The sequence below is a fragment of the Phyllobates terribilis genome, unplaced genomic scaffold (assembly GCF_046119375.1).
Source record: "Phyllobates terribilis strain yellow unplaced genomic scaffold, ASM4611937v1 Scaffold_1__5_contigs__length_1240528914, whole genome shotgun sequence".
In the NCBI taxonomy this organism is placed as follows: Eukaryota; Metazoa; Chordata; class Amphibia; order Anura; family Dendrobatidae; genus Phyllobates; species Phyllobates terribilis.
The window spans coordinates 477,717,907-477,789,995 of record NW_027362761.1 but is presented as its reverse complement, the minus strand read 5'-3'; positions in this window follow the sequence as shown (position 1 = coordinate 477,789,995).

Below are 72,089 nucleotides of genomic sequence, written 5' to 3'. Positions count from 1 at the left end.
GTTACACTAAATCTACTCCACACAGTAAATCTCCACCAGCACCGTTACCCTAAATTTCCCCAGCCCCGTTACCCTAAATCTCCCTCAGCACTGTTACACTAAATCTTCCCCAACCCCGTTACCCTAAATCTCCCCCAGCACCATTACCCTAAATCTCCCCCAGCACAGTTACAATAAATCTTCCCCACACAGAAAATCGCCCCCCAGCCCCATCACCCTAAATCTCCCCCAGCACCGTTACCCTAAATCTCCCCCAGCACCGTTACAGTAAATCTCCCCCAGCCCAATTACCCCAAAACTCCCCCATCCCCGTTACCCTAAATCTCCCCCAGCACTGTTACACTAAATCTACCCCACACAGTAAATCTCCACCAGCACCGTTACCCTAAATTTCCCCCAGCCCCGTTAACCTAAAACTCCCTCAGCACTGTTACACTAAATCTTCCCCAACCCCGTTACCCTAAATCTCCCCCAGCACCATTACCCTAAATCTCCCCCAGCACAGTTACAATAAATCTTCCCCACACAGAAAATCGCCCCCCAGCCCCATCACCCTAAATCTCCCCCAGCACCGTTACCCTAAATCTCCCCCAGCCCCGTTACCCTAAATCTCCCTCAGCACTGTTACACTAAATCTTCCCCAACCCCGTTACCCTAAACCTCCCCCAGCACCATTACCCTAAATCTCCCCCAGCACTGTTACCCTAAATGCCCCCTAGCACCATTACCCTAAATGCCGCCCAGCACCGTTACACTAAATGTCCCCCACACAGTAAATCTCCACAAGCACCGTTACCCTAAATGCCTCCCAGCCCCGTTACCCTAAATGCCCCCCAGCACCGTTACCCTAAATGGCCCCCAGCACCGTTACCCTAAATTCCCCCCAGCACGTTACCCTAAATGCCCCCAGCATGTTACCCTAAATGCCCCCCAGCATGTTACCCTAAATCTCCCACAGCAAAGTTACCCTAAATCTCCCCCAGCACAGTTACCCTAAATCTCCCTCAGCACTGTTACACTAAATCTTCCCCAACCCCGTTACCCTAAACCTCCCCCAGCCCCATTACCCTAAAACTCCCCCAGCCCCGTTACCCTAAATCTCCCCCAGCACTGTTACACTAAATCTACCCCACACAGTAAATCTCCACCAGCACCGTTACCCTAAATTTCCCCCATCCCCGTTACCCTAAATCTCCCTCAGCACTGTTACACTAAATCTTCCCCAACCCCGTTACCCTAAATCTCCCCCAGCACCATTACCCTAAATCTCCCCCAGCACAGTTACCCTAAATCTCCCCCAGCACCGTTACACTAAATCTCCCCCAGCCCCATTACCCTAAAACTCCCCTAGCCCCGTTACCCTAAATCTCCCCCAGCACTCTTACACTAAATCTACCCCACACAGTAAATCTCCACCAGCACCGTTACCCTAAATTTCCCCCAAGCCCCGTTACCCTAAATCTCCCTCAGCACTGTTACACTAAATCTTCCCCAACCCCGTTACCCTAAATCTCCCCCAGCACCATTACCCTAAATCTCCCCCAGCACCGTTACAATAAATCTTCCCCACACAGAAAATCGCCCCCCAGCCCCATCAACCTAAATCTCCCCCAGCACCGTTACCTTAAATCTCCCCCAGCACCGTTACAGTAAATCTCCCCCAACCCAATTACCCTAAAACTCCCCTATCCCCTTTACCCTAAATCTCCCCCAGCACTGTTACACTAAATCTACCCCACACAGTAAATCTCCACCAGCACCGTTACCCTAAATCTCCCTCAGCACTGTTACAATAAATCTTCCCCAACCCCGTTACCCTAAATTTCCCCCAGCACCGTTACAATAAATCTTCCCCACCCAGAAAATCGCCCCCAGCCCCATCACCCTAATTCTCCCCCAGCACCGTTACCCTAAATCTCCCCCAGCACCGTTACAGTAAATCTCCCCCAGCCCAATTACCCTAAAACTCCCCCATCCCCGTTACCCTAAATCTCCCCCAGCACTGTTACACTAAATCTACCCCACACAGTAAATCTCCACCAGCACCGTTACCCTAAATTTCCCCCAGCCCCGTTACCCTAAATCTCCCTTAGCACTGTTACACTAAATCTTCCCCAACCCCGTTACCCTAAATCTCCCCCAGCACCAATACAATAAATCTCCCCCAGCACTGTTACCCTAAATGCCCCCTAGAACCATTACCCTAAATGCCCCCCAGCACCGTTACACTAAATGTCCCCCACACAGTAAATCTCCACAAGCACCGTTACCCTAAATGCCTCCCAGCCCCGTTACCCTAAATTCCCCCCCAGCACCGTTACCCTAAATGCACCCCAGCACCGTTACCCTAAATTCCCCCCAGCACGTTACCCTAAATGCCCCCAGCATGTTACCCTAAATGCCCCCCAGCATGTTACCCTAAATATCCTCCAGCACCGTTACCCTAAATCTCCCCCAGAACAGTTACCCTAAATCTCCCCCAGCACAGTTACCCTAAATCTCCCCCAGCACCGTTACACTAAATCTCCCCCAGCCCCATTACCCTAAAACTCCCTCAGCCCCGTTACCCTAAATCTCCCCCAGCACTGTTACACTGAATCTACCCCACATAGTACATCTCCACCAGCACCGTTACCCTAAATTTCCCCCAGCCCCGTTACCCTAAATCTCCCTCAGCACTGTTGCACTAAATCTTCCCAACCCCGTTACCCTAAATCTCCCCCAGCACCATTACCCTAAATCTCCCCCAGCACCGTTACTATAAATCTTCCTCACACAGAAAATCGCCCCCCAGCCCCATCACCCTAAATCTCCCCCAGCACCGTTACCCTAAATCTCCCCCAGCACCGTTACAGTAAATCTCCCCCAGCCCAATTACCCTAAAACTCCCCCATCCCCGTTACCCTAAATTTCCCCCAGCACTGTTACACTAAATCTACCCCACACAGTAAATCTCCACCAGCACCGTTACCCTAAATCTCCCCCAGCACCATTACAATAAATCTTATCCACACAGTAAATCGCCCCCAGCCCCATTACCCTAAATCTCCCCCAGCACCGTTACCCTAAATCTCCCCCAGCACCGTTACAGTAAATCTCCCCCAGCTCAATTACCCTAAAACTCCGCCATTTCCGTTACCCTAAATCTCCACCAGCACTGTTACACTAAATCTACCCCACACAGTAAATCTCCACCAGCACCGTTACCCTAAATTTCCCCCAGCCCCGTTACCCTAAATCTCCCTCAGCACTGTTACACTAAATCTTCCCCAACCCCGTTACCGTAAATCTCCCCCAGCACCATTACCCTAAATCTCCCCCAGCACTGTTACCCTAAATGCCCCCTAGCACCATTACCCTAAATGCCCCCCAGCACCGTTACACTAAATGTCCCCCACACAGTAAATCTCCACAAGCACCGTTACCCTAAATGCCTCCCAGCCCCGTTACCCTAAATTCCCCCCCAGCACTGTTACCTTAAATGCCCCCCAGCACCGTTACCCTAAATTCCCTCCAGCACGTTACCCTAAATGCCCCCAGCATGTTACCCTAAATGCCCCCCAGCATGTTACCCTAAATCTCCCCCAGCACCGTTACCCTAAATCTCCCCCAGCACAGTTACCCTAAATCTCCCCCAGCACAGTTACCCTAATTCTCCCCCAGCACCGTTACACTAAATGTCCCCCAGCCCCATTACCCTAAAACTCCCCCAGCCCCGTTACCCTAAATCTCCCCCAGCACTGTTACACTAAATCTACCCCACACAGTAAATCTCCACCAGCACCGTTACCCTAAATTTCCCCAGCCCCGTTACCCTAAATCTCCCTCAGCACTGTTACACTAAATCTTCCCCAACCCCGTTACCCTAAATCTCCCCCAGCACCATTACCCTAAATCTCCCCCAGCACAGTTACAATAAATCTTCCCCACACAGAAAATCGCCCCCCAGCCCCATCACCCTAAATCTCCCCCAGCACCGTTACCCTAAATCTCCCCCAGCACCGTTACAGTAAATCTCCCCCAGCCCAATTACCCCAAAACTCCCCCATCCCCGTTACCCTAAATCTCCCCCAGCACTGTTACACTAAATCTACCCCACACAGTAAATCTCCACCAGCACCGTTACCCTAAATTTCCCCCAGCCCCGTTAACCTAAAACTCCCTCAGCACTGTTACACTAAATCTTCCCCAACCCCGTTACCCTAAATCTCCCCCAGCACCATTACCCTAAATCTCCCCCAGCACAGTTACAATAAATCTTCCCCACACAGAAAATCGCCCCCCAGCCCCATCACCCTAAATCTCCCCCAGCACCGTTACCCTAAATCTCCCCCAGCACCGTTACAGTAAATCTCCCCCAGCCCAATTACCCCAAAACTCCCCCATCCCCGTTACCCTAAATCTCCCCCAGCACTGTTACACTAAATCTACCCCACACAGTAAATCTCCACCAGCACCGTTACCCTAAATCTCCCCCAGCACCGTTACAATAAATCTTCCCCACACAGTAAATCGCCCCCCAGCCCCATTACCCTAAATCTCCCCCAGCACCGTTACCCTAAATCTCCCCCAGCACCGTTACACGAAATCTCCCCCAGCCCAATTACCCTAAAACTCCCCCATCCCCGTTACCCTAAATCTCCCCCAGCACTGTTACACTAAATCTACCCCACACAGTAAATCTCCACCAGCACCGTTACCCTAAATTTCCCCCAGCCCCGTTACCCTAAAACTCCCTCAGCACTGTTACACTAAATCTTCCCCAACCCCGTTACCCTAAATCTCCCCCAGCAAGATTACAATAAATCTCCCCCAGCACTGTTACCCTAAATGCCCCCTAGCACCATTACCCTAAATGCCCCCCAGCACCGTTACACTAAATGTCCCCCACACAGTAAATCTCCACAAGCACGTTACCCTAAATGCCTCCCAGCCCCGTTACCCTAAATGCCCCTCCAGCACCGTTACCCTAAATGCCCCCCAACACCGTTACCCTAAATGCCCCCCAACACCGTTACCCTAAATGCCCCCCAGCATGTTACCCTAAATCTCCCCCAGCACCGTTACCCTAAATCTCCCCCAGCACCATTACGCTAAATCTCCCCCAGCACAGTTACCCTAAATCTCCCCCAGCACAGTTACGCTAAATCTCCCCCAGCACCGTTACACTAAATCTCCCCCAGCCCCATTACCCTAAAACTCCCCCAGCCCCATTACCCTAAATCTAACCCAGCACTGTTACACTAAATCTACCCCACACAGTAAATCTCCACCAGCACCGTTACCCTAAATTTCCCCCAGCCCCGTTACCCTAAATCTCCACTCAGCACTGTTACACTAAATCTTCCCCAACCCCGTTACCCTAAATCTCCCCCAGCACCATTACCCTAAATCTCCCCCAGAACTGTTACCCTAAATGACCCCTAGCACCATTACCCTAAATGCCCCCCAGCACCCTTACACTAAATGTCCCCCACACAGTAAATCTCCACAAGCATTGTTACCCTAAATGCCTCCCAGCCCCGTTACCCTAAATGCCCCCCCAGCACCGTTACCCTAAATGCCCCCCAGCACCGTTACCCTAAATGCCCCCCAGCACGGTTACCCTAAATTCCCCCCAGCACGTTACCCTAAATGCCCCCAGCATGTTACCCTAAATGCCCCCCAGCATGTTACCCTAAATCTCCCCCAGCACCGTTACCCTAAATCTCCCCCAGCACAGTTACCCTAAATCTCCCCCAGCACCGTTATACTAAATCTCCCCCAGCCCCATTACCCTAAAACTCCCCCATTCCCATTACCCTAAATCTCCCCCAGCACTGTTACACTAAATCTACCCCACACAGTAAATCTCCACCAGCACCGTTACCCTAAATTTCCCCCAGCCCCGTTACCCTAAATCTCCCTCAGCACTGTTACACTAAATCTTCCCCAACCCCGTTACCCTAAATCTCCCCCAGCACCGTTACAATAAATCTTCCCCACACAGAAAATCGCCCCCCAGCCCCATCACCCTAAATCTCCCCCAGCACCATTACCCTAAATCTCCCCCAGCACCGTTACAGTAAATCTCCCCCAGCCCAATTACCCTAAAACTCTCCCATCCCTGTTACCCTAAATCTCCCCCAGCACTGTTACACTAAATCTAACCCACACAGTAAATCTTCACCAGCACCGTTACCCTAAATTTCCCCCAGCCCCGTTACCCTAAATCTCCCTCAGCACTGTTACACTAAATCTTCCCCAACCCCGTTACCCTAAATCTCCCCCAGCACCATTACAATAAATCTCCCCCAGCACTGTTACCCTAAATGCCCCCTAGCACCATTACCCTAAATGCCCCCCAGCACCGTTACACTAAATGTCCCCCACACAGTAAATCTCCACAAGCACGTTACCCTAAATGCCTCCCAGCCCCGTTACCCTAAATGCCCCCCCAGCACCAATACCCTAAATGCCCCCCAGCACCGTTACCCTAAATGCCCCCCAGCACCGTTACCCTAAATTCCCTCAGCACATTACCCTAAATGCCCCCCAGCATGTTACCCTAAATCTCCCCCAACACCGTTACCCTAAATCTCCCCCAGCACAGTTACCCTAAATCTCCCCCAGCACAGTTACCCTAAATCTCCCCCAGCACCGTTACACTAAATCTCCCCCAGCCCCATTACCCTAAAACTCCCTCAGCCCCGTTACCCTAAATCTCCCCCAGCACTGTTACACTGAATCTACCCCACATAGTACATCTCCACCAGCACCGTTACCCTAAATTTCCCCCAGCCCCGTTACCCTAAATCTCCCTCAGCACTGTTGCACTAAATCTTCCCAACCCCGTTACCCTAAATCTCCCCCAGCACCATTACCCTAAATCTCCCCCAGCACCGTTACTATAAATCTTCCTCACACAGAAAATCGCCCCCCAGCCCCATCACCCTAAATCTCCCAGAGCACCGTTACCCTAAATCTCCCCCAGCACCGTTACAGTAAATCTCCCCCAGCCCAATTACCCTAATACTCCCCCATCCCCGTTACCCTAAATTTCCCCCAGCACTGTTACACTAAATCTACCCCACACAGTAAATCTCCACCAGCACCGTTACCCTAAATCTCCCCCAGCACCATTACAATAAATCTTATCCACACAGTAAATCGCCCCCAGCCCCATTACCCTAAATCTCCCCCAGCACCGTTACCCTAAATCTCCCCCAGCACCGTTACAGTAAATCTCCCCCAGCTCAATTACCCTAAAACTCCCCCATCCCCGTTACCCTAAATCTCCACCAGCACTGTTACACTAAATCTACCCCACACAGTAAATCTCCACCAGCACCGTTACCCTAAATTTCCCCCAGCCCCGTTACCCTAAATCTCCCTCAGCACTGTTACACTAAATCTTCCCCAACCCCGTTACCGTAAATCTCCCCCAGCACCATTACCCTAAATCTCCTCCAGCACTGTTACCCTAAATGCCCCCTAGCACCATTACCCTAAATGCCCCCCAGCACCGTTACACTAAATGTCCCCCACACAGTAAATCTCCACAAGCACCGTTACCCTAAATGCCTCCCAGCCCCGTTACCCTAAATTCCCCCCCAGCACTGTTACCTTAAATGCCCCCAGCACCGTTACCCTAAATTCCCTCCAGCACGTTACCCTAAATGCCCCCAGCATGTTACCCTAAATGCCCCCCAGCATGTTACCCTAAATCTCCCCCAGCACCGTTACCCTAAATCTCCCCCAGCACAGTTACCCTAAATCTCCCCCAGCACAGTTACCCTAAATCTCCCCCAGCACCGTTACACTAAATGTCCCCCAGCCCCATTACCCTAAAACTCCCCCAGCCCCGTTACCCTAAATCTCCCCCAGCACTGTTACACTAAATCTACCCCACACAGTAAATCTCCACCAGCACCGTTACCCTAAATTTCCCCCAGCCCCGTTACCCTAAATCTCCCTCAGCACTGTTACACTAAATCTTCCCCAACCCCGTTACCCTAAATCTCCCCCAGCACCATTACCCTAAATCTCCCCCAGCACAGTTACAATAAATCTTCCCCACACAGAAAATCGCCCCCCAGCCCCATCACCCTAAATCTCCCCCAGCACCGTTACCCTAAATCTCCCCCAGCACCGTTACAGTAAATCTCCCCCAGCCCAATTACCCCAAAACTCCCCCATCCCCGTTACCCTAAATCTCCCCCAGCACTGTTACACTAAATCTACCCCACACAGTAAATCTCCACCAGCACCGTTACCCTAAATTTCCCCCAGCCCCGTTACCTTAAAACTCCCTCAGCACTGTTACACTAAATCTTCCCCAACCCCGTTACCCTAAATCTCCCCCAGCACCATTACCCTAAATCTCCCCCAGCACAGTTACAATAAATCTTCCCCACACAGAAAATCGCCCCCCAGCCCCATCACCCTAAATCTCCCCCAGCACCGTTACCCTAAATCTCCCCCAGCACCGTTACAGTAAATCTCCCCCAGCCCAATTACCCCAAAACTCCCCCATCCCCGTTACCCTAAATCTCCCCCAGCACTGTTACACTAAATCTACCCCACACAGTAAATCTCCACCAGCACCATTACCCTAAATCTCCCCCAGCACCGTTACAATAAATCTTCCCCACACAGTAAATCGCCCCCCAGCCCCATTACCCTAAATCTCCCCCAGCACCGTTACCCTAAATCTCCCCCAGCACCGTTACACGAAATCTCCCCCAGCCCAATTACCCTAAAACTCCCCCATCCCCGTTACCCTAAATCTCCCCCAGCACTGTTACACTAAATCTACCCCACACAGTACATCTCCACCAGCACCGTTACCCTAAATTTCCCCAAGCCCCGTTACCCTAAAACTCCCTCAGCACTGTTACACTAAATCTTCCCCAACCCCGTTACCCTAAATCTCCCCCAGCACCATTACAATAAATCTCCCCCAGCACTGTTACCCTAAATGCCCCCTAGCACCATTACCCTAAATGCCCCCCAGCACCGTTACACTAAATGTCCCCCACACAGTAAATCTCCACAAGCACGTTACCCTAAATGCCTCCCAGCCCCGTTACCCTAAATGCCCCTCCAGCACCGTTACCCTAAATGCCCCCCAACACCGTTACCCTAAATGCCCCCCAACACCGTTACCCTAAATGCCCCCCAGCATGTTACCCTAAATCTCCCCCAGCACCGTTACCCTAAATCTCCCCCAGCACCGTTACGCTAAATCTCCCCCAGCACAGTTACCCTAAATCTCCCCCAGCACAGTTACGCTAAATCTCCCCCAGCACCGTTACACTAAATCTCCCCCAGCCCCATTACCCTAAAACTCCCCCAGCCCCATTACCCTAAATCTAACCCAGCACTGTTACACTAAATCTACCCCACACAGTAAATCTCCACCAGCACCGTTACCCTAAATTTCCCCCAGCCCCGTTACCCTAAATCTCCACTCAGCACTGTTACACTAAATCTTCCCCAACCCCGTTACCCTAAATCTCCCCCAGCACCATTACCCTAAATCTCCCCCAGAACTGTTACCCTAAATGACCCCTAGCACCATTACCCTAAATGCCCCCCAGCACCCTTACACTAAATGTCCCCCACACAGTAAATCTCCACAAGCATTGTTACCCTAAATGCCTCCCAGCCCCGTTACCCTAAATGCCCCCCCAGCACCGTTACCCTAAATGCCCCCCAGCACCGTTACCCTAAATGCCCCCCAGCACGGTTACCCTAAATTCCCCCCAGCACGTTACCCTAAATGCCCCCAGCATGTTACCCTAAATGCCCCCAGCATGTTACCCTAAATCTCCCCCAGCACCGTTACCCTAAATCTCCCCCAGCACAGTTACCCTAAATCTCCCCCAGCACCGTTATACTAAATCTCCCCCAGCCCCATTACCCTAAAACTCCCCCATTCCCATTACCCTAAATCTCCCCCAGCACTGTTACACTAAATCTACCCTACACAGTAAATCTCCACCAGCACCGTTACCCTAAATTTCCCCCAGCCCCGTTACCCTAAATCTCCCTCAGCACTGTTACACTAAATCTTCCCCAACCCCGTTGCCCTAAATCTCCCCCAGCACCGTTACAATAAATCTTCCCCACACAGAAAATCGCCCCCCAGCCCCATCACCCTAAATCTCCCCCAGCACCGTTACCCTAAATCTCCCCCAGCACCGTTACAGTAAATCTCCCCCAGCCCAATTACCCTAAAACTCCCCCATCCCTGTTACCCTAAATCTCCCCCAGCACTGTTACACTAAATCTAACCCACACAGTAAATCTTCACCAGCACCGTTACCCTAAATTTCCCCCAGCCCCGTTACCCTAAATCTCCCTCAGCACTGTTACACTAAATCTTCCCCAACCCCGTTACCCTAAATCTCCCCCAGCACCATTACAATAAATCTCCCCCAGCACTGTTACCCTAAATGCCCCCTAGCACCATTACCCTAAATGCCCCCCAGCACCGTTACACTAAATGTCCCCCACACAGTAAATCTCCACAAGCACGTTACCCTAAATGCCTCCCAGCCCCGTTACCCTAAATGCCCCCCCAGCACCAATACCCTAAATGCCCCCCAGCACCGTTACCCTAAATGCCCCCCAGCACCGTTACCCTAAATTCCCCCCAGCACATTACCCTAAATGCCCCCCAGCATGTTACCCTAAATCTCCCCCAGCACCGTTACCCTAAATCTCCCCCAGCACAGTTACCCTAAATCTCCCCCAGCACAGTTACCCTAAATCTCCCCCAGCACCGTTACACTAAATCTCCCCAGCCCCATTACCCTAAAACTCCCCCAGCCCCTTTACCCTAAATCTCCCCCAGCACTGTTACACTAAATCTACCCCACACAGTAAATCTCCACCAGCACCGTTACCCTAATTTTCCCCCAGCCCCGTTACCCTAAATCTCCCTCAGCACTGTTACACTAAATCTTCCCCAACCCCGTTACCCTAAATCTCCCCCAGCACCATTACCCTAAATCTCCCCAGCACTGTTACCCTAAATGCCCCCCAGCACCGTTACACTAAATGTCCCCCACAGAGTAAATCTCCACCAGCACCGTTAACCTAAATGCCCCCCAGCCACGTTACCCTAAATGCTCCCACCAGCACCGTTACCCTAAGTGCCCCCCACACCGTTACTCTAAATGCCCCCCAGCACCGTTACCTTAAATTCCCCCAGCACGTTACCCTAAATAGCCCCCAGCACGTTAACCTAAATGCCCCCCAGCATGTTACCCTAAATATCCCCCAGCACCGTTACCCTAAATCTCCCCCAGCACAGTTACCCTAAATCTCCCCCAGCACAGTTACCCTAAATCTCCCCCAGCTCAGTTACCCTAAATCTCCCCCAGCACCGTTACACTAAATCTCCCACAGCATCTTTACAATAAATCTCCCCCAGCCCCGTTACACTAAATCTCCCCCAGCACCATTACACTAAATCTACCCCACACAGTAAATCTCCACCAGCCCCGTTACCCTAAATGCCCCCCAGCCCCGTTACCCTAAATGCCCCCCAGCGCCGTTACCCTAAATCTCCCCAGCCCCGTTACACTAAGTCTCCCCCAGCCCCGTTACACTAAATCTCCCCCAGCACCATTACACTAAATCTCACCCACACTGTAAATCCCCACCAGCACCGTTACCCTAAATGCCCCCCAGCCCCATTAACCTAAATCTCCCCAGCCCCGTTACCCTAAATCTCCCCCAGCCCCATTACCCTAAATCTCCCCCAGCCCTGTTACACTAAATCTCCTCCAGCCCCATTACCCTAAATCTCCCCTACCACCGTTACAATAAATCTTCCCCACACAGTAAATCTCCCCCAGCCCCGTTACCCTAAATCTCCCCAGCACGGTTACACTAAATCTACCCCACACAGTAAATCTCCCCCAGCTCCTTTACCCTAAATCTCCCCCAGCCCCGTTACCCTAAATCTCCCCCAGCCCCATTACACTAAATCTCCCCCAGCACCGTTACACTAAATCTCCCCCAGCACCGTTACACTAAATCTCCCACAAGCAGTAAATCCCCCCACAAACACAGTAAATCCCCCCATCCCCATTACACTAAATCTCCCCCAGCCTCCCACAGTCATTACCCACCACACAGTATATACAGTACAGACCAAAAGTTTGGACACACCTACTCATTTAAAGATTTTTCTGTATTTTCCTGACTATGAAAATTGTACATTCACACTGAAGGCATTAAAACTATGTATTAACACATGTGGAATTATATACTTAACAAAAAAGTGTGAAACAACTGAAAATATGTCTTATATTCTAGGTTCTTCAAAGTAGCCACCTTTTGCTTTGATGAATGATTTGCACACTCTTGGCATTCTCTTGATGAGCTTCAAGAGGTAGTCACCGGAAATGGTTTTCACTTCACAGGTGTGCCCTGTCAGGTTTAATAAGTGGGATTTCTTGCCTTATAAATGGGGTTGGGACCATCAGTTGTGTTGTGCAGAAGTCTGGTGGATACACAGCTGATAGTCCTATTGAATAAACTGTTAAAATTTGTATTATGGCAAGAAAAAAGCAGCTAAGTAAAGAAAAACGAGTGGCCATCATTACTTTAAGAAATGAAGGTCAGTCAGTCCGAAAAATTGGGCAAACTTTGAAAGTGTCCCCAAGTGCAGTTGCAAAAACCATCAAGCCCTACAAAGAAACTGGCTCACATGAGGACTGCCCCAGGAAAGGAAGACCAAGAGTCACCTCTGCTTCTGAGGATAAGTTTATCCGAGTCACCAGCCTCAGAAATCGCAAGTTAACAGTAGCTCAGATTAGAGACCAGGTCAATGCCACACAGAGTTCTAGCAGCAGAAGCATCTCTTCAACAACTGTTAAGAGGAGACTTTGTGCAGCAGGCCTTCATGGTAAAATAGCTGCTAGGAAACCACTGCTAAGGCCAGGCAACAAGGAGAAGAGACTTGTTTGGGCTAAAGAACACAAGGAATGGACAGTAGACCAGTGGGAATCTGTGCTTTGGTCTGATGAGTCCAAATTTGAAATCTTTGGTTCCAACCACCGTGTCTTTGTGCGACGCAGAAAAGGTGAACGGATGGACTCTACATGCCTGGTTCCCACCGTGAAGCATGGAGGAGGAGGTGTGATGGTGTGGGGGTGCTTTGCTGGTGACACTGATGAGGATTTATTCAAAATTGAAGGCATACTGAACCAGCATGGCTACCACAGCATCTTGCAGCTGCATGCTATTCCATCCGGTTTGCGTTTAGTTGGACCATCATTTATTTTTCAACAGGACAATGACCCCAAACACACCTCCAGGCTGTGTAAGGGCTATTTGACCAAGAAGGAGAGTGAATGGGTGCTACGCCAGATGACCTGGCCTCCACAGTCACCAGACCTGAACCCAATCGAGATGGTTTGGGGTGAGCTGGACCGCAGAGTGAAGGTAAAAGGGACAACAAGTGCTAAGCATCTCTGGGAACGCCTTCAAGATTGTTGGAAGACCATTTCTGGTGACTACCTCTTGAAGCTCATCAAGAGAATGCCAAGAGTTTGCAAAGCAGTCATCAAAGCAAAGGGTAGCTACTATGAAGAACCTAGAATATAAGACATATTTTCAGTTGTTTCACACTTTTTTGTTAAGTATATTATTCCACATGTGTTAATTCATAGTTTTGATGCCTTCAGTGTGAATGTACAGTATTCATAGTCATGAAAATACAGAAAAATCTCTAAATGAGAAGGTGTGTTGAAACTTTTGGTCTGTACTGTACCCCCCACAGTCATTACCCCCCACACACAGTATATACACTCATAGTATATACCCCCACAGTCATTACCTCCACACACAGTATATACCCCCACAGTCATTAACTCCCCCACAGTCATTAACATCCCCAAAATCATCAACTCCCCCACAGTCATTACTCCCCCACACACAGTATATACCCCGACAGTGATTACCCCCCACACAGTATATACCCCCCTTCCATGTAATCTTTGGCGTCTTCAGCTCCAGTGTGGAGCACTTAACACCATGGATGCTCTGCTCTCTGGATGTCGGTGAGTGTTGTCAACAGCGTGATCACATGACCTGATAACCCGGAGTGTCAGAGCTGGGAGCCTGCACGCTGCAGCTTCTGTGAGCAGGGTGTCAGCTTGGACGATGTAGTCACTGAGCCAACTTGGCAAGGTGACATGCATAGTGAGGACAGCAGCACAAAGGGCGAGGGAGGCATAGCACCATAACAGGTAGGAACAAGCAGTGGGGTGGTCACAGACACAAGGCGGTCAACTGCTCCCCGGAACACCAACACAAGGGAAGCTACAAGTCCAAATGTTAGGTCTTCCAGAGTCTGGCTCTTTTTTTAAAGACTGTCCAGATAACCCTAAAAAGGCCATTACCATGCACTCAGGCACATGACTGCAAAGCACCCGACTAGTTGGGCTGAACGTCAGGGTCCAGAAACAGTGTTTGCGGGTGACACTACTGCCTGTTCCACTGTTGTGAGCGCACGCTAATCCCCTGTCCATCGCGCAGGCAAAGATGCCTCCCGCCCTGCTCCTGTCGTTGCACACTTGCAACCACCGCCATCAGCAACCTACCCCAGTCCTTTGAACGCAAGCACAAATATGCAGCCAGCGCGCCACAGGCCACAGCACTAAACTGTCCCATTTCTCGACTGCTTGCACTTGAAATGTTGCCTCTTAGACTCGTGGAGACTGAATCTTTCCGCAACCTCATGGCGGCGGCCGTCCCTTGGTACTCAGTCCCCAGCCGCCACTGTTTCTCCCAGTGTGCTGTCCCCGCCTTACACAAGCATGTGTCCCAGAACATTACCCATGCCCTCAACAACGCAGTTACTGAGAAGGTCCACCTAACCACGGACACATGGACATGTGATTGTGGCCAGGGATGGTACATCTCGCTGACGGCACACTGGGTTAATATAGTGGAAGCCGGGACCCAGTCGGACCCTGGGATGGAACACGTCCTCCCGAAACAGAGGATTGCGGGCCCTGGGTCAATCAGGGTTGCCCCCTCATTCTACAGCTTCTGCACCTCTTTCTCTTCAGCCCCCAGCTCCAAAATGACCACATCAGTCGGAAGATGGAAACACTGCAGCACTGCATCGGCCAAGCGGCAACAGGCTTTGCTGAAGCTAATATGCTTAGGGGACAAACCGCGCACAGCTGCAGAGTTGTTGACAGCTGTAACAGAGCAGGCAGATCTGTGGCTGTCACCGCTGAACCTACAGTCAGGCATGGTCGTGTGTGACAATAGCCGGAACCTGGTGGTGACTCTGAAACTAGGCAACCTCACACACGTACCATGCCTGGCCCATGTGGTCAACCTAGTGGTTCAGTGGTTTCTCAAAACCTACCCGGATCTGCCTTACCTGCTTGTGAAAGTACGTTGCATGTGTGTCCATTTTAGAAAGTCACCTACAGCTTCCGCCACCCTCGTCGTGTTTCAGTGGCGTTTGCAGCTTCCAGCTCACCGAATGGTGTGCGAATGTCACCACGCATTGGAACTCAACGAGGCATATGTTGGGTAGGATTTTTAAGCAGCAGAGGGCAATGTTGAGTACCAGCTTCAATACGCCCGTCGGTATTCAGGTCAGCCTCCACACATAAGAGCTGATGAGTGGGCATGGATGTCAGACATCTGTGCTGTCCTACAAAACTTTGAGGACTCCACCAAGATGGTGAGCAGCGATGATGTTGATTAGTGATTAGTTGATGGTGATGTTGATGTTGATGGTGATTAGTGTCACCATCCCGCTTCACTGTCTACTGAAAAGCTTGCTGCTCACAATTAAAGAGGAGGCATTGCAGGCGGAGTACAATGAGATGGAGCAAGGAACCATACAGGGTGATGCCACACAGCCCAGCCTTATCTCATCTCAACGCAGATTGGGTAATATTGAGGATGAGGAGGAAAAGGAGGAGAAACAGCTATTTTTATGCGCTACAGATGGTACTACTCACACAACAGTCTGTTCAGCGTGGATGGCCTGAGGAGAGGGTGAACGAGGAGGAGGACCAGGAGGAGAATGAGGAGAGAATGGATAATTGTCCTCTTGGTCAGGACAGGGAAGTCTTGGCTGTTTGCAGTCTGGCACACATGGCTGACTTTGTTCCGCTGCCTTTCCTGTGAGTCTTGTGTTGTACACATTTTGGTCGACAGTAATTATTGGTTGGTCACACTTCTAGACCCACGCTACAAGGACAACTTTCTATCTCTCCTTCCCGTAGCAGACAGGTCTAATAAAATGTTCCAGTACCAGAAGGCCCTTGTTGAGGAATTATTAAAAAAATTCCCATCTGAAAACGCTGGTGGCAGAGGTCACAGTTCATTTGGACAACCAAGGAGTACAGACGTGGGAGACACAAATACGATGCAGAGGCAGGGGAACACTGTCAAAGGTGTAGGTCAGTTTTCTCAGACCCTCCCATCGCACAGGCCCTGATGCGCAGGGCACTCTGACAAGGAGGGAAAAGTTTTGGAAGATGCTGAAGGACTACCTTGACAACTGTACCAACTTCCTCCATGATTCCCCTGTGCCTTATAACTATTAGGTATCCAAGCTGGAAACGTGGCATTAACTGGCTCCCTATGCCTTGGAGGTCCTGGCCTGCCCTGCCACTAGCGTTTTGTTAGAGCTGTTATTTAGTGCCGCCAGGGGTATTATAACGGATAGGAGCATCTGCCTGTCAACTGAAAATGCTGACAGGCTGACTCTTATCAAAATGAACAAGGGCTGGATTGGGCCAGATTTCTCAATAGCACCGGATAATAGCAGCGGAACATAAAGTCAAATCTAGTGTTTTTTTTGGTATGTCTATTCCCATGCACCTCTTCAAACCCAGATATGGGTATACGCTTCCTGATTTTGTCTATTTTCTGTTGTCCTCCTCCTTCTCCTTCTCCACATCCTTCACCACCATATCACCAGGGTGACAGTGATGTAACACCCACATAATTTTTTTTAAGAGTGTATACGATGCCCGTAGGAAATTTTTTTAGAGGCCTTCCTCTAACATTCTGTATGTTGTAAGGTATGTTAATGTATACCCCCCAGGGGTAAATGTCTTTTAGCCTATTATCAGTATATGAGACCCATTCCTTAACAATGTTAATAATTTTTTTAATGAGGACCTCCTCTACATCTCTTCAAAGGGGTATTGGAGTACGTTCAAATTTTTGACAGCTCTTGCAGTCGCTGCATATGCAATAACAGTATAGGAGACCCACTCTTTCATAATGGGAACAACAAAACATAGCCGGCTGATAGTCCTCTAACAAGGAAGACTGCTGGCCCTCTAACAATAGTAAGGGCCGCCTGATGGCTTTGTAAAAATAGGCTTTGTAACCTTCACAGTCCCTCCTTCATAAATGGAAAAGGATGTGTCTGATCATGTCTCACACACCACATAGCAAGATCAGGTAGTAAAATGTTAAAATTATATTTACTGGTGAACATAGCTCAAGGTGTGGAGGAGCATTTTTGTTTTTTGTTTATTTATTTTGCCTTATACTGTATATAAGTCATTACCCTGGAAAGAAAGTTTCTTAAGATTTTTTTCCAGGAAATTTAATTTTGGCTTAGTTTTTGTATGTTTTATTGTCAGTCCGTAAAAGTGGCATAACACTCTGACAACATTGTTCACACCAGTGAGCTGGGAGTCACAGATGCTTCCAGGGGTCTTCCCCATGCAGTTCCCGTATCATTTGAGCATTGTTTCCATCGATTTGGCCAATTTATAGGCCCCCTGCAGAACTCTGGGTGAACCGCCAGAAAAATGCTTGAGTTTCCCATTGACTTACATTGGGCTCGTTGCTCGGGTCAAGCACCCAAGCATTACGATTTGCTCGACCTGAGAAACGAGCACCTGAGCATTTTAGCGCTCGCTCATCACTACCTATGATCAATTGTTGTACGTAAGGAAAGTATTTAGACCCCTTTAAATTTTTCACTCTTTGTTTCCTTGCAGCCATTGGGTAAATTATTATTTTTTTCTCATTAAAGTACACTCTGCACCCCATCTTGACTGAAAAAAAACAGAACTGCAGAAATTTTTGCTAATTTATTAAAAAAGAAAAACTTAAATTGAGAAGAAAACAGGAGAAATTGATTCACAATCAGTGTTGCTTCATAACTGGACAGGTAGATTTCACAGAAGTAATATTGACTTGATGTTACATTGTGTTGTTTAAGTGTTCCCTTTATTTTTTTGAGCAGTGTATATTATACATGGGGTAAATAAGTATTTGATACTCAGCTGATTTTGCACGTTTTCCCACCTACAAAGAAAGGCGAGATCTGTAATTTTTATCATAGGTACCCTTCAACTGTGAGAGACAGAATCTAAAAAAAAAAAAACATAAAATCACATTGTATGATTTTTACATGTTACAGCATCTCTATGCAATGTAATCAATCAGTAAAAGTGAAAAAAAAATATTTTATTCCAAATATTTAAAAAAATATACTGTACCCATAAATAAATATTGTTATGAAAAAAAACAATAAAAGTACACATATTTGATATCGCCGTGTCCGGAACGACCTGGCCTCTAAAACTCTCCCACTTGTTAACCCCTTTAGTGAACACGATAAAAAAAATAAATAAAAAACTAAGCAAAAAATGATGCTTTATCATCTTATCACCAAACAAAAAATGGAATAAAATGCGATAAAAAATGTAAAGAATGTAAATAAAAATGGTACCGCTGAAAACGTTATCTTGTCCTGCAAAAAAACAAGCCACCATATAGCTCCATCAGCCGAATAATAAAAAAGTTATAGTTCTCAGGATAAAGCGATGCAAAAAAAAATTTTTTTTTCTATAAAATAGTTTTTATTGTGTACAAGCACCAAAACATAAAAAAACGATATAAATGTAGTATCGCTGTAAATGTACTGACCCGAAGAATAACGCTGCCTTAACAATTTCACTACACGCGGAACGGCATAAAAAAAAATAAGTTTCTGAATTGTTGATTTTTGTTTATTCTACCTCCCAAAAATCGTAATAGAGCGTGATCAAAATATTAAATTTGCTTGAGAATGGTACCAATAAAAACGTCAACTTGTCCTGCAAAAAACAAGCCTTTACATGACCCTGTCAGCTGAAATATGGAAAAATTATTGCAAGAACTAGTCTTTGCAAAAAAGTGTCTTTTAGTGTGTGACAGCTGGCAAACATAAAAACCCGATATGGATCAACTATAGCTGTAATCGCACCGACCCGAAGAATAAAGTCGTCTAATCACTTATACCTCACGAGGAACGGTGTAAAAAATAAACTCTAGGGTTAGGGTTGTGTTAGGGTTAGGGTTGTATTAGAGTTGTGTTAGGGTTGGGATTTTTTCAAAAGTAAAGAAAAAAAAATAATGACGATATGGCGACTAGTGTTGAGCACAAGTGCTCGCTACTTGAGTTTGCATCGGGTGCTCGGGTATTCACCGAGTATCGCAGGTGCTCATGTGACATGCTCGAGTCTCCGCCCCATATGTTTTGCGACTCTTATACAGCCAAAAAAAAGAAGCGGGAATTGCCTGCCATGCACGGTCAATCCCCACATGTTTTTTTTTGGGTGTCTAACAATAGTGAAACATGCGGGGCGGGTATTCGAGCATGGTGCATACCCGAGTACCCGATGCAAACTCAAGTAGTGAGCACTTGCACTCAAGACTAATGACAACTTATTCAATATGATGACCTAATATTATCAAATTCTGTGTTGTACCTCTGGGTTCAAAATGTTCACTATACCCCTTGATAAAATCATTGAAGGGTCTAGTTTCCAAAATGGGGTCACTTGTAGGGGGGCGTTTCCACTATTTAGGAGCATCAGGGGCTCTCCCAATGCGACATGGCGTCCCCTCTAGATTCCAGCCAATTTTGCGTTCAAAAAGTCACACAGTGCTAATTCCCTTCTGAACCCTGCCGTGCACCCAAACAGTGTTTTTTCCCCACATATGGGGTATTTGCGTACTCCGGAGAAATTGCACAACAAATTTTGGGGTACATTTTTTCCTGTTACCGTTGAGAAAATAAAATTGCGTCTAAAGTAACATTTTTGTGAAAAAAGTTAAATATTCATTGTTTTCTTCCACATTCCAAAAATTCCTGTGAAGCACCTGATGAGTAGTGTTGAGCGATACCTTCCGATATCAGGAAATATCGGATCGGATTGGATCGGGCCGATACCCAAAAAGTATCGGATATCGCTGATTCCGATACCGGAAACCAATGCAAGTCAATGGGACACAAATATCGGAATGAAAATAAACCCTTTCTTTCCTTGTAGGTTAATTCTACATGAAGGAAAACAACTAACAATAATGTAGAATGTATTGGGGGAGGTGGTTGCCCAAATCGATGGGAACAGTGCTCACAGTGAAACATGAAAAGCAGGCAATTCAGCAGCGGCATACACCGGTACCCGACAATTTATAACAGAAAGAATAGAGCTTCACACATAGATTAGATAGACAGAAACATGTCAGTCACATATATATGAAGTACAGTGACAGTGTTGCTTACTGTACTTGTCATTTAGTGTAAAGGATTTATTAAAAAAAATATTAGTGTTTTCATGCACAGTCTCTTTAAAAAAGCCGGCCGGCAATTCAGCTTCTGTACCCGACAATTTAGAATAGAAAGAATAGAGAATCACACATAGATTAGATAGATAGAAACATGTCAGTCACATATATAATAAGTACAGTGAAAGTGTTGCTTACTGTACTTGTCATTTAGGGTAAAGGATTTATTTAAAAAAACATTAGTGTTTTCATGCACTGTCTCTTTAAAAAAGCCGCCGGCAATTCTGCATCTGTACCCGACAATTTAGAATAGAAAGAATAGAGAATCACACATAGATTAGATAGATAGAAACATGTCAGTCACATATATATGAAGTACAGTGACAGTGTTGATTACTGTACTTGTCATTTAGTGTTAAAATAAAGGATTTATTAAAAAAAAAATTGGCGTGGGGATCCCCGTAATTTTAGTCTCTAGCGAAGGTTAAGCAGACAGCTGGGGCAGATGTTTGAAGCCTGGGAAGGGGGTAATACCCACGGAGCTCCCCAGGCTACTAATATCAGCCCCCAGCTGAATACCTAGCCTTTACTAGCTATTAAAATGGGGGACCCCCCCAAAAAAATGACGTGGGGTCCCCCCTATTTTAATAGTTAGCAAAGGCTAGGCAGACAGCTGGGGGCTGATATTAATAGCCCAGGAAGGGTGCCATGAATATTGGCCCCCTCCCAGGCTAGAAACACCAGCCGTCAGCCGCCCCAGAAATGGCGCATCCATAGGATGCGCCAATTCTGGCACTTAGCCTCGCACTTCCCACTGCCCTGTAGCGGTGGCAGTGGGGTAATAGGGCTTGGCTTGATGTCAGCTTATAATGCCATCTGACATCAAGCCCAGGTTAGTAATGGAGAGGCGTCTATAAGACACCCCCATTACTAACCCCATAGTCAAAGTTAAAAAAAAACACAAACACCCAGAATAAAGTCCTTTAATTGAAATAAAGACACAATTCTTTAATGTTCTAAATTAAACCATACTTACCATCACGCCCATTCCAGCTGAAGCCAACGATCTCCTGCAATAAAAGAAAAATAATAAAGCAACATCATCCTTACCTTCCCATGGTTCCCAGGACAGCTTCAGCTCTGCTACATCGAGATGACAGGCTGGACCGCAGCAGAACGCTGCCATCCAGCCTATCATCCCGCGGACACTGAGAAGCGCAGGCATGCTTGCTCTCCTCAGTGTCTGGCTGTGACGGCATCCAGATGAGCCGACAATGAACTCAGCTCACCTCATGCACGTCACTGACAGCGTGGGAGAATTCTCCTGCGCATGCGGTGAGCGTGAGAGACTCCGCTCATCTGGATGCTGTCACAGCCTGACACTGAGGAGCGCAAGCATGCCTGCGCTTCTCAGTGTTCGCGGGATGACAGGCTGGATGGCAGCTTTCCGCAGCGGTCCAGCCTGTCATCTCGATGTAGCAGAGCTGAAACTGTCCTGGGAACCATGGAAAGGTAAGGATGAGGTTGGTTTATTATTTTTCTTTTATTGCAGGAGATCGTTGGCTTCAGCTGGAATGGGCGTGATGGTAAGTATGGTTTAATTTAGAACAATAAAGAATTGTGTGTTTATTTCCATTAAAGGACTTTATTCTGGGTGTTGTGTTTTTTTTAAATACTTTACTAGAAATTCATGGCGGTCATGTCTAATATTGGCGTGACCCCATGAATTTCGGGCTTAGGGCCAGCTGATAATGCCAAGCTGGCCCTTCCCCTTTATTACCCAGTGAGCCACCGCACCAGGGCCCTGGATGAGTTGGGTACAGCACCAGAAGATGGCGCTTCTATGAACGCGCCATTTTCCGGGGTGGCTGCGGACTGCAATTTGCAGCGGATGGGGCCCAGAAAGCTTGGGCCTCCCTGCGCTGCGGATTCCAGCCCCCAGCTGCCTAGTTGTACCTGGCTGGACACAAAAATAGGGCGAAGCTCCACGTATTTTGAAATTCATGAAATAATTAAGAAAAAAAGGGCTTCCCTATATTGTTGTGTCCAACCAGGTACAAATAGGCAGCTGGTGGTTGGGGGCAGCCCGTTCCTGCCTGCTGTACCTGGCTGGACACAAATATAGTGCGAAGCCCCACGTCAATTTTTTTTTAATTATTTCATTAAACCCTTTAATACCCAGTGAGCCACCGCACCAGGGCCCTGGATGAGTTGGATACAGCGCCAGAAGATGGGGTGGCTACGGGGTGGCTACAGACTGCAGTTCGCAGCAGGGGGGGCCCATAAAGCTTGGGCCTCCCTGCGCTGTGGATTCCAGCCCCCAGCTGCTTAGTTGTACCTGACTGGACACAAAAATAGGGCGAAGCCCCACGTAATTTTTTTTTTTTACTTATTTCATGAAATTCATGAAATAATAATAAAAAAGGGCTTCCCTATATTGTTGTGTCCGGCCAGGTACAATTAGGCAGCTGGGGGTTGGGGGCAGACCATTCCTGGATGCTTACCTGGCTGGCATACAAAAATATGGCAAAGCCGACGTCAAAATTTTTGGGAAAAATTAATTAAAAGATAAATAATAATTTAGGGACTGCATCTTTATTAACTCCTCAAGTGTCATTTAGTGTTAAAATAAAGGATTTATTAAAAAAAAATTGGCGTGGGATCCCCCATAATTTGTCTCTAGCGGAGGTTAGGCAGACGGCTGGGGCAGATGTTTGAAGCCTGGGAAGGGGGTAATATCCACGGAGCTTCCCATGCTACTAATATCATCCCCCAGTTGAATACCTAGCCTTTACCAGCTATTAAAATGGGGGACCCCCCTAAAGAAATGATGTGGGGTCCCCCCTATTTTAATAGCTAGCAAAGGCTAGGCAGACAGCTGGGGGCTGATATTAATAGCCCAGGAAGGGTGCCATGAATATTGGCCCCCTCCCAGGCTAGAAACACCAGCCGTCAGCTGCCCCAGAAATGGCGCATCCATAGGATGCGCCAATTCTGGCGCTTAGCCTCGCTCTTCCACGCTGCCCTGGTGCGGTCGCAGTGGGGTAATAGTGGTGGGGTTCATGTCAGCGCCAGCTGCCATGAAGCCCAGGTTAGTAATTATGGACATCTATAAGACACCCCCATTACTAACCTACAAAGTGTTAAAAAGAAAACACACACTACACCCAGAAAAAAATCATTTATTTGAAATAAAACACACCATTTTATTTAATTCTTAGTTTATTAAAAAAAAAATATTTACCTGTCCACGTTCCTGCGCTGATCTCCCATGCACAGCTGTCACATCTGGAGATGGTGACAGCTGTGCATGGCTACTGTAAGCTCACGCTGCCGGGAACACGTCCGCTCCCGGCAGCGGGAGCCACTGACTGAGGTCACCGGAGTGCATTCAGTCAGCGCAGCTCCGGAGACCTCCTTTACGGCACTGCTGTACCGTGGGAATTTCTCACGGTACAGCAGGGCCGTAAAGGAGCTCACCGGAGCAGCGCTGCCTGAACTCCGGCGAACCCGCTTATGCAATGACGGGGCTGCTTTACGGCCCCATCATTCTAGCGGCGGCAGCGGTTCAGAGTGCTCACATTCTATGTGGCTGCTCTAAACTGGAGATCTTCGTGGGACACTCGTGGACTACTACGGAGGGGTAAGGATAAGGTTGTGGTTTATTATTTTATATTTTATTACAGGAGATCGATGGCTTTGGGGAATTAGGTGTCTAGGTGAGTATAGATGTAGTTTTTTTTTTTTTACTTTATTTTATGTGGCGATCGGCGGGGACAGGTAATGCATAAACTAATTTATTGTAGGTAACCACTGGCCACCAATGACATGTATTTAAAATTTATTGGGGACCAAAAAAAAAGTGTAGGGGCAAAAATAGCACATGGGGCAGTTTAAATAGCAGGATCAGGCTGATGGGAACTACTGCTCCCATCGAGCTGATCCTGCTAGCACGAGTGGATGGGGGACAGACATAGGCCGATGGGAGTAGCAGTGTCACATCGGCCTATGTCTGCCTGCACGCACACACCCGCAGACATCGCACAGACACCGCGCACACCCGCACACACTCGCAGACATCGTACAGACACCCCGCACACACCCGCAGACATCGCACAGACACCCAGCACACACCCGCAGACATCGCACAGACACCGTGCACACACCAATCATGACGGGCTGATGGTCTGCGAGGTGTGGCTGACCTGTGTGGCCGTGGGAAAGTTCATGTGAGTTCATGCAGTGCAGTCAAGCATGAACTCACATGAACCCTCTGAGGGCACCGCGGCTACTTCAAATGAACAGCTGATCGGCATCACCTGATACCTCAGCATTTGAAATAACCGGCGGGAAAGCGCAGCACAGAACGGGAAAGCCGGCGGTGAAGTGTTTTCACTGCCGGCTTCCCCGCCCGGTTCCTTCGCTCCCCGCTCCTTGGTGCTGTGCTCCCCGCCCGGTCCTAACTTACGATCGGGATGGGAGGTGGCGTTGGGAGCGGAGGATCGGGATGGGAGGCTGCGGGGAAGCAGTATGGGGCTGTGTGATTGTTTAAAAGCCGGCGGCTTTTTACCGCCCCTCCGGCTTTTAAACAATCAGGAGAATTCTTTCAAGCTGGGATGGCATTCTGATGACAGGCTGGATCGCAGCTGAGCGCTGCCATCCAGCTTGTCATCCTTCAGAGACACTGCACAGCGCAGGCATTATAGGAACTTCCGATTCCGGTATTCGATATTGTAAAAGTATCGGAATTAAGTATCGGAATTCCGATACCGCGAATATCGGCCAATACCCGATATTTCAGTATCGGAATGCTCAACACTACTGATGAGTTAATAAATTTCTAGAACGTGGTCTTGAGTAGTGTTGAGCCACCCCCGTAGTGTTCGAGTTCGGTTCGGTTCGTCGAACACCCGTATGTTCGCCGAACTGTTCGTCAAACACCTTCGAACACCGTTAAAACCAATGGCAGGCAAACAAAAACACATAGAAACACATAGAAAACACTTCAAAGGTGTCCAAAAGCTGACAAACTGCTCAGAAGACACAACTAACACATGGAAAAGTGACAAGTACATATAGTCATGCAAAAAGAAAAGAGTTGGAGGAGTAGAAGGAGGGGGAGACACAGATATAGGCATGTCATGCCCTTCTAAAACCAAAAAAGTGCGAAGCCGAAACGGCCACACCGTTCCTGGCCGTGCGACCTCTGTGTTGCCGGGTTTGTGCCAGAGCTGCGGTGGACCTTGACGGCCAGCCCCCCTCTCCCAATACTGGTGCCTGTCCGCTGGTGGGTCGAGCGAGTCCCCCTGCAGTGGAGGCAGGTCTAATCTTTTTAATTTAAATTGTCTCTCTAATTTGAATGAGTACACTTTAAATCCTTTTACAAGGATCTATTGGAGGGCAAGTCTCATGCCAGCAGCCGCGGTAATTCCAGCTCCAGTAGCATCCACTAAAGCTGCTGCAGTTAAAAAGCTTTTATAAGGATCGAGCTTGGCGGTCCACTACAAGGCGTCAGACCGCCAGTCCCAGCCCCTGTGCCTTGGGGTGCCTTCCCGATGCTCTTCACTGAGTGTCCTGGGGGCCCGAACCATTTCCTTTGAAAAAATTAAGTTTCCAAACTACAGGTGGTGTAGCTTGCTTAACAGCTGGGTTAATCCACTGACTAGCAGACACTGCTACTAGGCCCAAAGTATTGCTTGGGCTCGATGCAGTTAAAAATTTGTAATTAGATACTCTCGTTGGATGCTGAGAAAGCATTCCATAGAGTCTCCTGGCACGCCATATATTATTCTCTTAAAAAGTTTGGGGTAGGGGACCCGTTTATAGCCAAAATCATGGCCCTGTATCGCAATCCGTCAGCTAGGCTGAAGATAAATGGAACATTATCATCACCTTTCATAATCACCAATGGGACAAGGCAGGGATGTCCTCTGTCCCCTCTCTTATACATCCTAGTGATGGAGCACCAGCTCTTATCAATTCACGATAACCCCAATATTAGGGGGATTGAGGTGGGAGGCACTGAGTACAAGTGCTCTGCATTTGCTGATGATGTCCTACAGATACAATTCATGGAAAAGGTAGTACAATACACCCAAATTGGGTTTATATGTGTATAGCAATTTTTGTTACATTTAGAACTACCAAAATACGGACAATAACGGCTAAATCGCAAGCATAAACAAATTACAAGAAAAAGAGAAAGGAAACGATCATAAAGCCCATAGTTTCATATAAAGTATCAAAATTTATTTAGAAGTCATACAGAAAACAGACACAGGGGGGAGTGTAAAAATAGCTACTGTGAACCAAATAGATCCAGCTACACGCAATACAGCATAATAATCATTTTATATAGAGTAATCACAAATTTGTGCAGGAACATATATTATATTCCAATATTGGGTGCCAGAGTCACAATATCATCAAGTGCCCCTAAGTAGTAAGTCCCACTGCCAGATAGTAGTCTAATAATAATAGTATACATACCGATGAGACCCACAGTATCCGGTAAGGGCAGAAGGACAGGGCAACAAAGAGGAAGGCAACAGGCTATATGCGGGAAGCAGCAGCCCCGACGCGCGTTTCGGTTAACCCTTCGTCATCCTAGTTATACAGGTCGGGGGAAACGACCTAGGTTATCACAAGAGCGCATAACTAATGGCAATAATGAAACTAGACACTGAGCGCTTCAGAGAATTTTTCACAAAAATAGTCAGAGATTGTGCTGAGCGCGGTATGGCAAGGTGCCCGAGACATCACGGCCATCGAAAGGACAAGGCGGCTAATAAATATTTGGATGCCAAAATTTATAAGAGACAGAGGCGGACAACTGGAAGGAGATAAAGCAGGCCTCATACGGCCCGACTGTGTTCACTTAATGGATATTGGACTGGACATATTCCTGTCAGGACTCCAGGACGGAGTGGAACAAGCGTTAAGAGTGATGGATGGGGGTCAGAGTCCTGCATACGAGTACACAAGATCCTCCGTGGCCTGGAAATAGAAAGGACATGTTGGAGAGTTACACTTGTTGGCCAACTTGCCGTTGTGGAGACTGGAGACACAGGGCATGCTGCAACAAGCTGAATTATTTTAGAAATAAAATGCCTTTCTAATGTAATGCGTATAAACAGTTAATAAAGCTGTGACCGATCCTCACCCATCCAGTTATAAGAGTTACATGATTGTACTGTCAATGAAAGGGGGGCGGTAGGGGGCTGAGCGTCTGGGTTTGGTTGGGGGTCACCACAGTCTGCTTAGGCTAGATGCAGTTAAAAATCATTATTAGATACACAGGCGGTGCAGCTTGCTTCGCAGCTGGGTTACTACGCGACTAGCAGACACTGAAGCTTTGGAGCAGACCTCTGAGTAAACAGCTCTTCAGACTCAACCATCTGTGTTACCACAAGCCATAGTGTATGTAGTTTCTTACGGTTAAAAGGGGGGGAAGACCCAACCCACCTGTAATTGACAATGCCAACGTCACGTAAAACACAGCAAGGGGACTCCAAAAAGAGTCTCCATTTTATCAAAAAATTTGGGGCACACACACTACTTAAGCGGCATCAATTGCCCCAGAGTTGCTTAAAACGGTTGGTGAGGTGATTTTAACAAATCCTCAAGCTTTTACTCTCCCCAGGATGACACAGGGGTAGAAAAGTCCTTGCGGATCCATGATTTGTTCATCTTTATGAACGTGAGTCTGTCTACATTGTCAGTGGACAGCCGCGTGCGCTTATCTGCCAGCATACCACCAGCAGCACTGAACACACGTTCAGAGAGAACAAAAATTATTATTAGTTTGAAAGCTGGTGGAGCTTAGTATAGATGGCCTAATAGAATGAGTACCACACACTGCTACTATGCCCAAAATTATTTTCCAGACAAGATGCAGCTAAAAATTATTATTAATTTGAAAGCTGGTGGAGCTTAGTACAGATGGTATCATAGAATGAGTACCACACACTGCTACAGGCCCAAAATTATTTTCCGGGCTAGATGCAGCTAAAAATTATTATTAATTTGAAAGCTTAAAACAGTTGGTGAGGTGATTTTAACAAATCCTCAAGCTTTTACTCTCCCCAGGATGACACAGGGATTTGTTCATCTTTATGAACGTGAGTCTGTCTACATTGTCAGTGGACAGCCGCGTGCGCTTATCTGTCAGCACACCACCAGCAGCGCTGAACACACGTTCAGAGAGAAAGCTGGCTGCGGGGCATGACAAGGTCTCCAAGGCGTGAGTGGCGAGCTCCGGCCATTTAAACAGATTGGAAGCCCAAAAAGAGCAAGGGTCCAGTGACACAGTCATGGCTTCGATGTTCACTTGAAGATACTCCTGTACCAACGTCTCTAGGCGTTGACTATGTGTCTGACTTCTTGTCTCCTGTGGCCTTGCAAAGGATGGGCTAAAAAAGTGGTGAAAGGATTCCGCAAAATTGCTGTTACCAGCAGATACTGTGTTTCTGTTATGGTTTGAGTGCTGAAGACTCAACAGTCCCATGGTTGGCAAGTTAGAACTGTGAGATTCACTATGTGCACCACTGGTGTTTTGTGGAAAAGCACATGTAAGATTCTGCAACAGTCTCTGCTGATACTCCTGCATGCGTGAATCCCTTTCTATGGCAGGAATTATTTCAGCAAATTTACTTTTGTACCGGGATCTAAGAGTGTGGCTACCCAGTAGTCAGGATTATTTCGAATTCTGGCAATTCGAGGGTCATGTTGCAGGTAGTGCAGCAAGAAGGCACTCATGTGTCTTGCGCATCCAGGAGCACCAAGTCCCTGCTGTGTTGGTGGCGAGGTAAGAATCATGCTTCCTTCCTCTGCCCTCTCCCCCCAACCTCGCACAACAGAAATGTGATCAAGGTCTCCCTCATCTGATGAGTCTTCCATGCCCATCGCCAGTTCGTCCTCCACTTCTTCCTGGTCTCCTGCACCTTCCTCACTAGTTTGGCTGCTACTATGCACCCTGGTTAATCCCTCTCCCCCACCCTCCCATGCCTGCCGCCTTGGTGCTGCGGCCGTCTGGACCTTGCAGATGTTAGCCCTTCCGCATACAACTCCTCCTCCTCTACTTCCTCCACCTCCTCTTGTCCCAGCACCTGACTCTTAATTCTGTTTAACATGGGCTCCAGGTTTGCTGCATTGTCGCACACGGCCTTCCCTGGTTGCAGGTCCAGTGGAGACAACCATTCATGAAACTGGTTCTCCAGAGCTGACCACAACTCCTCAGCTGTGTGACTCACATTTCCCAGACATTTCAAAGTAAAAACCGCCTGATGACGTTGAGCCCTGCTGCCAGCATAGTAAGGAGGTGTGCAGGATGCCTTCTGCGCAGTTAGAAAGCGGGTGGCATGACCAGACAGGCTTTGGGTGCAGGTGGAGGACCGAGAGGAGGTTGAGTAGGCAGAAGCAGTGGAGGAACTTCGAGATAAAGAGGATTGACGCACAACTCGTGGGGACGGCAAGACTTGGACAGCAGCCCCTTGTCCTGCTGTCACCATAGTTACCCAGTGCCCAGTCAGCGACATGTAACGCCCCTGTCCATGCCTACTCGCCCAAGTGTCTGTGGTGAAATGCACCCTGTCACACACAGAGTTTCTCAAAGAAGCGGTGATGTTGTGTGCGACATGCTGTTGAAGCGCAGGCACACCTTTCTTTGAGAAGTAGTGCCGACTGGGCTTCTGGTACTTGGGCACTGCGACGAACATAAGGTCTCGAAAATCCTCTGTGTCCACCAGGAGGAAAGGCAGCATTTCTGTAGCCAAGAGCTTGCAGATGGTGAAATTCAACCTCTTAGCTTTCTCATGGCTAGGAGGAAATGGTCTTTTACTTGTCCACATCTGAGGGACCGAGGGCTGGCTCTTGTGCTTAGACGGGGTTGAGTAGGGTGTACCCAGCAAACTGACGGTCTGTGAGGAAGATGCAGGCGGAAAAGTTAGGTTGCCTTGATCCAAAGGTGGTGCTCTCGATGTCGGAGAGCGCTCAACACCAGCTGGTGTTTCCACTTCCAAATGAAATGATGACCTGCCAATCACACTGGCTGTTGCGGGTAAAGAGGTGGCAGGTCTGCGTCTCAAAACAGGTGTGACTGCTGTCCCCCCAGTCACAGAGGATGAAGAGGCCATGGATGCACAAGATGGGGCAGACGGTGGTTGGCCCGACCCGCTAGGCCGCATTGTAGCACAGTGAGCTTCCCACTGCAACTTATGCTTCATATCCATGTGACGGTTCATGTATGAAGTACTCAAACTATGGATTTTTTGGCCTCTACTTAGCTTTTGGTGACAAATTTTACAGATAACATGAGTTTGGTCATCCTTATCGATCTGAAAAAATGCCCAGGCTATGCAAGGCTTAGAACCCATGCGACCTGAAGAGCCACCACGACTTGTGGTCAGAGGCAGAGTTGTGTTTGAGGATGCAGTTGTTGACGTGCTTCCAGTACTACGTCTCTGTCCAGGAAGGCGCAACCTGACCTCGTCGTCACTAGCATCCTCCTCCACCTCCTTTGCTGACCTCATCGACTGGCTGACTGTGGGTTGACAGTAAGGGGGATCTGCAACCTCGTCATCATCACCCTGTGTGTTCTCACACCCGTTGTCCTCATAGCCAACCTCTTCCTGCCCTGACAAAAAACTCAAGTTGTCGCTCCAATCAGGTATTTGAGTCTCATCATCGTCTTCCTCATTGTCTCCACCAACAGGAGTTACAGTTTGGGAACGAGGGTCTACATTATGCTCAGAACCTTCTTCATCTGGTCCTGGATCCGACTCATAAAGATTCTCGGCATCAGTGCAGATCATTTCCTCGTCTGGATTTACAGAAGCTCGGGAGCCGACCTCTGATTCCCAGGCTATAGTATGAGAAAACAGCTCTGCAGACTCAACCATCTGTTCTACCCCATACTCAGATGGGCAGCTGGAGACTTGGGAGCTGTGAGGAAGCAAGTGCGATTGGGGTGACACCTCTGAGGACTGGAGTATTTGTGACGTTGAAGTTGAGGTGGAGGAGAGCCCACTTAAAGGAGCACTTGATATCCGTTGAAGCACCTGCTGTTTTTGTGCCTCATCTGGAATTTGTAGCGATAGGCGTGGCCGTAAGAAAGGGATCGTATCACATTGTCCACTAAAAGAAGTAGACATCTTAGTTTGGCTGGAAGATGGTCTTTCTTCTGCAGATGTTACTGTTGCCTTAACACCTACCCCACGGACACAACCTTTTTTTCCCTTCCCAACACGCCTATTCTCCTTTCCACCAGTAGCATGCCTTTTGCCACTCATTTTGATGGTTAACTAATTGACAACTATGGAGTTACTTGCACAAAAAACGATGGATGGAAACTGAGCAGAGCTGAGTGGCCAAATTGTGGTACTAGCCCGAAAGGATTGGCTGGGTTAGAAGCAGTAAAACAATTTTATTAGCTACACTGCTACAGGCCCATAATTATTTTCCAGGCAAGATGCAGCTAAAAATTATTAGTAATTTAAATGCTGGTGGATCTTAGAATAGATGGCCTAAAAGAATGAGTACCACACACTGCTACAGGCCCAAAATTATTTTACAGGCAAGATGCAGCTAAAAATTATTAGGAATTTGAAAGCTGGTGGAGCTTAGTATAGATGGCCTAATAGAATGAGTACCACACACTGCTAATATGCCCAAAATTATTTTACAGGCAAGATGCAGCTAAAATTATTAGTAATTTGAAAGCTGGTGGATCTCAGTATAGATGGCCTAATAGAATGAGTACCACACACTGCTAATATGTCCAAAATTATTTTACAGGCAAGATTCAGCTAAAAATTATTAGTAATTTGAAAGCTGGTGGAGCTTAGTATAGATGGCCTAATAGAATGAGTACCACACACTGCTAATATGCCCAAAATTATTTTACAGGCAAGATGCAGCTTAAAATTATTATTAATTTCAAAGCTGATGGAGCTTGGTATAGATGGCCTAATACAATGAGTACCACACACTGCTACTATGCCCAAAATTATTTTCCGGGCTAGATGCAGTTAAAAATTATTATTAATTTCAAAGCTGGTGGAGCTTGGTATAGATGGCCTAATACAATGCGTACCACACACTGCTACTAAGCCCAAAATTATTTTCCGGGCTAGATGCAGCTAAAAATTATTATTAATTTCAAAGCTGGTGGAGCTTGGCATAGATGGCCTAATACAATGAGTACCACACACTGCTACTAAGCCCAAAATTATTTTCCGGGCTAGATGCAGCTAAAAATTATTATTAATTTCAAAGCTGGTGGAGCTTGGTATACATGGCCTAATACAATGAGTACCACACACTGCTACTAAGCCCAAAATTATTTTCCGGGCTAGATGCAGCTAAAAATTATTATTAAATTCAAAGCTGGTGGAGCTTGGTATAGATGGCCCAATACAATGAGTACCACACACTGCTACTAAGCCCAAAATTATTTTCCGGGCTAGATGCAGCTAAAAATTATTATTAATTTCAAAGCTGGTGGAGCTTGGTATAGATGGCCTAATACAATGAGTACCACACACTGCTTATATGCCCAAAATTATTTTACAGGCAAGATGCAGCTAAAAATTATTATTCATTTCAAAGCTGGTGGAGCTTGGTATAGATGGCCTAATACAATGAGTACCACACACTGCTACTATGCCCAAAATTATTTTCCAGGTAAGATGCAGCTAAAAATTATTAGTAATTTGAAAGATGGTGGAGCTTAGTATAGATGGCCTAATAGAATGAGTACCACACACTGCTAATATGCCCAAAATTATTTTCCCGGCAAGATGCAGCTAAAAATTATTATTAATTTCAAAGCTGGTGGAGCTTGGTATAGATGGCCTAATACAATGAGTACCACACACTGCTACTATGCCCAAAAGGATTTACTTGTCTAGGTGCAGTAAAAATTTTGTATTACATACACAGGTGATGTAGCTTGCAACACAGATACGCTACTCCACTGACTAACACACACTGCAAGAGGCCCAAAAGGATTTGCTTAGCTAGATTTAGCCAAATGCTGTGAAAAACACTTGCACAGCACAAAAACAGACCTGACTGGCAAAATGTCATAGGAACTGATGCAACCTAGCCCTCAAAAGGGCTGGAATTACAACTAGTCACTAGTGTTGAGCCACCCCCATAGTGTTCGAGTTCGGTTCGGTTCGTCGAACACCCGTGTGTTCGCCGAACTGTTCGTCGAACTGTTCGTCGAACACCTTCGAACACCGTTAAAACCAATGGCAGGCAAACAAAAACACATAGAAACACATAGAAAACACCTTCAAAGGTGTCCAAAAGCTGACAAACTGCTCAGAAGACACAACTAACACATGGAAAAGTGACAAGTACATATAGTCATGCGAAAAGAAAAGAGGTGGAGGAGTAAAAGGAGGGGGAGACATAAATATAGGCATGTCATGCCCTTCTAAAATCCAAAAAGTGAGAAGCCGACACGTTCAGTCCGCTCCTGCCCGTGCCACCTCCGTGTCGCCGGGTTTGTGCCAGAGCCGTGGTGAACCCTGACGGCCAGCCCCCCTCTCCCAATACTGGTGCGTGTCCGCTGGTGGGTCGAGCGAGCCCCCCTGTGGTGGAGGCAGCTCTAAGATTTTTAATTTAAATTGTCTCTCTAATTTGAATGAATACACTTTAAATCCATTTACAAGGATCTATTGGAGGGCAAGTCTCATGCCAGCAGCCGCGTAATTCCAGCTCCAGTAGCGTCCACTAAAGCTGCTGCAGTTAAAAAGCTTTTATAAGGATCGAGCTCGGCTGTCCACCGCAAGGCATCCTACTGCCAGTCCCAGCCCCTATGCCTTGGGGTGCCTCCTGATGCTCTTCACTGAGTATCCCGTGGTCCCGAAGCATTTCCTTTGAAAAAATTAAGTGTCCAAACTACAGGTGGTGTAGCTTGCTTAACAGCCGGGATAATCCGCTGACTAGCAGACACTGCTACTAGGCACAAAGTATTTCCTGGGCTAGATGCAGTTAAAAATTTGTAATTAGATACTCTCGTTGGATGCTGAGAAAGCATTCCATAGAGTCTCTTGGCACGCCATATATGATTCTCTTAAAAAGCTTGGGGTAGGGGTCTAGGGGACCCTTTTATAGCCAAAATCACGGCCCTGTATAACAATACGTCACCTAGGCTGAAGATAAATGGAACTGTAGCACCCTGAGGGCTCGGTTGCTACAGAGGTATTGCACCTCACCCAGAGGTGTGATATCTCACTCTCAGGTAAGGATGGAGTGTGGATCAGGACCCGACACCTGCATGCATTACACCACATTGCCGTGGGGCAGGACGACCAATATGCCTCTGAGATGGGCACGACAGTCCCTGTCCCTGGCTGGAGTGGGGGGAGGGAACACCGAGGAAGGGGAACCCTGTAGTGCAGGAGCAGGGAGGAAGCAGTTCCTGGGTGCATTGAGAAGGGAGTATAAAAGGTGGGCACCATCTTAGTTCAGTGCAGAGAAGTCTGAGCAGAAGTGGCAGGGAGCAGGGGCTCTGCATGAGCTCTGCTCCGGAGGCGGGCCTAGTAACAGAGGCCCAGGCATGGAAGAGGGAGAAGGAAGGAAGAGGAGCGGAGAAGGCTCCAGGAACGAGGAATGAAGGGATCCCAGGGGTGCGGACGGGCGAGTCGCCACCGCACGCCCGAACCCACCTGCGTGGAGGGGTCAGGCCAAAGGGGGAGACCGGTCCCCGAAACTAGTGGAGGCAGGAAACGACCCTCAGCTAGAAACCGGAGGCTCTGACATTTTATGTGGCGCAGCCCCTCGCTACACCCGCTAGGAAGGCACCACATAGGGTCAGGGAAACTGGCGCCAAGTTTACCAAGAGGAGGCCCGAGGCAGCCGGACCGAAGGGTTGGTAAGAAAGGCCAGACAAAGGACACACAAAGGGCGTCCTGTGAAGCGCTCCAAAGTTATCTGGGAGTTGTCTGAGCCCCTCACCTGGTGAGCACAGTACGACGTGCGCAGCCGTTACCTGCAGACGTGGTCTGGATAATAAGAACTGTGAGTAAAGGCCCTGGACTGCATCACTGACTCCGTGTCGTTACTGCTGCTGCCCTGCACCATCACCCCCATCCTCCGCATACACTGCCCTGAGGCTATACTCCTCCCGTGGGGAGTTATGCTACGCTCTGCTGCACCCACAACACCAGCCTCAGCGGTCTGCCCTGCAGCGGCGGTTCACTCTGACCGCAATCCACGGGTGGCGTAGTCGGACATTTAAACATCAAAACCACATAAATAGTTCCGCCACTGGTTTGACCACCCTGAGCCACGGAACCGGGTCGCCGCCACGAAGACTACAACCACCAGCATCCACCAAAAAGGGTCCGGCTCCGGGTGTCCCAAGGCCCAGGGTGTGCATCAGAACATTTTCATCACCTTTCACAATCACCAATGGGACAAGGCAGGGATGTCCTCTGTCCCCTCTCTTATACATCCTAGTGACGGAGCACCTGCTCTCATCAATTCGCCATAACCCCAATATTAGGTGGATTGAGGTGGGAGGCACCGAGTACAAGTGCTCTCTATTTGCTGATGATGTCCTAGTATATATCACTCAATCACATATATCCATCCATGCTGTTATGGCTGAAATAGATCACTTTGTTACATGGTCAAATTTTAAAATCAATGCAGCGAAGTCTGAGGCCCTCGATGTCTCCCTCCCCAAATCCATATAGGATTCCATCCAGTCCAACTTTCCCTTTGCCTGGCCCTCACAGGGTATCAAATACTTAGGAATTCCTATTCATAGAGACCTCTCCCATCTATGTTATCTTAATTTTGGGCCCTTTATTGAACAACTCCATACAGACCACGGTTGGCAAGTTAGAACTGTAAGATTCACTACGTGAACCACTGGTGTTTTGTGGAAAAGCACATGTACACTGTGTTCCAAATTATTATGCAAAAAGTGTTTAGGAGTGATAAGGGAAGAATTTGTTTGTTTGTCAGTTAAACTCATTGATGGTGATGTGTGTCAGGGCTCTTTATATCACTGTAAGCAATTGCAGACACCTGTGCTAATTAGTTTGGCAGGTGTGTCCAATGAAAGGCAAGACTACTTAAGAAGGCTGTCTCACATTATTAAGCAGCCTACATTTTCTGCCAAAATGGGAAAGAAAAAGGATGTGTCGGCTGCTGAGAAGCAACAAATTGTTGAGTGTTTAGGTCAAGGCATGACTACAATCAACATTGTGCGATGATCAGGATGAAGTGTCTTGGCAATCAAGAAGTATGTAGCTGATTCACAGTACACACGTGTGCGTGCTGATAAGGGCAAATTGAGGACTCTTTCCTACAGGCAATTACGTCAGGTTAAAAGAGCAGCGGCAAAAAAGCCTTGTCATAGCAGCAGACAAGTTTTTGAAGCTGCTGGTGCCTCCAACGTCCCCCGAACAACAAGATGCAGGGTCCTTCAGAGGTTTGCAGCTGTGCATACGCCATCCTGTCGACCTCCTCTATCCACTTCACACAAGCAGAAACGGCTCCAGTGGGCTAAACATTACATGAAGACTGATTTCAAAACTGTTTTGTTCACGGATGAGTGCCGTGCAGCGCTCGATGGTCCAGATGGATGGAGTGGAGGATGGCTGGTTGATGGACACCCCACGCAAACACGGCTACAGCGCCAACAAGGAGGAGGTGGAGTAATGTTTTGGGCTGGAATCATGGGGAGAGAGATTGTCGGCCCCTTTAGGATCCCTGAAGGCGCTAAAGATGAACTCCATAATGTATGTGGATTTTCTCAAACAGCACTTCCTGCCATGGTTCAAGAAGAAGAACCGTGTATTTCACAGCAAGATCATTTTTTGCATGATAATGCACCATCTCATGCTGCACATAAAACATCTGCATCTCTGGCTGATATGGGCATAAAAGGGGACAAACTTATGGTGTGACCCCCATGCTCCCCTGACCTCTACCCCATTCAGAACCTCTGGAGCATCATCAAAAGGAGTGTCTATAATGGCGGGAGGCAGTTCACATCTAAGCAACACCTCTGGGAGGGTATTCTGTCCTCATGCAAAACAATTGAAGCAGAAACCATCCAAAACCTGACAAATTCAATGGACGAGAGAGTTCAGAAGCTCCTTTCGAACAAGGGGTCCTATGTGAAAATGTAACATCACCTAGAATAAAGTTTTGAGTTGAAAACTGTTTGATTTCAGTTTCTAATAACCTGCTAATGCTTATAATTTCAAAAATGACCATTTTTTGGTCTTTATTAAAATGAAAAGGTTGATCGAAAAGTTTGGGGGATCTAAGAGTGTGGCAACCCAGTAGTCATGATTACTTCGAATTCTGACAATATGAGGGTCATGTTGCAGGTAGTGCAGCAAGAAGGCACTTATGTGTCTTGCGCATCTCGGAGCCCCAAAATTATTTTCCGGGCTAGATGCAGCTAAAAATTATTATTAATTTTAAATCTGGTGGAGCTTATTATAGATGGCCTAATAGAATCAGTGCTGCACACTGCTACAAAGCCCAAATTATTTTCCAGCCAAGATACAGATAAACATGATTAGTAATTTGAAAGCTTAAAACGGTTGGTAGGGTGATTTTAACCAATCATCAAGCTTTTACTCTCCCCAGGATGACACAGGGGTAGAAAAGTCGTTTCGGATCCATGATTTGTTCATCTTTATGAACGTGAGTCTGTCTACATTATCAGTGGAGAGCCGTGTGCGCTTATCTGTCAGCACACTACCAGCAGCGCTGAACACACGTTCAGACAGAACGCTGGCTGCGGGGCATGACAAGATCTCCAAGGCGTAAGTGGCTAGCTCCGGCCATTTATGCAGATTGGAAGCCCAAAAAGAGCAAGGGTCCAGTGACACAGTCATGGCTTCAATGTTTACTTGGAGATACTCCTGTACCATCGTCTCTAGGCGTTGACTATGTGTCAGACTTCTTGTCTCCTGTGGCCTTGCAAAGGATGGGCTAAAAAAGTGGTGAAATGATTCCGAAAAATTGATGTTACCAGCAGATACTGTGGTTCTGTTACGGTTTGAGTGCTGAACACTTGACGGTCCCACGGTTGGCAAGTTGGAACTGTGAGATTCACTACGTGCACCACTGGTGTTTTGTGGAAAAGCACATGTAAGATTCTGCAACAGTCTCTGCTTATACTCCTGCATGCGTGCATCCCTTTCTATGGCAGGAATAATTTCGGCAAATTTACTTTTGTACCGGGGATCTAACAGTGTGGCAACCCAGTAGTCAGGATTATTTCTAATTCTCACAATTCGAGGGTCATGTTGCAGGTAGTGCAGCAAGAAGGCACTCATGTGTGTTGCGCATCCAGGAGCACCAAGTCCCTGTTGTGTTGGTGGCGAGGTAACAATCATGCTTCCTTCCTCTGTCCTCTCCCCCCAACCTCGCACAACAGAAATGTGATCAAGGTCTCCCTCATCTGATGAGTCTTCCATCAGTTTGTCCTCCACTTCTTCCTGGGCTCCTGCACCTTCCTCACTAGTTTGGCTGCTACCATGCGCCCTGGTAAAACCATCTCCCCCACCCTCACATGCCTGCCGCCTTGGTGCTGCCGACCGTCTGGACCTTGCAGATGTTAGCCCTTCCGCATACAACTCCTCCTCGTCTACTTCCTCCACCTCCTCTTGTGCCACCACCTGACTCCGAATTCTGTTTAACATGTGCTCCAGCATGTAAATCACCGGAATAGTCATGCTGATAATGGCATCGTCAGCACTAAACATCTTCGTCGCCATTTCAAAACTGTGCAGAAGGGTGCAAAGGTCCCTGATCTGAGACCACTCCTCCAGCGTGATTTGCCCCACCTCTGGATCTCGTTGGCCCAGGCTATACGTCAGAACGTATTGCACCAGGGCTTGTCGGTGCTGCCACAGTCGCTGTAACGTGCAGAGTTGAATTCCACCGAGTAGGCACATCGCATTTTAGCCGGTGAAGTGGCAAGCCCAACGACTTCTGTAGAGATGTAAGTCGCTGAGCTGCGGGATGCGAACGGCGGAAGTGAGCACACAGCGACCGTGCCCTCTGCAGAAGGCCATCTAGTCTGGGATAGTGGGCTAAAAATTGCTGGACAACCAGGTTCAACACGTGAGCCATACAAGGCACGTGTGTGACATTGCCCCGGCGAAGGGCCGCACCCACGTTTGCAGCATTGTCGCACACGGCCTTCCCTGGTTTCAGGTCCAGTGGAGACAACCATTCATGAAATTGGTTCTCCAGAGCTGACCACAACTCCTCAGCTGTGTGACTCACATTTCCCAGACATTTCAAAGTAAAAACCGTCTGATGACGTTGAGCCCTACTGACAGCATAGTAAGGAGGTGTGCAGGATCCCTTCTGCGCAGTTAGAAAGCTTGTGGCATGACCAGACAGGCTTTGGGTGCAGGTGGAAGACCGAGAGGAGGTTGAGGAGGCAGAGGCAGTGGAGGAACTTTGACATAAAGAGGATTGACGCACAAATCGTGGGGACGGCAAGACTTGGACAGCAGCCCCTTGTCCTGCTGTCACCATAGTTACCCAGTGCCCAGTCAGCGACATGTAACGCCCCTGTTCATGCCTACTCGTCCAAGTGTCTGTGGTGAAATGCACCCTGTCACACACAGAGTTTCTCAAAGAAGCGGTGATGTTGTGTGCGACATGCTGGTGGAGCGCAGGCACACCTTTCTTTGAGAAGTAGTGCCGACTGGGCATCTGGTACTGGGGCACTGCGACGGACATAAGGTCTCGAAAATCCTCTGTGTCCACCAGGCGGAAAGGCAGCATTTCTGTAGCCAAGAGCTTGCAGATGGTGAAATTCAACCTCTTAGCTTTCTCATGGCTAGGAGGAAATGGTGTTTTACTTGTCCACATCTGAGGGACCGAGGGCTGGCTATTGTGATTAGACGGGGTTGATAAGGGTGTCCCCGGCAAACTGCCGGTCTGTGAGTAAGATGCAGGCGGACATGTTAGGTTGCCTTGATCCAAAGGTGGTGCTATCGATGTTGGACAGCGCTCAACACCAGCTGGTGTTACTGTTATGTTCTGCTACCAAAGCTAAGGAAAGAGAGGAGATCTGTCCCTACTATAAGACTCAGCTGAATCCCTACGATGTAACAGGGAACCTGATCCTGCGATCAGACCTGCTAAAGTCCTAATCTAGTCTGTACGAAGACCTATAGATGTGGGGAGGAAATCCCTACAGGTACTAAGGACTGGGAGGAATATGGGACACCTCCTAACAGAAATAGTAGCAGACAGACGAACAAACAAAATAGATAGAACATAGAGGTCCGTAGACCAAGCAAACTAACAGAGTTAGATACAGAGCACAGGCTAGCCAGAAAGTAGATATACAATAAAGTCCAGCAAAGCCAGAAGGGCGGAGCAGGATTAAATAGGCCAACAAGGTCATGTGACCAGCAAAGGAAAAAAAACCTAACAGCAAGGTTCTAACAGTACCCCCCCTTCTAAGAGGATCCTCCAGATCCCCTAGGACCAGGCTTATCAGGAAATCTCCTGTGAAACGCTCTGATAAGTCTGGACGCGGAAACATCATCTGACCTCACCCAAGAGTTATCCTCGGGTCCGAAACCTTTCCAGGCCACAAGATACTGCAAACTACCTCTATACCGTCTAGAGTCAAGGATGCGAGAAATTTCATATTCCCCGTCCTCCACCACCGGAGGAACAGAGGCAGAGGCGTCACCATCCGACACGACAGCTTTTTTTAACAGAGAGACATGAAAGACCGGATTAATTCTCCAGGAGGTAGGAACCTCCAACCTAACAGCAGATTGGTTGACAACCTGAAGCACCTTAAAGGGCCCTACAAACTTGGGACCCAATTTCTTAGAAGGAATCCTCAACCGCAGATTCCTAGAGGACAACCAAACCATGTCACCAACAGCGAACAAAACCTCCTGTCGTTTCCTATCAAAGTAGTCTTTAGATTTTCTGTTGGCCTCCTGAAGATTACCACGCACATCCGTCCAAACTCTTTCCAAATCACCGGAAAAATTCTCCTCCTCAGGCACGGCAGATCCCAACTTGGAGAACGACCCAAACGACGGATGTCTCCCAGAACAACAAAAAAAAGGCGAACAACCAGCAGAAGAAGATGTATGATTGTTCAGAGCAAATTCGGCAAGTGGCAGAAACTCAGACCACCCCTCTTGATTGTCTGCCACAAAACAACGCAAGAACTGCTCAACATCCTGGTTTTTCCTTTCTGTTTGGCCATTAGATTCAGGATGGTATCCGGACGAAAACGACAAATGAATTCCCAACCTGTCACAAAAGGCACGCCAAAAACGAGCCACGAACTGAGGACCCCTATCAGAAACAATGTCAGTAGGAACGCCATGAAGTCTGACAATTTCCTTGACAAAGGCCTTAGCGAGAGTTTTAGCGCAGGGCAGTTTGACGAAGGGAACCAAGTGACACATCTTGCTAAAACGGTCCACGACCACCCAGATGACAGTAAAACCCTCAGAGGGGGGAAGGTCAGTTATAAAGTCCATAGCCAAATGTGTCCAAGGAGCACTGGGGACCTCCAAAGGACAAAGCAACCCCGCAGCAGGAGTATGTGAGGACTTGGATCTAGCACATATAGTACATTGGCGCACCCACTTAATGACTTCCTTCTGCCATCCAGGCCACCAAAAACTGCGACCCACCAGTCTCTTGGTCTCAGAGATTCCGGGATGACCTGCCAACCGAGATTCGTGACACTCAACAAACAAATCTCTCCTAAAGGTCCCAGGCACAAACAATCTCCCATGAGGAGTGTTAGATGGGGCATTCTCCTGTGCTTTAAGAATCTCATCTTCCAAAACGGAGTCTAAAGCAGCTATCACAACACCTTCTTGTAAAATGTTTTCCTCTTTCTCAGCACCGACTATGGGAGAAAAACTGCGAGACAAGGCATCCGCCTTAACATTCTTAGTACCAGGGATGTAAGTAACGGAGAAATTAAACCGCGAGAAAAACAGTGCCCACCTAGCCTGACGGGCATTCAGGCGCTTGGCAGCATCAAGATATATCAGATTTTTATGATCCGTAAGAACCTGAACGGGAAATTCCGCACCTTCCAAGAAGTGGCGCCAGTGTTCAAATGCGAGTTTAATAGCCAATAATTCCCGATTACCAATATCGTAATTCAATTCAGTCTCCGAAAATTTTTTGGAAAAAAAGGCACAAGGATGTAATCCATCCCCGTTATCCTGAGACAATACTGCGCCAACCCCCACAGAGGAAGCATCAACCTCAACCAAAAACGGCCTAGTAACATCAGGCTGCATAAGGATGGGAGCAGAGGTGAACCTCTCCTTGAGATACACAAAAGCTTCAATGGCCTCAGAAGACCACTGAACAGCATCAGCACCTTTCCTGGTGAGATCAGTCAGAGGTTTGACAATACTAGAAAAATTTTTTATGAATTTTCTATAGTAATTGGCGAAACCCAAAAACCTCTGTATCGATTTCAAACCAATAGGCCTAGGCCATTCCTGCACAGCCTGAACCTTAACCGGATCCATCTCAAAACCTTTGCTGGAGATAATGTAGCCCAAAAAACTAATTCTCTGTACAGCGAACTCACATTTCTCCAGCTTAGCAAAAAGCGAATTGTCCATTAATAACTGTAATACCTCACGCACGCTCCGCCAATGAGACTCCAGATCTGGCGAATAAATCAAAATGTCATCCAAATACACAACCACATTTTTACCAATCAAAGGTCTAAGGATGTCATTAATCAGATTCTGAAAAAATGCAGGAGCATTAGTAAGACCAAAAGGCATAACCAGATTCTCAAAATGACCCACAGGAGTGTTAAAAGCAGTCTTCCATTCATCACCCTCCTTCATGCGCAACAGATTGTATGCCCCCTTAAGGTCAATTTTAGAGAACCACTTGGCCCCCAATAACTGGTTAAACAGATCAGGAATCAATGGCAGTGGGTAAGGATTGCGTACCGTAATTTTGTTAATCTCACGGAAATCCAGACAAGGACGTAAACCACCGTCCTTTTTTTTTACAAAAAAAAATCCAACCGCCACAGGAGACTTAGAGGGCCTAATGTGACCGGCGGCCAAACTTGTCTGTATGTATTCCTCCAAAGCCTTCCTCTCAGGAATAGTAAGGTTAAATAAACGACTTTTAGGAAGAGTCGCTCCAGGGACAAATTCAATAGAACAATCATAGTCTCTATGGGGAGGCAAAACCTGCGATTCCTTCTCAGAAAAAACTCTCCAAAAATCCTGAATAGGAACAGGCAATTCTCCCCTATCCAAAGCTGCAATACGCCCGTTACAACACTTGTCATAACATTTATGGCTCCAGGATTTAATTTCACTGGTAGACCAATCCAGTACAGGATTGTGAAATTTTAACCAGGGCAAACCCAATATTACTGGAGAAGGCAAGTTATTCAACACTACCAAATCCAATTTCTCATGGTGAACACCATTAATAGTGAGAGGAAATTCACTGACCTTGAGAGTAATATTCTTCAAAGGGGAGCCATCCACAGAAACCACAGCAATGGGGGATGATAAAGGTTCAGGTTTTAAATTGAGTTTTTCCACGAATCCCCCATCAATTACATTCAATGTAGACCCGCAATCAACAAACACCCGAAATTCCATTAATTTTTCCTGAGCAATCGTGGAAGCAGCTAAAAATATACCCTTGGAATTTAAACAGGCAATACGGGCGTGACTGACCATTTTTTTTTCTTTCTTCATACGAAGCTCACAGCCTTTAATCAAATGACCAGATTTTCCGCAATAGTAACACAAGCCTTCTGAAAAACGACGATCTTTTTCTTGAGAGCGAGGTGCCACCGATCCAATCTCCATCGGTTCACCACTGTTAGTACACACATTATCATAACCAGAAACTGACATAGCAGAGGATTTGCTCTCATTAACCCTAGCACGCAGTCTCCTATCCACCCGTATAGCTAATTGCATAGCCTGTTGTAAATCCTCAGGTGTAGGATAAGCAATTAGCAGGTCTTTAACCCTTTCACTGAGCCCAGCAAGAAATAGACTTTTCAGAGCAGAATCGTTCCACCCTGTTTGAGTAGACCAACGACGAAAATGTGTACAATATTTTTCTACAGTACCAGATCCTTGTTTTAGACGTCTCAACTCAGTCTCAGCTGATGCGACACGGTCAGGATCATCATATAATAGTCCTAAAGCAGAAAAAAAACTATCCACTGATCTGAAGCATGTATCACTAGGTTGCAAAGAAAAGGCCCACTCCTGAGGCTCTTTGCGCAAAAGTGACATTATGAACCCTACGCGCTGGGATTCATCCCCAGAGGACTTGGGTCTCAAACGAAAATACAATAAGCAAGCATTTTTAAATGAAAAAAATTCTCGATGTTCACCAAAAAATAAATCCGGCAAACATACCTTAGGCTCCAAGAAATATGCTCCAGGACAGTTACTCACGTGCTGACGGAGCTCGGCCACTTCCAGAGAGAGTCCCTGCAGGTGTTTAGCCAAATCCTGAACCGACACCATGATGGAACAAAAAAAAAAAAAAAATCTTTCCTTAGAGAATTTGCAGGCTGGACTTACTGTTATGTTCTGCTACCAAAGCTAAGGAAAGAGAGGAGATCTGTCCCTACTATAAGACTCAGCTGAATCCCTACGATGTAACAGGGAACCTGATCCTGCGATCAGACCTGCTAAAGTCCTAATCTAGTCTGTACGAAGACCTATAGATGTGGGGAGGAAATCCCTACAGGTACTAAGGACTGGGAGGAATATGGGACACCTCCTAACAGAAATAGTAGCAGACAGACGAACAAACAAAATAGATAGAACATAGAGGTCCGTAGACCAAGCAAACTAACAGAGTTAGATACAGAGCACAGGCTAGCCAGAAAGTAGATATACAATAAAGTCCAGCAAAGCCAGAAGGGCGGAGCAGGATTAAATAGGCCAACAAGGTCATGTGACCAGCAAAGGAAAAAAAACCTAACAGCAAGGTTCTAACAGTTACCACCTCCAAAGAAAATGATGACCTGCCAATCACGCTGGCTGTTGCGGGTAAAGAGGTGGCAGGTCTGCGCCCCAAAACAGGTGTGACTGCTGTCCCCCCAGTCACAGAGGATGAAGAGGCCGCGGATGCACAAGATATGGCAGACGGTGGTTGGCCCGGCCGGCTAGGCCGCATTGTAGCACACTGAGCTTCCCACTGCAACTTATGCTTCATGTCTATGTGCCGGTTCATGCATGAAGTACTCAAACGATGTATTTTTTGGCCTCTACTTAGCTTTTGCTGACAAATGTTACAGATAACACGAGTTGGGTCATCTTTATAGATCTGAAAAAATGCCCAGGCTATGCAAGGCTTAGCACCCATGCGACCTGAAGAGCCACCACGACTTGTGGTGAGAGGCAGAGTTGTGTTTGAGGATGCAGCTGTTGACGTGCTTCCAGTACTACGTCTCTGTCCAGGAAGGCGCAACCTGACCTCGTCGTCACTAGCATCTTCCTTCACCTCCTCTGCTGACCTCATCTCTTGGCTGACTGTGGGTTGACAGTAAGTGGGATCTCCAACCTCATCATCATCACCCTGTGCGTTATCACACCCGTCGTCCTCAGAGCCAACCTGTTCCTGCCCTGACAAAAAACTCAAGTTGTCGCTCCAATCAGGTATTTGAGTCTCATCATCGTCTTCCTCATTGTCTCCACCAACAGGAGTTACAGTTTGGGAACGAGGGTCTACATTATGGTCAGAACCTTCTGCGTCTGGTCCTGGATCCGACTCATAAAGATTCTGGGCATCAGTGCAGATCATTTCCTCATCTGGATTCACAGAAGCGCTGGAGTCGACCTCTGATTCCCAGGCTATAGTATGAGTAAACAGCTCTGCAGACTCAACCATCTGTTCTACCTCATACTCAGATGGGCAGCTGGAGATTTGGGAGCTGTGAGGAAGCAAGTGCGATTGGGGTGACACCTTTGAGGACTGGAGTATTTGTGATGTTGAAGTTGATGTGGAGGAGAGCCCACTTAAAGGAGCACTTGATATCCGTTGAAGCACCTGCTGTTTTTGTGCCTCATCTGGAATTTGTAGCAATTGGCGTGGCCGTAAGAAAGGGATCTTATCACATTGTCCGCTAAAAGAAGTAGACATTTTAGTTTGGCTGGAAGATGGTCTTTCTTCTGCAGATGTTACTGTTGCTTTAACACCTACCCCACGGACACAACCTTTTTTCCCCTTCCCAACACGCCTATTCCCCTTTCCACCAGCAGCAGGCCTTTTTCCACTCATTTTGGTGGTTAACTAATTCACAACTCTGGAGTTGTTTGCACAAAAAAACAATGGATGGGAACCGAGCAGAGCTGAGTGGCCAAACTGTGGCATTAGGCCAAAACTATTGGCTAGGTTAGATGGAGAAAAAAATTATATTCGATTTGCAACCTGATGGAGGTCAGTATAGATGGATAATAGAACAAGTCCCACACACAGCTAGAAGCCCAAATATTTTTTCAGAGCTAGATGCAGATAAAAATTATTTTTAATTTGCAACCTGATGGAGGTCAGTATAGATGGACTAATAGAGAAAGTCCCACACACTGCTAGAAGGCCAAATATTTTTTCAGATCTAGATGCAGATAAAAATTATTTTTAATTTGCAACCTGATGGAGGTCAGTATAGATGGACTAATAGAGAAAGTCCCACACACTGCTAGAAGGCCAAATATTTTTTCAGAGCTAGATGCAGAAAAAAATTATATTCAGTTTGCAACCTGATGGAGGTCAGTATAGATCGACTAATAGAACAAGTCCCACACACTGCTAGAAGCCCAAATATTTTTTCAGAGCTAGATGCAGAAAAAAATTATATTCAATTTGCAACCTGATGGAGGTCAGTATAGATGGACTAATAGAATGATGCTATGCCCAAAAGATTTTACTTCACTAGGTGCAGTAAAAAAATTGGTATTCTATACACAGGTGGTATATCTTGCAACACAGATAGGCTACTCCACTGACTAACACACTCTGCAATAGGCCAAAAAGGATTAGCTTTGCTAGATTCAGCCAAATGCTGTGAAAAAAACTTGCACAGCACTGGCACAGACCTGCCTGGCAAAAACTGATAGGAACTGATGTAACCTAGTCCTGAAAAAGACTGCAATTACAATTAGTCTTTACTCCCACAATCTATCTATTTAAGAGCACAGACCTGCCTGATAAAAGTCGTAGGAAATGCTGTAACCTAGTCCTTAAAAGGACTGCAATCACAACTATTCCCTACTCCCAAGCTATCTGTAGATTTGTGCGAAAATTGGCTTGAAATTAACAAGGTATAGCGCACACAGCAATAGCGGTGCCGTCTAACACGCAGCTGCAGCAGTGAGAAAATGGTGGCGACGGGGAAAATGGCTTGGTCTTATAGGGCAAGGACATGTGACATACACTGCCAATGACACATGCCCTTGCTTGTGTGAAAAACTGCAGTTCGCTCCGTGTGTGCGCTGCTGATAGGCTGACAGACTGCACCTCCCCACTGCAAATGCGGGAAAGAGAAAAAAAAATGGAGATCTTCATTATTCCTGCAGAGATCCATCCCCTGCCCCACCCCCCACCCCGCTGTACACTCAAACTGCGTATTAACATTAATTTTCATCATTACTGAGAAAAAATCCAGTTATGATTTTGGTGCACGAACAGTTATCGAACATAACCTCGAACAGCCAAATTTTTCTCAAATCGTTCGTGTTCGCCGAACGGCTCGAACACCGCCCAAAACAGCTCGAATTTGAGATTGGCGAACAGTTCGAGTAGAACAACGCTCATCTCTACTAGTCACTACTCCCAACCTATCTGTCTATTTAAGAGCCTGTTAAAAGTGGTAGGAACTGCTCTAACCTAGCCCTCAAAAAGGCTGCAATTACAAACTAGTCCCTACTCCCTAAACCTTTCTGTCTATTTAAGACAAAATTCGCTTGCAATTCAGTTACACAATATAGCGCCCACAGCTGCAGCGGTGCCGTCTAACACGCAGCTGCAGCAGTGAGAAAATGGTGGCGACGGGGAAAATGGCTGGGTCTTATAGGGCAAGGACATGTGACATGCACAGCCAATGACACATGCCCTTGCTTGTGTGAAAAAAAGCACTTCGCTCCGTGTGTGCGCTGCTGATAGGCTGACAGACTGCACCTCCCCACTGTAAATGCGGGAAAGAGAAACAAAATGGAGGTCTTCATTATTTCTGCAGAGATCCATCCCCTGCCCCTCCCCCCACCCCACTGTACACTCAAACTGTGTATTAACATTGATTATCAGCATTACTGTGAAAAAATCCAGTTACGATTTTGGTGCACGAACAGTTATCGAACATAACCTCGAACAGCCGGATTTTTTTTAAATCGTTCGGGTTCGTCGAACGGCTCGAACACCGCCCAAAACAGCTCGAATTTGAAATTGGCGAACAGTTCGATTCGAACACCGCTCATCTCTAGTCTTGAGCACCTTGAGGGGGGCAGTTTTTAGAATGGTGTCAAATTTGGGTATTTTCTGTCATAAAGGCCCCTCAATGTCACTTCAAATGTGATGTGGTCCCTAAAAAAAAATGGGTTTGTAACTTTTGCTGGAAAAATGAGAAATCGCTGGTCAACTTTTAACCCTTATAACTTCCTAATAAAAAAAAATTTTGGTTCCAAAATAGTGCTGATGTAAAGTAGACATGTGGGAAATGTTATTTATTAACTATTTTTGTGTGACAAATCTCTCTGATTTAAGGGCATGAAAATTCAAAGTTTGAAAGTTGCAAAAGCTTCAAAATTTTAGCCAAATTTCAGATTTTTTTCACAATTAAATGCAAGTCATATCGACAATATGTCACGAAAAAACAGTCTCAGAATTAGTGGAATCCATTGAAGCGTTTCAGACTTATTACCTCATAAAGTGACAGTGGTCAGAATTGTAAAAATTGGCCTGGTCGTTAAAGTGCAAACCACCTTCGGACGTAAAAGGGTTTAATACAATAAAAAGTTAAAGGAAAAAAAACAGAAATTTCAAATCACCCCTCTTTTGCCACTTTAAAAATAAAACAATTAAAAAATTACACATATTTGGCTGATTTCAGAAAAGTCTGATCTATAAAAATATAAAGTAATTTATTCCAATCAATAAATGGCATAATGAGAAAAAATTCAAAATGCCAGAATTGTGTCTTTTTGCCTGCTGCAACATTGCAATACAATGCAATAATAAGCGATCAAAACATCGCATCTACTACCAGAATGGTATCAGTAAAAATTCTCTACTCAGGGTGCAAAAAATAAGCCATCAAACAGCAATAGAACATGAAAATTTAAAGTGTTTCAGGTCTCGGAAAATAGCGACACAAACCAAAGTGTTTTTTTTTTTTTTTTATCAATTTCAGATGTTTTTTTCAATCACCTAAAAGAATATATACATGTTTGGTGTCTGCATAATCGTACTGAGCTGGGGAATCATATTGCTAGATCAGTCTTACTGTATAGTGAACATTAAAATGTAAATAAGAAATTTCATTTTTTTGCAATTTCTATGCACTGGAATATTTTTCCTGCTTTCCAGTGCATCATATGATAAAATTAATTATGTCATTCAAAAGCACAAAAAACAAACCCTCATACAGCTATGGGGATGGAAAAATAAAGTTATGGCTCTTGAAGAAGAGGAAGAAAAAACAAAAACGGAAAATCGCCCAAAGGTGAAGGGGTTATATAAGAACCACAAAGTGGATTTCTTCACCAAAGGTATCAATGTGATCTGTATTACAGCGCCATTACCACCATGTCTTTACATTACAAAATTGTGCTGACCGGTTCTCTTTAAACTCAAGTTTTAGATTGTCATTAGAATCAGTTTTAATAATGCAGAACTAATCGACGGTCCTGAGAACTGTAACAAGTAACAGATGCATCTAACAAACAAACATCATGAGCAAATTATATTGCATGTGACATATATGCTTTATTGATGTTTTGAAGAACTATGCTACTATCCAGAAAAATTCTTCATCCGTCATGGTAAATTGCAACTTGTCCAGTCATAGTGTGTCAGATCTCAAGGACTGATTGCTGCCAGTCAGGAATTTTTAGTTGGAATATTATTAGTTTAGCAGAAAATTGTCATTCCCAACTCTGGAAAAAAAATTAGAGGAAATTTAGTAATGAAATACAATGCCCGAACTACTTTCAATCTGCTAAAATAATGATGTATTTGAGGCACTAATGGCATACTGTATTTTGTGCATACAACAGGAATGTTTATGATGGTAAGGGTGAAGGGAAGTGTCTAACTACCCCTTATATATGACATAGGTGTGAGGACCTCACAGAGCTGTTAGTGTAACTGCATTCACTTTTCAGCCAAAGTGACACATCTGGCAATGCTTAGTTTTCTGAAGTTTTATGGTGGACATGATCCATGTCAGGCGGTCAGCAGCTCTGGAAACAAATAATCCAACATAGTTGCATTGCAACAGAAGTGATTTTATTAAGCAATTTCTTAAGCAATTTATGAGCAATGTGTCAAGGCTGTATGCAGTATACAGCGTGTATCAGTATTATGTGCAGTATACGGCCAGTGTGTCATAGCTGTGTGTGATATATGAGCAGTGTGTGAGTGCTGTGTGCGGTATACGGCCAGTGTGTGAGTGCTGTGTGCGGTATACGGCCAGTGTGTCAGGGCTGTGACATCACAGCACACCACAAATGAACTCAGAGCAGTGTCAAAAGGTTGTCACTTTGCCACCACCACCACCCTGTCTTCCACATGGTCAAGTCTCAGTAGCCGTGAGTTTGGACCGCATATTCCTCTCCCTGATCCTTCTTCCTTCCACCATGCTGAGTGCCCGGAGACAACTGATCCCACATTTGGACACTCCGAAGAGCTTTTCAGTCTTCCGCTTATAGATTCAGGCCTTTCGCCCAGCCAGCTTCAAGAGGGGCAAGAGGAGATCGAATGTAGTGATGGCCAAATATTTGTGCAACCATGGTCACATGAAGGCAACGGTGGGAAAGTGCAATTACTGTCGCAAGAGGTGGATGATGATGATGAGACACAATTGCCAGAAAGTCAGGAGGAGTTCCAGGGTGAGTAAGTGGAAGATGAGGTGATGGACAATGAAGTCACTGACCCAACCTAGCAAGGTGACATGCAGAGCGAGGACAACAGTACACAGGGGGAGGGAGGCATAGCACCACAACAGACAGGAACAAGCAGTGTGGTGGCCACAGACACAAGATGGGAAACTGTTCCCCAGAACACCAACACGACGGAAGTTGCCACTCCAACTGTTAGGTCTTCCCGAGTCTGTTTTTTTAAAGACTGATCAGATAACCCTAAAAAGGTAATTTGCACCATCTGTCAGGCCAGCATGAGCAGGGGTATCAAAACTAGCAGCCTGACCACCACCAGCATCCTCAGGCACATGACAGCAAAGCACCCAATTATGTGGGCCGAACGCCGGGGTCCAGAAACAGTGCCTGCTGGTGACACCACTTCTTGTTCTGCTGTTGTGCATGCACGCCAATCCCCTGTTCATTTCGCATGCGAAGATGCCTCCCACCCTGCACCTGTCGTTGCACACTCACAACTACCACTGTCAGCAACCACATCTTTGTCCCAGCGCAGCGTTCAGTTGTCCCTACCCCAGCCCTTGGAACGCAAGCGAAAATACACAGCAAATGCCCCACAGGCCAATCTACTGAACTCACGCATTTCACGAATGCTTGCGCTCGAAATGTTGCCTCTTAGGCTCGTGGAGACAGAAGCATTGAGCAACCTGATGGTGACGGCCAACCCTCGATACTCGGTCCCCAGCCACCTTTATTTCTCCTTGTGTGCTGTTCCCGCATTACACAAGCACGTGTCCCAGAACATTAGCTGTGCCCTCAACAATGCAGTTATTGGGAAGGTCCAGCTAACCACGGACATGTGCTTGTGGCCAGGGACGGTACATCTCGCTGACGGCACGCTGGGTTAATATAGTGGAAGCTGGGACCCAGTCGGACCTTGGGATGGAACACGTCCTCCCGATGCTGTGGATTGTGGACCCTGGGTCAATCAGGGTTGCCCCACATTCTAAAGCTCCTGCACCTCCTCCTGCTCTTCAGCCTACATCACCGAAATTACATAAGTTGGAAGCTGTAAGCACTGCCGCACTGCATCGGCCAAGCAGCAACAAGCTGTGCTGAAGCTAATATGTATAGGTGACAAACTGCACACCGCTGAAAAGTTGTTGACAGCTGTAAAAGAGCAGACAGATCTGTGGCTGTCACCGCTGAATCTACAGCCAGGCATGCTCGTGTGTGATAAAGGCCGGAACCTGGTAGCGGCTCTGAAGCGAGGCAAGCTCACATACATACCATGCCTGGCCCATGTGCTCAACCCAGTGGTTCAGCGATTTCTCAAAACCTACCCGGATCTGCTGGATCTGCTTGTCAAAGAACGCTGGGTGTGTGCCCATTTTAGAAAGTCAGCTACAACTTCTGCCATCCTCGCCGTGCTTCAGCAGCATTTGTAACTTGCCGCTCACCGACTGGTGTATGATGTCCCTACGCTTTGGAACTCAACATTGCATATGTTGGAAAGGATTTGTGAGTAGCACAGGGCAGTTGTTGAGTACGAGCTTCAAAACGTCCGTCGGTATTCAGGTCAGCCTCTGCACATAAGACCTCAGGAGTGGGCATGGATGTCAGACATCTGTGCCATCCTCCAAAACTTTGAGGACTCCACCAAGATGGTGAGCAGCGATGATGCCATAATTAGCATCACCATCTGTAACATACCTGGCGGCATCCTTGCATAGTGGTCCATCTCCCACTGTGCAAGAGTGCGCACTTGACCTCCAATCCAGAATGCCTCTCTGGCTTCCCTCCATGCTGTCTGTTTGCTTCTGTTTCTGCTGCTTAAGGGCGGCGCCCGATCACTTCCTGCTTTTTGTACCTGCTGCAGGCACACCCCTTGTGCGTCCTCAGCCTATTGCTGTCTGTCACCTGGTATTTAAACCAGCTGCTCCAATTAACCCATGCCTGAGCATCTTGCCCTGTCAGTTGGCTTCTTGTCTCTGACATGCCAGGTCCTGTGTATGTTACCTGTCTTGCAGTATCTGTTCCCGTGTCTGTACTGTGTCCTACCTGTGTACTCTAACCTGCAGTCTGTACACGCTCTCTAGCCTGTTGTCTTCTGCCTATCCTGCAGGCTGTATTTCCAGGCTCGTGTGAACACGCTCCTAGCCTGTTCTTTCCGCCTTCTAGGGGCCGCATACCTAGACCTGTTCCTGTATCTTGCCTGTTCTTGTCTGTATACTCTCCTAGCCTGTTACCTGTTTTTCTCCATGTCCGTACCTTCCCTTTTCTTGCAGAATCTGATCCCATACCTATCTCCTACTCGTTGTCTCTGTACTCCCGTTTGTGAGTTTAGAGTCCACTCGCTACTTCATTGCAAGTATCCTGTGTGTACCTGGTTCTGCCTTTCCCTTCCAGTCTGTTCCATGTGAACAGAGCCCTGTCCCCTCCACTCTGTCTTGCTTGCCGCTTCGGCGGTTCTTGCCTGCTCAGCCCTGTCCACCGCGTATGCGGTTTCGCTTTGCTCAGCCCTGTCCACCGCGTCTGCGGTTTCGCTTTGCTCAGCCCTGTCCACCGCGTCTGCGGTTTCGCTTTGCTCAGCCCTGTCCACCGCGTCTGCGGTATCGCTTTGCTCAGCCCTGTCCACCGCGTCTGCGGTTTCGCTTTGCTCAGCCCTGTCCACCGCGTCTGCGGTTTCGCTTTGCTCAGCCCTGTCCACCGCGTCTGCGGTTTCGCTTTGCTCAGCCCTGTCCACCGCATCTGCGGTTTCGCATTGCTCAGCCCTGTCCACCGCGTCTGCGGTTTCGCTTTGCTCAGCCCTGTCCACCGCGTCTGCGGTTTCGCTTTGCTTAGCCCTGTCCACCGTGTCTGCGGTTTCGCTTTGCTCAGCCCTGTCCACCGCGTCTGCGGTTTCGCTTTTGCTCAGCCCTGTCCACCGCGTCTGCGGTTTCGCTTTGCTCAGCCCTGTCCACCGCGTCTGCGGTTTCGCTTTGCTCAGCCCTGTCCACCGCGTCTGCGGTTTCGCTTTGCTCAGCCCTGTCCACCGCGTCTGCGGTTTCGCTTTGCTCAGCCCTGTCCACCGCGTCTGCGGTTTTGCTTTGCTCAGCCCTGTCTGCTGCGTCTCCGGTTTCGCTTTGCTCAGCCCTGTCCACCGCGTCTGCGGTTTCGCTTTGCTCAGCACTGTCCACCACATCTGCGGTTTCGCTTTGCTCAGTCCTGTCCACCGCGTCTGCGGTTTTGCTCTGCTCAGCCTTGTCTACCGCATCTGCGGTTTTGCTCTGCTCAGCCTTGTCTACCGCGTCTGCGGTTCTGCTCTGCTCTGCCTTGACTACCGCGTCTGCGGTTCTGCTCTGCTCGGCCTTGACTACCGCACCTGCGGTTTCGCTTTACTCTGTTTGTTTACCGCATCTGCGGCTCCAAATTTGTCTCCCAGTCTGTACTGGACCCTACCCAGCCTGCGCGCTAGTCTGCCTGTTTCTGTATTCCCCAGTGTGGGTCAACAGCCATGTCCGGAGTCTGACCTGGAGTAGACCCTGGTCTCTCTGCTCGGTTCCTCCCTGGTGCACTGGCGTCGTATGCCGTCGTGCGACCTTGGTCGGATCGGGCAGATACTTAGTTACGCCCCTCCAGGCACTCTCCGGTTCATGGCACAGTGGAACCACTAAACACGCACATGCCAGTCAGTCCGGGCGTGTGCATTACACCATCCCACTTCTCTGTCTTCTGAAACGGTCGCTGCTCACAATTAAAGAGGCATTGCAGGTGGAGCACGATGAGATGGAGCAAGGAACCATACAGGGTAATGCCTAATCTCATCCCAACATGGATTGGGTGACAATGAGGAAGAGGAGGAGGAGGAAGATCAGGTGCTGTTCAGCGTGGATGGCCTGATGAGAGGGAGGAGAAGGATGAGGAGGAGAGCACGGTCAGTTGTCCTCTTGGTGAGGACACGGAAGTCTTGCCTGTTAGCAGTCTGGCACACATGGCTGAATTTATGCTAAGCTGCCTTTCCCGTGACCCTCACGTTGTCCAAATTTTGGGTGACAGTCATTACTGGTTGGTGAAACTTCTTGACCCACGCTACAAGGAGAACTTTCTATCTCCCATTCCTGCGGTGGACAGGTCTACTAAAATGGTGCAGTACCAGAAGGCCCTTCTTGGGGAATTATTAAAAAAAATCGCTGAAAACGCTGACGGCAGTGGTCACAGTTCGTTGGACAACCATGGAGTACAGGCGAGAGAGACACAAATGCAATCCAGCAGAGGAAGGTGAACACTGTCAAAGGTCTGGGAGAGTTTTCTCAGACCCTCCCATCGCACAGCCCCTGATGCGCGGGGTACTCTCACAAGGAGGGATAATTTTACGAAGATGCTGAACGAGTACCTTGCCGACCATACCAACATCCTTCGTGATTCCTCTGTCCCTTATAATTATTGGGTATCCAAGCTGGACACGTGGCATTAACTGGCTCTCTAAGCCTTGGAGGTCCTGGCCTGCCCTACCACTCGCCTTTTGTCAGAGCGGGTTTTTAGTGTCTCTGGTGAAATTATAACTGATAGCCGCATCCGCCTGTGAACTGAAAATGCTGACAGGCTGACTCCTATGAAAATGAGCAAGGGTTGAATTGGGCCAGACTTCTCAACACCACCGAATGATAGCAGCGGAACATAAACTCAAATCCAGTGTCTTTATTTTGGGAGGTCTATTCCCATGCACCTCTTCACACCCAGATATGGGTATACGCTTCCTGATTTTGTCTATTTTCTGTTGTCTTCCTGCTCCTTATCCTCCATCACCTTATCACCAGGGTGACCGTGATGCAACACCCACATAATTTTTTTTTAAAGGTGTTTATGATGTCCGTAGGAAATTTTGTTATACAGTATGTTCATGTATACCCCTCAGGGGTAAATGTTTTCAGCCCATGCACTTAGTGCATGGGCATTACAAGTATAGGAGACCCGCTCCTTTATACTGCCAAGGGGCATTGGAGTGCGTCCAAATTTTTGGCAGCCATTGCAGTCACTGCATATGCAATAACTGTATAGCAGAACCGCTCCTTTATAATGGGAATATTTTTTTTAATGAGGACCTCCTCTATGTCTCTTCAAAGGGGTGTTGGGATGCGTCGAAAATTTAGGCAGCCGTTGCAGTAACCGCATATGCAATTACTGGACAGCAGAACCGCTCCTTTATTATTGGAGCATTTTGTTACTGAGGCCCTCCTCTATGTCTTTTCAAAAGGGGTATTGGAGTGAGTCTTAATTTTTGGCAGCCCTGCATAGGCTATAACAGTATAGGAGACCTGCTCCTTAATAATGGGAACAACAAAGCATAGCCAGCTGAGGGCCCTCTAACAATAGTAAGGGCCGCCTGATGGCCCTATAAAAATAGGCTTTGTGACTTTGAGTCCCTCCTTCATAAATGAAACAGGATGTGTCTGATCATGTCTCATACACCACATGGACAGATAGTAAAATATTAAAAAGACATTTACCGGTAAATGTATTTTTCACTGTTGAAAGCAATGCAAAAGTGCAAAGATGCATCAAAAACACTACGTGTGAACATAGCCCCAGGTGTGGAGGATCATTTTTGTTTTTGGTTATTTATTTTACATTATATACAAGTCATTACCCTGGAAAGGATGTTCCTTAACATTTTTCCCAGGAAAATCCATTTTGATTTCGTCTTTGGATGTTTTGTTGTGAGCCCGTAAAAGTGGCGTAATATACTGACAACATTGTTCACAGCAGTGACCTGGGAGTCAGAGATGCTTTCAGGGGTCTTCTCCATGCTGTTCCCATGCCATTTGAGCACTGTTCCCATCGATTAGGACAATTTTTAGGCCCCTTGCAGACCTCTAGGGGTAGAGGCCGCCGGAAAAATGCTTGAGTTTACCATAGACTTACATTGGGCTCGATGCTCGGATTGAGCACCTGAGCATTCCAATTTGCTCGACCCGAGCAACAAGAACCTGAGCATTTTAGTGCTCGCTCATTACTAGAGTGAATCTGCAGTACTCAGCCATGGCTACAACACAGTGGACGCCACTGCTATGAGGCCCCTGAGCCAGGGGGGCCTGGTGTCAGCACCTACACTGGGCCCCTCTGCGTCCGTCGGAAACCATTCAGCCCACCTGCACAGAATGATGGGGGTGGAAGCATCTGCTGACGCTCCCTTCTCCATCATCATTGCTTGCGGAGGGGGGCTCCGGCTGTCAGCATTAGCTATGATAATGGAGGAGGGAGCGTCAGCAGATGCTTCCACCCCCATCATTCTTCCTCGGCGTCTGACGGGTCAGATCGCGGGCATGATAACGTCATTACAGTGCGCCCCCGCTTTTCTGACATGTGCGGCGCTTTACACCACAGGCTCAGGAGACTGGCGCATCGGGTGGAACCAGGAGAGGTGAGTATTGTATTTATTTTTTTAAATCAGTGGCTTGTGGCCATAATAAAGTATGGAGGAACATGGGGGTGCATTATAGTGTATGGAGGACCATGATGGGGAGTATTATATTGTATAAATGACCATGAGGGGTGCATTGTATTAAGTGGAGGACAATGGAGGTTGCATTATATTGTATAGAGGACCATGGTGGTGTATTATATTGTATAGATAACCATAGGGAGTGCATTATATTGTATGGAGGGCCATTATACTACATGGAGGGCTGTGTGGGTCACAGTTGGGGGATCATACTGTCTTGGGGGTCACCATATTTTGCCTTGAGAGTTGAGGTGGGGAACAGTAGGGTCATTATACTGTGCATGTGGAGGCTAATGTGGCGGAATTCACCATGGGGGTATCATAATGTGTTTGGGGGGCACTATTGTTGACGTCATACTTTATGGGGGCAATGAAAGAGGAATCTAGGACTTCAGCGGGAGGAAAATTATTATGTAAATGCTGAAAAGTTGTGAGATATGCTCTTCTGTGACCTCAACAATTATTTTATTTTTTTTCGGGTGGGTAGGGTGCCCAATTAGAACTTTTGATATGGGGCCCCATGATTTCTATTTATGCCCCTGCCGCAACTGCTAACATCCGTCCGCGTTGGCACAGAGAACAGCTGATCAGTGCGGGTGCCAGGTGTGAGAACACCACTCTTCTGATATCATTAGGATGGATCATCAATGTAAAAGAAGTGGAGCAATTCTTTAATAAATTAGGCACATCGTAGTACAGTGTCTTCATTAAAGAGATTTTCCACTACTCGGACTGCCCTTTCTCAATTGCTATATATTTGAAATATAAACAGCCTGTATTCCCCTCGGGTGCTGGCGTCATTCCAGCGAAGACAGCACCTGCTCTCCTGTGCTTACATGATGTTCTTATGCCACGTTTACAGTGTCCATTTTAGGACATGATCAGATATCAAAGCCAAACATCAGAATAATGCCAGTTTGAGGCTAAATACCCTGTCTGAGAACTGACTTTGAAAAGTGACTTTTACAAGTGGTAATAATTTAAAAAAAAAATTGCTGTTCGCTGCTGGGAGTTGAACCCAAAACTCTGTCTAGAAGCCAGTGCACTTACCATTGAGCAATACACTCAATTGATGAAAGCAGTTTTTCTTGGCTTATGAGATCAACCATGAAAATACCCAGGTTGTCTAAAAGTCATTGTGATTCTGATTCTGATGTTTGAAGAAAGTCAGATATCAGACTCACATATCAAAGTCACACATCATTTGAATTTGACTTGGAGGAGGTATGTGTGAAAGTCACAATGAGTTTCAGACAGATTTGCACTGAAAATCGCATAACCAAATAGAACGGCTAGGTTTCTTCAACCAAGTGTATAGCTCAATGGCAAGTACACTGGCTTCTAGACATAGAGTTTTGGGTTCAAGTCGCATCAGCGAACAGTGAAATTTTTTTTTTATTATTATTATTATTATCAGTTGTAAATTTTTCTTTCCATCCACCCAAAAACTGGTTGAAAACTCCAGACCACTAGGGGGTCTCACTAGTCCACTGCCTGCTAGGTATGGTCCTTCTCTAGCAGCAAAAACAGGGTGAATGGAAAGAAAAATTTACAATAAAGAAGATTGATCATTAGACCTTTTCCTAAGAAATTATATAAACGTACAGTCACTTGGAAATTGATATATAGTAAATTAATGCTCCCAATTTACTTGGGCTATGTGACTTGCCATGCAAATAGACAGCGTGTCTGAAACTCTTTCTTAAAGAAGATGTTCACTACTTTTTATGATTTCCCCAATATATTTACCCTGTAATTATAAGAATTTTTGTAATTACCTTTGGTAGTCTTTATTGCCTGTGAGCAGCACTATTGCTGGCCACTCACAGGTATCACGTGACCCCAGTGGCAGCTGGCTCTTTCTTCCGCTGATGTCATGTCAAGTGAGGCGTGACATCATGCCCCACGCGTCACACCCAGCATCCTCTGCACGCTTTTCCAATGAATTGGGAGAGGGAAAGCTCGCGTGGATGCTGGGTGTGACGCTTGGGGTAACCTCGCCCACAGCACATTGCTCACCATGGAGCACAGCATGGAGCTGCAGCCGGAACTTGACGTGGCATCGGTGGATGTCAGAGCCGGCTGCAGCCAGGGGTCATAAGAACATCATGTAAGCCCAGGAGAACAGGTGCCGTCATCGCTGGAACATCCCTGGCACCACAAGGGAGTATAGGCTGGTTTTCTAGCACGTGAGAAGGGGTTGTCTAAGTAGTGGACAACCCCTTTAAAACTGGCATACAAAATGTACAAAATTCCAGTCTTAATTATTAGGAGCTTATGTATGAAGAAAGCTTTAATCAGTTTTCTTAGGGTATAAAAGACATGCAGGTGTCCTGGGCAAACTGAGTAGAAAAAACAATGGAGTAGGGGGCACTAAAGGCAATTTTGCCCAAGGCCGGCCCTGAGCGCAGATATCACTGGGTTTTATTTGAGGGGCTGGGAGCTGTCGCTTTTCCAGAGTCGTTGTTCTACCAGTAACGTGAGAACCCCCTATATTTCCAGTGACAGATGACGTACCTGAGTGTGAGTTGGTTTCGTGCAGGATATATTAAGATTTTTATTGGTAACATTTTGGGGTACATAATATTTTTTGATCACTTTCAATTTAAGGCTGAGATCACAATCTTGTGTTGTACGCTGAACACTTACGTTAGGTTTTCCATGCAAATCCCATAAAAATAAGTTTCAGATGAAACCCCAGACAGAATCACCCACCATAATGAGGCAGATGGAGACACTTTGGACTCCATATGGCATCTGTCCCGGTGGTGTCCATCGCCAGCCCTCTGCAAAGCCTGCGCACGCTCGCAGCTTTCCTCTCATTGCTCCTCTAAGACTGGGTGTACGCTACCTGGCTTCAGAGGTGAACAATACACTTTTGGATATGCACCTCTGAAGCCTGGGAAGTATACACCCAACTTAATAAGAGCAATATTGTGGGCAAATTAAGTCCCATGCATGCTCGAGTTTGGCAGATAGCTGGTGATGACATGATAACATGCTGTGAGGGTCGACTTGTCTTGGGAAAACAACGCCCCATCGACTAGTCATAATTAGTATATGAAGCGGCCAGTTTATAAAGACTTTTTTTAAACATGGCTCTTGGTGTTAAACACTAAAGAGGGCTCGTTAGGCAAGGTATTTAGCAACCAATAGTCTAATGCTGATGGGTTGGAGGGCATGGGTGACATGTCAAGTTCCCTTTAAAGGGTGTCGGTCTGCACAAAATGACTTTTCAAACCAAACACAATCACTTGGAGGGGACATTTATCGGCTGATTCATTAAGAGTGGAGCTGTACATGCCAGACTTAATGAAGGGCCATGGTGGGGTAAGATGTGCTGAACTCATTAAGAGGCGCTCAGTACACCCTGGGCATGTTCCAGCAGTTCACTGCACCTTCCCACCTACTTATTTTCCATCTATTTCTCCCCACAATTTGACTGACAGCTTTGGCTTTACAGGAGTCAGAGGGTGGAGATAGATGCAAAACAAGTAGGTAGGAAGGTATACTCAACTGCTCAGCCACTCTCAGAGTGCCTCAGGCACATTATTAGCATACTTGAATAGAGGTGTAGGAGGCTATGTGGGGCAAACGCTGTATATAGGGAGACTATGTGGAACTCATACTATGTATAGGGAGGTGATGTGGAGATCATGCTGTATATAGGAGGCCATGTGGGGGATCACTTTGTATATAGAATGGCTATGTGAGGGATCTTATGATATATAGGGGCTGTGGGCTGATACGGTATATAGGGGCTGTGTGTGGGCTGATATGGTATATAAGGGGATGTCAGCATGCTTAATTCTGCTCAATATTAAGTGATACAATTCATATTATTATAAATAAATGTAATTATAATTAATACATTGATATTAATATGGAGCAGAATTAATTTCAGCCTATTGGTTCAGCCCTCCACAACAGTCAGAGTCACTCATGTGGCCCCTCGAGAAAATTAATTGCCCACTCTTGATTAAAAGACATGTGCCTCTTAATGAATCAGGAGCATCGGACTCCAACACACTCCCTCATCAAGGCCGTCTTGATGAATCTGGACCTATGTGTCTAGCACAGCTTCTAGGGAAGACCATGTGGCCTTGTACTCGAGAGCCATAGTAATTCCACACACACAGTAGAGTGGCATCGTTCAAGTGCATGACACTTATTGGAAGGATGGTATTAGGAAGGCGGATAAACAGTGGGTATAGGTGGAGAGCAAGGTGTATTATGGAGAAAAGTGTTGATTATAGAGAAATGCATTGGCTATAGATCAGAAAGTTAAACATACCATGTATATATATATTAATATATTAGTTTACCTTGTTTTCCTCCAGTTATCTGTAATATCATTACTTTTAGATCTCATAAGCCAATTGGTTTGTAGAATAGGCTTTCCTGTTTTACTGAGGAAACACTGACCAGTGTACACGGATATTAAAGCTACAGAAAGAAAAACATAAGTATCTTTCATATATCAATGAATATTACATTTTTCTTCTGTTTTGATACTTGCAATATTTTTGTATTATGCTATGTTAGTGGAAATCTCTATAAATGTTGATGGATGATCATACATGGCTTGCATACATTGCTTACAATATTTAATTTAGAGATCAAGAGAGAAAATACTTTACTTGTAAATGCCCACTTCACGGTAAAGCCGAATGTAGGAGAATCATTTAAGTGCTGATATCCAACAAGATGGGATTCCACAAGGGTATGATTAGTAGCTGATACAGCTGTTAAGCAGGACCCTGTAAATAGTCCATTACCAGAGGCAATAGATATGGTCATCCTAGAGCCCAGGTCACTAATCCACTGACCCTGCAGATTGCACTGCGCAGACTACACAATAGAGAGAAATAATAATATTACTGATGAAGTCTTAATATCAAGACAAAATATAAACAAAAAAAAAACTTTCTCAACAAACTACATGGTAAGACCAGACGGGGCAGCAGTGACGCAGCTGCGATTATAATTTGTCCTGGTCATGTGATGAAGATACAGGTGCATAGCTCCTTAAAGTTAAGGCCCCCATATACACCTCACCTCAATGATTTCAGGCATTGTCTAACTATCCCCTGACACATGGTGTTTGAATTGATGTGGAAACACCTAGCACATTTGTTCTCAATGAAATAAGCCACTGCCACATCTGTTTGGCAGCAGCTTTCTCCCCAATAGAAACAAGTGCATAGGGGAGTCATGAGTAATAGCGGTCGATTGAACCAGTGTTCGGCTAAGACATGTGTATGGTCAGCTTTACACCAAATCTTGAAAAAGGTTTATTCCATGGCCAGAACAGATTTTTATTCCCTGATAGTAAATGTTGGATGATTGCCAGCACAAATCATGAAAATTGTGAGAAATTGATACAGAATTTATATAAGTAAAATTAACATTTCATTGCTGAAACCGTTTACTTTACTAAGTTTACTTCTTTCTTCTTAAGTGATTGCAAACATGCGCCAATAGATTTTCAGCTCTCGTCCAGGCATTGGGTCTGATATTCTCAGCAGAGCTGCTTTGGTGAGCACTGGTAACTAGTGATGAGCGAGTACCGTAATATTCGTAATCGCTATACTCGTAACGAGTACTTTGTAATAATCACGTATTCGTTCCGAATAGCGAGTACACTGTAAGTCAATAGGAAATGCGAGTAATTTTCTGCTGGACCCTACAAAGGGGTCTGGGGGCCTGAGGAAAAGGTTGAAATGGATGGGAAAGTGATGAAATAGAATGGGAAGAGCCTGGAGAATGTTCCTGCATTAATTTCTGACTCACATATGGTTTCTGGGAATAAGTTTGTTGCAGTATTACGCCACTTTTACAGACACACAAGAACAACTACCAAACCTAACCTAAATTGCATTTAACAGGCCAAAAAGGTTAAGAAACAGTTGTTCCTGCACAATCACTTGTATATAAGGCTAAATGAACCAGAGAAACCCCAAAATATCACTTTTAGCCTTTGTTCTCACATACTGTTGTGGCTTTTTTTCGCCTTTTACAATTGGGAGGGCCCTGACTTATACATTTTGTAGGTCCCTCTGTCATACATCATTTTTATGTTCGCTATTCCCCAGCACTTTAAAAGCACATCTAGAACGTACTAGTAGGTATGTTGATCTTTGACCTGAGAGGCCTCAGGTGGCTCTGTAACATGAGTTTTGGAGGGACAGCTGTTACTTAGGGTCTCTCCATCATTGACACTCAGATAGTGCAATACACCTTCTCATTTAAAGATTTTTCTGTATTTTCATGACTATGGAAATTGTACATTCACCCTAAAGGCATCAAAACTATGAATTAACATATGTGGAATTATATACTTAACAAAAAAGTGTGAAACAACTGAAAATATGTCTCATATTCTAGGTTCTTCAAAGTAGCCACCTTTTGCTTTGATGACTGCTTTGCACACTCTTGGCATTCTCTTGATGAGCTTCAAGAGGTAGTCACCGGAAATGGTTTTCACTTCACAGGTGTGCCCTGTCAGGTTTAATAAGTGGGATTTCTTGCCTTATAAATGGGGTTGGGACCATCAGTTGTGTTGTGCAGAAGTCAGGTGGATACACAGCTGATAGTCCTACTGAATAGACTGTTAGAATTTGTATTATGGCAAGAAAAAAGCAGCTAAGTAAAGAAAAACGAGTGGCCATCATTACTTTAAGAAATGAAGGTCAGTCAGTACGAAAAATTGGGCAAACTTTGAAAGTGTCCCCAAGTGCAGTTGCAAAAACCATCAAGCCCTACAAAGAAACTGGCTCACATGAGGACCGCCCCAGGAAAGGAAGACCAAGAGTCACCTCTGCTTCTGAGGATAAGTTTATCCGAGTCACCAGCCTCAGAAATCGCAGGTTAACAGCAGCTCAGATTAGAGACCAGGTCAATGCCACACAGAGTTCTAGCAGCAGACACATCTCTTCAACAACTGTTAAGAGGAGACTTTGTGCAGGAGGCCTTCATGGTAAAATAGCTGCTAAGAAACAACTGCTAAGGACAGGCAACAAGCAGAAGAGACTTGTTTGGGCTAAAGAACACAAGGAATTGACATTAGACCAGTGCAAATTTGTGCTTTGGTCTGATGAGTCCAAATTTGAGATCTTTGGTTCCAACCACCGTATCTTTGTGCGACGCAGAAAAGGTGTACGGATGGACTCTACATGCCTGGTTCCCACCGTTAAGCATGGAGGAGGAGGTGTGATGGTGTGGGGGTGCTTTGCTGGTGACACTGTTTATTCAAAATTGAAGGCATACTGAACCAGCATGGCTACCACAGCATCTTGCAGAGGCATGCTATTCTATCAGCTTTGCGTTTAGTTGGACCATCATTTATTTTTCAACAGGACAATGACCCCAAACACACCTCCAGGCTGTGTAAGGGCTATTTGACCAAGAAGGAGAGTGATGGGGTGCTACGCCAGTTGACCTGGCCTCCACAGTCACCAGACCTGAACTCAATCGAGATGGTTTGGGGTGAGATGGACCGCAGAGTGAAGGCAAAAGGGCCAACAAGTGCTAAGCATCTCTAGGAACTCCTTCAAGATTGTTGGAAGATCATTTCCGGTGACTACCTCTTGAAGCTCATCAAGAGAATGCCAAAAGTGTGCATAGCAGTCATCAAAGCAAAAGGTGGCTACTTTGAAGAACCTAGAATAAAAGAAATATTTTCAGTCGTTTCACACTTTTTTGTTAAGTATATAATTCCACATGTGTTAATTCATAGTTTTGATGCCTTCAGTGTGAATGTACAATTTTCATAGTCATGAAAATACAGAAAAATCTTTAAATGAGAAGGTGTGTCCAAACTTTTGGTCTATACTGTATTCCATAGCAGTTTACAATGTGCCCATTGTAGCATTGGGCTTGACCTTCCTCCTCCTCTTCCCCCTTCTCCTCCACTATCATTTGATACTGCGGTCCTAAATTCAAATGTTCAGAGGGCCTGCAGTAGGCAGGAAACTGAGTTTTGTGAGAGCCCTCATGTGGCCCTGTAACATACATTTTGAAGTGCCCTCCTCTAGAGATTTTGGAGGTCCCTCTTGTGTACAATATATTTGAGAGTGCCCTCACTTATTCATATTGTAGGGCCCTCACTCTATTATTTAACTCATTTAAGGGCAGAGACTACAGAGAAAAAGGCCAAGAGGCATGGAGTACTAGAAGGTAGCAGTGAGTGCTGCCTGCGATCCTCAGGCATGGCTGAACTCTGTGAACTGGAAAAATAAAGCTGTTCTAGTCAACTGAATGACAAGCTCAAATATATCATTTGTGCAAGTCAAAGGACAAAGGATATATGGTGCCCCCCTCCAGGATGGGTTAGAAAAGCTTCTCCAAATGGCTCAGAGATTTTGATTGTCAATATTCCCCAGATTATACAGCAAGAGAAGACTTCTTGATATTGTACTTCTTGGTCCAGTGCAAAATGTGCATCGTATTTCCAAAAATTACTCCTGGGGGCTGTGTCATAGATGCAGGGAGATGCCATGACAAGGGCCTCCCTTGTCAAACGTTATCTACGATGGAGTACTGTAGTAGTTGTGGCCCTCAATTCAAGTTTTCAGAGGGCCATCAGTTGGTCATCAACAGTCAGTGTAAATTTCTATTGAATATGTATCCCCTATCTCATTCACAATGTGACACAAGCCAGATAGGGTGACTGACAGTACATTTCTATTGAATATGTACCTGTGGCGCACCTGAGGGTTCAGTCGCCACAGAGGTACTGCATCTCACCCAGAGGTGTGGTATCCCACTCTCATGTAAGGATAGAGTGCTGCCCGGGACCCTAACACCTGCATCCAGCACATCCACTTCAGTAGGGCAGGGCGAGATTGCTCCTAAGGGAGAGCACAGTCCCTGGTCCCTGGCTGAAGTGGAGGGGAACCTAGTGAGGGGGAACCATGTAGTGGGTGTGGGTGGAGGACGTAGATCAGGGGAGCACTTGTGAGGGAGTGATATAAAATGGGAACCATCTTGAAAGATCAAGTTAGTCAGAGAAGGAGAAGTGAAAGGATCAGAGGCTCTGCAGGAGCTCTGCTCCGGAGGCGGGCCTAGTGAGAGGCCCAGGAGAAGGAGAGACGAGAGAAGAGGGAGCAGGAGAAAGGCTCCAGGAACATAAGGGATCCCAGGGGTATGGGAAGTGCTGGAGACCACCCGTACGCCCAAATCTGCCAGGCGGTGGAGGGATCGAGCCGCAGAGGGGACCGGCACCTAAACTAGTGGAGAACTATAAGGCTCAGCGATGAACCGGAGGCTGCTGTACTTGCAAGGTGCAGTGGCCACAACCACAATTATATCGCTGAGAAGGTGGCCACAGAGGGTCCAGGGGACTGCAGGTCGCCCGACAAGACCCGAGGCTACCGGATTGGGACACTGATTGTGAGGCGCAGGGCAGGAGGGCGAGAGCCAATGCAGGAAGATGACTGAGGAAGTCACATAGAAAGGGGTCCTGTCAGGCACTTTTGAATTACCTGAGGGATTGCTGCAGAACCCCTGCCTGGTGAACGCAGCATGACGTGGGAGGTTGTAGTTCGGAACCTGTAACCTGAGGAACTTAATAACTGTGAGTAAACTCGGAAGACTGCACCCCACTGTCTCTGTGATTATTATCTGCGCCATCTCCCCTGCACTACAACGCCCAGCATCACCTATAACAACTACCACATCTACACTGCCCTGGAGCTAAGCTCTACCTGTGGAGAGCTAAACCAACTCTGCTGCATCAACACCAGCTCCAGAGGATCTGCACTGCAGCGGCGGCTCCACATAGCCGCATATCATAGGTGGCGTCACGAACTATATATATAAAAACTATAAATCCCCTTTAAATATTCCCCTTTTGATTGACCGCCCTGGATCACGGAGCGGTTCACCGCCACTGTGACATCTTCCCTAGCAACGACCGGCACCGAGTACCACACGGCCCAGGGGGCACGTCATACCCCCTATCTCAGTCGCAATGTGGCACAACCTGTGACAAGGGCCTCCAATGACAAATATTAGTTTGGTAGGACCACTGTACATTCCAGATTTGTCCACTGCACAATGTGCATAGGGTTTGTAAAAATGAGCCCTATAGGCTGAGTCATGGTTGACATAGGTAGCCACCATCCCAAGGGCCTCCAATCACAAATAGTAGTTAGGCTGGAGTAGGAATACTGTCCTGGTTTGTCCACTGCACAATGTGCATAGGGTTTGTAAAAATGAGCCCTATGGGCTGAGTCATGGTAGACATAGGTAGCCACCATCCCAAGGGCCTCCAATCACAATTAGTAGTTAGGCTGGAGTAGGAATATTTCCTGGTTTGTCCACTGCACAATGTGCATAGGGTTTGTAAAAATTAGCCCTATGGGCTGAGTCATGGTTGACACAGGAAGCCAACATCCCCAGGGCCTCCAATCACAAATAGTAGTTAGGCTGGAGTAGGAATACTGTCCTGGTTTGTCGACTGCACAATGTGCATAGGGTTTGTAAAAATTAGCCCTATGGGCTGAGTCACTGTTGACGCAGGAGGCCACTATCCCAAGGGCATCCAATCACAAATAGTAGTTAGGCTGGAGTAGGAACACTGTCCTAGTTTGTCCACTGAACAATGTGCATAGGGTTTGTAAAAATGAGCCCTATGGGCTAAGTCATGATTGACGAAGGAAGGAAACGGGTTTTTATGGGAAGGGGGTGACGTTAACAGCAGTAGCATGAATCTGCATTTTTGGTGAATTTAGGTTGGCTTGCTGACATCTGGAGGGATTACAAACTGTGGAGATATCCAGTCCTTGTTGAATTTAATCAGAGTAAGTCTGTCTGCATTTTCCATGGAGAGGCATGTGCGCCTATCAGTGATGATTGTCCCAGCAGAACTGAAAACACGCTCAGACACCACACTAGCAGCCAGGCAGGCCAGCACCTCCAAGACATATAAGGAGAGGTCGGGCCAAGTGTTCAGCTTAGACACCCAATAATTAAAGGGAACTGAAGAGTCAGAAAGGACGCACGTATGGTCACTTAAGTACCCCTTGACCATGTTCTGCAACTTATCCCTCCTTGGCATTGTTACAGGCACAGATAGCCCTTGCTGTTGCTCAGGTTTATTGAAAATTGCCCAATTTGTGCACATTTTCCCCCCACCTCTGTTGGAGCTGGTGTTCGGGTCTCTCCCCATTATCCCTTGGTGTTGAAAAGTGCCGGTACCTCTGCCACCAGCATTGTTTGAGGGTGATGTTTTCAGTAACTGATCTACAACGGCCCTCTTGAATGATTCCATTGTAAAACTCTTTGGTGACTCCTAAAGGAGAGAAGGAAATGTCTCCTTGTACCGTGGATGGAGAAAGGTGGCTAACCAGTATAGGTTGTTGGATAAAATGTGTATCATGCCACAGACACTTACACATGAACTTTGCCATGTGGGCCAAGCTGCAAAAAGGTAAATGTTCTGTGTCCCCAACAGTAGAAAAAGTACCCATCCTCTCCTTACACTGAGTCGCCTCCTCCTCCACCTCATCATCCTCCTCTCCAGCCTGGTCAGACATGAAGCTTGGGTTGGGTGTCCCCTCTGTAACATTACAAGTCCCCTCAGTAGTGCAGAAAAAAAAGTCCTCTCCCTCCTCATCTTCCTCCTCATCACCCATTGTTACCTCAGAATATTGGCTGGGCTGGGTAGTAACACCCATTGGGAAATCTGGCACTGGGCACTCAAAGCTTCCTCTTTGAGATTATGCAGTGATTGTTTCAAGAGACACAGCAGCGGGATGGTTACGCTAATAATAGCCTGATCACCGCTCATGAGGTTGGTGCAGTACTCAAAGTTCTTAAGAACCTCACAAATGTCAGCGATCCACACCCACTCGACAGTTGTTATGTGTGGTGGCTGACTCTCAGTCTGACAGGCATGCTGAAGCTGGTATTCAGCTACTACCCTCTGCTGTTCACTAATCCTCGCTAACATATGATAGGTGGAGTACCACCGCGTGGGCAGGTCGCAAATGAGTCAGTGACTTGGCAAATTCAAGCACTTTTGCAGCACTGTAAGAGCAGCAAAAGCGGTAGAGGAATGGCGGAAATGGGCGCTAATACGGCCCACCTTACAAGTAGGTACGGCAAGTCACAGTAAGTTTTCAGAAATTTCTGAACAACTAGGTTCAGCAATTGAGCCATGCATGCCACATGTACCAGCTTGCCGACCTTTAAAGCCGCCACCAGGTTATCGCAGACGACCAGACCGGATTGGAGGTGCCGCGGGGAGAGACACGGATCGGTCTGTTGTTTTAAAGCTTGCCACAGCTCTGCTGCAGTGTGTGCTTTCTGATCTAAACAGATCATCTTCATCAGAGCTTTTTACCGCTTTGCTGATGCACTGCTGCACAGGTCCCAGCTTGGCAGTGATGGGGAGGGTAATTCAGCAGAGGATGAGGAGCAGGAGGAGGGGAGAGAGGAAGTGGAATATGAAGAGGCGGAAACCCTGACAGAAGTTGAGCCCGCTATTCTTGGTGTGGGTAGGATGTGTGATGTTCCCGTTTGCGCTTTTGTCCCACCCTCCACCAGGTTCAACCAGTGTGCCATGACAGAAATGTATCATCCCTGTCCACAACAACTTGTCCAGGTGTCTGTTGTTAGGTGGACCTTCCCGGTTACAGCATTGGTGAGAGCACGTTTCAGATTGTTTAACACGTGCTTGTGTAACGCCGGGACAGCACACCGGGCAAAATAGTGGTGGCTAGGAACACTGTATCGTGGGGCAGCCAAAGCCAAGAGATCACAGAAAGACTGTGTTCCCACAAGCCTAAATGGCAACATCTCCACAGCTAGCAATTTGGCAAGCTGCAAATTTATTTTTTGTGCCTGTGGGTGCATGGCTGGGTATTTACGCTTTCTTTCCAAGCTCTCAGGCACGGACAATTGGACGCTTTTCTGGGACAAGGAAGTGGATGTGGTTGATGTTTGTTGTGTGTGAGCAACTGCAACTTGTGGGCAGAAGGTATGAGCACCTGCTTCCTGAACAGCAGATTCTGAAGGACATAGCCCAGGCGACATGGCATTGGTTTGACCCGCAGACGCAGATTTGGTATCTTGGTGTTCCACCCGCCTACTGGGGTGCTTGGCTGTCATGTGGTTTCGCATACTGGTGGTGCTTAGGTTGCCTTTGCCCTGGCCTCTGCTCAACTTGGTATGGCAGTTGCTACAGACTACAATGTTTTTCTCTGAAGGACTTTTAGAAAAAAAATTCCACACAGCAGTTGAACGCCCCATTGCCCTGACTTGGAGCACAGCGGGGGTGCTCTTGAGAACAGTTGACCCAGTTCTCACTCTGGGCAAACCACGACCCCTTGGTGCCTGTGTTGGTGCTACATATCCATCTTCCTCTGTGTTGCTGTCATGGCTATGCATGCCAACGGTCCAGGTCGGATCAGTGCACTCATCATCGACCACCTCGTCTTCCATCTCATCCTCCTTTCCAGTTAACATTGTAGGCTGACCTGATGGCAGCTGTGTCTCTTCTTCATCAACCTCCACCTCTGGAGACAGTAAATGACGTTCTGCCAAGTGACTTTGTTCTGGCCGTAGGTCCTCAAATACTTGAACATCAACCTCCTCTTGTCCCTCTTCAATGCTGCACGGTGATAGGCAACAGCCAACCAAAGGATATGTACCAAACAGATCCTCGTTGTGACCAAGCTTGGGGTCATATGTCTCCTGTGACTGATAATGGCGGGAGGAAGGAGAATCAACTTCAGGATTGGATGGGCCAGCCTTCTGTGTATCCACAGTAGATTCTGTGATTGTGGAAGATTTGTTGCTGCTTGACAAATGCGTAGAGGCCTTGTCTGCTATCCAAGATAGAATCTGCTCTAGCTCTTCTGGCTTCCACACACGTTTACGTTCCAGACCGATAAATTTTTCCAGGAACATAGCGGATGCATCAAGCTTATTCTGAC